Here is a 69,446-nt window from a genome sequence, read left to right as displayed (position 1 = left end):
CTCCTCTAACGAGGGTGTAACCAAATAATCCCAGATAATCTCTAAAGGTAATTAATCTCATCATCAGTGATGTCACTGGGACGTTCACACCTGCAGGATGTCTTCTGCTCTAAACTGGAATTAACTGGTTTAAAATGCAGCCAGTCAGAAACCAATCTGGGTTTAATCTGTTAATACAGTGGGACAAAAAAGTATTTAGTCAGCCACCGATTGTGCAAGTTCCCCCACCTAAAATGATGACAGAGGTCAGTAATTTGCACCAGAGGTACACTTCAACTGTGAGAGACAGAATGTGAAAAAAAAATCCATGAATCCACATGGTAGGATTTGTAAAGAATTTATTGGTAAATCAGGGTGGAAAATAAGTATTTGGTCAATAACAAAAATACAACTCAATACTTTGTAACATAACCTTTGTTGGCAATAACAGAGGTCAAACGTTTACTATAGGTCTTTACCAGGTTTGCACACACAGTAGCTGGTATTTTGGCCCATTCCTCCATGCAGATCTTCTCGAGAGCAGTGATGTTTTGGGGCTGTCGCCGAGCAACACGGACTTTCAACTGGCTAGGCCACTTCAGGACTTTCAAATGCTTCTTACGGAGCCACTCCTTTGTTGCCCGGGCGGTGTGTTTTGGATCATTGTCATGTTGGAAGACCCAGCCTCGTTTCATCTTCAAAGTTCTCCCTGATGGAAGGAGGTTTTGGCTCAAAATCTCACGATACATGGCCCCATTCATTCTGTCCTTAACACGGATCAGTCGTCCTGTCCCCTTGGCAGAAAAACAGCCCCATAGCATGATGTTTCCACCCCCATGCTTCACAGTAGGTATGGTGTTCTTGGGATGCAACTCAGTATTCTTCTTCCTCCAAACACGACGAGTTGAGTTTATACCAAAAAGTTCTACTTTGGTTTCATCTGACCACATGACATTCTCCCAATCCTCTGCTGTATCATCCATGTGCTCTCTGGCAAACTTCAGACGGGCCTGGACATGCACTGGCTTCAGCAGCGGAACACGTCTGGCACTGCGGGATTTGATTCCCTGCCGTTGTAGTGTGTTACTGATGGTGACCTTTGTTACTTTGGTCCCAGCTCTCTGCAGGTCATTCACCAGGTCCCCCCGTGTGGTTCTGGGATCTTTGCTCACCGTTCTCATGATCATTTTGACCCCACGGGATGAGATCTTGCGTGGAGCCCCAGATCGAGGGAGATTATCAGTGGTCTTGTATGTCTTCCATTTTCTGATGATTGCTCCCACAGTTGATTTTTTCACACCAAGCTGCTTGCCTATTGTAGATTCACTCTTCCCAGTCTGGTGCAGGTCTACAATACTTTTCCTGGTGTCCTTCGAAAGCTCTTTGGTCTTGGCCATGGCGGAGTTTGGAGTCTGACTGTTTGAGGCTGTGGACAGGTGTCTTTTATACAGATGATGAGTTCAAACAGGTGCCATTCATACAGGTAACGAGTGGGGGACAGAAAAGCTTCTTACAGAAGACGTTACAGGTCTGTGAGAGCCAGAGATTTTCCTTGTTTGAGGTGACCAAATACTTATTTTCCACCCTGATTTACCAATAAATTCTTTACAAATCCTACCATGTGGATTCATGGATTTTTTTTTCACATTCTGTCTCTCACAGTTGAAGTGTACCTCTGGTGCAAATTACTGACCTCTGTCATCATTTTAGGTGGGGGAACTTGCACAATCGGTGGCTGACTAAATACTTTTTTGCCCCACTGTAACATGGGATTGATCTCGTGGATTTTCTGAGGCTCTAATTGATGTTTTCTTGGCGCTGCAGGAGACGGATTACATCATGTCATACTTTGATAACGGCGAGGATTTTGGCGGCGACAGCGATGACAACATGGACGAGGCTATTTACTAAAGCACCAGCACACATGACTTCCAGTCACATGTTCCTGCGGTCTGACAGAAGTCGAGTCAGACCGACGACGATGATGATGATGATGATGATGATGATGATGATGATGATGATGAGACTTTTTCTGAATGTTTTTAAACTTTTGTACAAAATGTAATCAGTTTTATTTTCTGCTGCTGGACCAATAAAAACAGCACGTCTCACACACGCTCTGTAAGCATTTCAGGGAACGTTCCTCCTGGAACCAGCTGATCGTGACAGGAAGCAGCAGCTGGTCTGAGGAGGACCATCGTTACACTCGTGCCTGTGGTAAAACAAAAACTAGTAACACACAGCAACAACAACAGCATCTGGTAACATCTAGCACCCAGGCCTCACAGTCAGAGGACATGCACAGCTGTGGAGGAGCGTCATATCAAAATAGACGGAGGGACATCGTCATTAGGAAAGGAGAGACTGAGGTCAGATGAATGGCTGCTTTCACCATGAGTCACTCGCTGTGTCCGAATTCAGGGGAAGGATGCTCAAAATGCCATATTTGGAGGCAATGACGTCACAGCAACGCGACGAAGGCTGTCCGAATTCAAAGAGCGACAAATGCGTCCTACTTTTACCCAAATGTTAAGGATGGGTCCGATGTATCCTTCGTGTCCTACTATATCCCAGGATTCATTGCGGGTCATACAGGAGATTTGTTCCTGATAACGATGGTGGTCGAAGAGGAAAACACTTTCAAATGTAAGTATATAAAATCTGGTTGTACAAAAGTTAAATTGTTGTAGCGGCCGTGTTGTTAAGCTTTGGGCATCTGCAGAGACATGTTCCTTTTATTTAAATAACCGTAAACCAGCTTGTATTGCGGGTCCCGCGGTTTTTCATGTAATGCCACTTACATACAGCTAATTTAGCCCTGCGACAGACTGGCGACCTGTCCAGGGTGTACCCCGCCTTTCGCCCTATGACAGCTGGGATAGGCTCCAGCGCCCCCCGCGACCCTGAAAAGGATAAGCGGAAGCGAATGGATGGATGGATGGATGGATACAGCTAATTTAGATTTTTTGAATTGGTGACATGTTGTGGGGAACAAAGACCAAACGGCTTAATTTATTAAAACGAGGAGAAAACGATCACCTCTTCACTGGGGTGAAGAATTGGGCCGCTACGGCGTGGAGGTACAAGAATACATCAGTTTACACATCATATTCATATGAGTGCGGTCCTATTAACCCTCATGCTGCACAGCAGCGGTCCCCAACCTTTGTTGCGCCACAGACACGGAGCCTTTAAGGTGCCGCGGATGAATGCAACCACATAAAATGACCAAGACAAAAACTGGTATTTTGTAAATATAATAACAAACGTGAATGTACTGAGTAATTGTGTAACTTTATTAGCAGCGTCCTCCTGAAAATGTGCCAACATTGAGAGTAACGTCCTCCTCTCTGCCGCTTAATGCTCTCTGGTCGCTATGGTAACGTGTAAATATTTCTTTCAAAATAAGACGCACAACTACAACAAGGGAAAGACCCAGGGAAACCGAGTTAACGATACAAACCCTGAAAACCATAAATTTCACAGCGGAGCCTCAACTCCCGTGGCCCGGTACCACACCACTCATGGACCGCTGCTGACCTGTGATGTCCACACGGCGTTCCTCTGGTGTCTGAAAGTCACCCCCTTGCAGGCCAGAAGACATGAGATAACTTTAAAGAATACACAGTACGTCTGTGTGTTATCAAGAAGATGATTCTTAAGAACACAAGTTAATAAATGTGCAACTACTAAGAGTTGTTGTGGTGTTTTTATTTGCCTGCTGTCATCTTTGATTTCCTCTGCCTTTAGGATTGCGAGTATCCAGGCTCAGGAGAGGGGTCAGTGGGAAGCCCACTGCTGTGCTTGGCCCTGGTTTGCCCTCATGGATGAGGTGATAGGACAGATGCCTTCCACTAAGCCTCCTGTCCTAATGTCCTCTCTCCCCGAGGACACCCCAGGGCCAAGCACAGCAGTGGGTGACCAAAACGACAGCGATGACGAAGCCACCTACGACAGGGAGGAAGAGGAGAAGATGATGAGCTGCTAGACCTCATCAGAGAGGACATGAGGCAGCAAAGAGAGGAGAGGAGAGCAGGGAGAGGATGGACCGACTGTTTCACTTCTAGAAAGATCAGTTCCCAAATGAGTTACGTACTGAGAAATGTGTTTATTTGAATATATTTCTTATGTGTTGCATTGGTTTGAAGGTTTTATGGTATTAATAAATTGATTCAAACAAACAGTAATTGTCACTGAACTCAATTTGATTTATGAACATAACTTTGAACAATATTACTTGGATATTTATAGCAATAAATAAATAACAAAAACAATTAAACAAGAATATTTCAAATACACAGTAAAGATGAAAAAACAATATTTACAGTTGTTCAGACAGGATTAAGCTGAGTGACCTGGTCCTGGACCGTTTCTTTTACAACTGTAATAGATTACAGGAAGTCTCTGGCAGTGTTACTGAAGATCAGACGTGGATGGTGCTGCAACTGAGACCTGCGGTTTGTCTTTTCTGGTCAGCGAGTGGAGAATCACACAGGGTGGTCTGCAAAGAGAGCTTTAGGATCCTCCCACTGTCCACTGCATCGTCCATCCACAGGGTTTGCAGGGCTCACTCGTGGCTGCCACACCACTCAGATGTTTTCAGAAATATGTAAGCAGGAGATGGTGGATGCTGTATTATTAGTATAATACTTGTAACTCTGTAGCAGACAACAGTTTGATAAAGTGCTGTGTAAAAACAAACAAAAGATTAGATTCTATCAGTTTCAAAGATATTTAGTTTATATATGTTATATGACACAGTACATGTGTAAGAATGACCGATGTTGTGCCAAAAAATGATCGTCTGCCAAAAACTGATTTCCGGTTTTTGCCCTAAACTGATTGCTCGTATTTAACCTGCTATGAATAACTTGTTGTTTTATAATATGTGAAACATGTCAAATGTTTCCCTCATTAATGATATCAGGTCACTTTGAGCAACCAGCAACATTCCTGGAACAGGTAGAAGCTGCTACCAGTTTTTGGCAGTGACTTTTATCCTTTATTTATCCAGTTCACAAACAATCTTGTTGACATTAGAAATTTATTTTTTAAGAGTAATCTGGCCAAGAGGACAGCAGACAGCAAAACAAATATATCAATTGTATCTACATTAGAACCAGAGTTATAAAGATACTTGAACAACAGGTAATTATTGTATATATAAAACTCCTTTGTAAACCATGTTCACCGAAGTCTATTTACCAACATACATAAAGATATTACACATATTACACTTGGAAACATTGGAAATCATTTTTGACAGGCGAACACTTCTTGGCACAACGCCGGTAATAATTCAATTATCGTGTAATTAGCTGAGTAATTCCTAAATGCGTGTAGATTAAAGGACATTATTTTACCTGGACATGATTGTCTCTGATGAGCCTAAGGTACAAAACGTGCGGGCGACGACGATAAGGTTTTTCTAGTCCCTCGAGAATTAAAATTGTCCAAACAATGGAGCGACATTTCTGGGTCCATTGTAAAGTTTTAGCGCTGTGGCGCTAGCGACGGGAAAAACACGTAAGTAAGGCCGGAGTTGAAGGCTAGGAGGCTGTCCACAGCCCATCTGTTATGTTGGATACTCATTGTTTGTTCAATAAAGTTTCTATGGAGAAAAAAAGGGGGCTGCCCACAGCCGCTCACGTCCTGACTACCTGTCCGTCTAAGGACACTACCTTGTGACGTAGGTAGTTAGTGTCCTTATGAGCGTCCTTCCCCTGAATTCGGACACAGCAACTGCTAGCAGGTAAAGGTGGTTCGATCCCAGGCTGCCTCCTGGCTGCATAGCGAATATCCTTGGGCAAAATGCTAACCCATGTTTGCCTACTGGTGGTGGTCAGAGGGCCCGGTGGCGCCAGTGTCCGGCAGCCTCGCCTCTGTCAGTGCGCCCCAGGGTGGCTGTGGCTACAATGTAGCTGCCATCACCAGTGTGTGGATGGGTGGATGACTGAATGTAGTGTGAAGCGCTTTGGGGTCCTTAGGGACTGAGTAAAGCACTATACAAATACAGGCCATTTACCATTTACCAAAGTGCAACGTTTAGTGATCGGCACATGCTGCGGTGCAGCTGAGGACTAACCCAGCTCCGCCTGTACCAGCCTGATGTCTCTCTCACCATTACGGCCCACACTTTGGGAGTCACTGCACGGATTACGGTGCAGGTGAATGATGTGTCCCTGGACTCTGTCGTGCTTTGGAATAACGTCAGGTGTATGAACCAGGTGTACACCTCCCACAGGCTTCAGACCAGGTGTTTCAGCCTGGCTCAGATTCAGCAGATGAAGTTTACCGTAAAACACCATATTTGGAGGACAGGGTCACCGTCAAGGCTGGACTGGGACAAAAAATCGGCCCGGGCATTTTGACTAGAGACCGGCCCACCAGGACAAAGATTGAAAATGTGACGTCATTCAGGGGTAAAACCGCAAAGGATTCTGGGAACTTGTGGCAAGAGGTACTAGCGCACGCAGGCTTTCAATTGAACTCAGTTACACAGCGATAAAAAGAAACCCAAAAAATGTCAAGAAGCTGTTGTATTATTAACTGCAATAGCCGGTCGCATGACAGCCACGGGAAGCCGACGGGTAAAGAGATCGTTTTTTTTAATCGGATTACGTCGTTGAAGAGAAATTTTTTAAGCCATGTTTCCGAAGTAAGAGCCGACGGATGGTCTGGATATACCAAATATAACGTCCCAGAACACTCCAGCTCACAGGTTAGTCTGCTCCAAATCAAATCAAATCACTTTTATTGTCACATCACATGTGCAGGTACATTGGTACAGCACATGTGAGTGAAATTCTTGTGTGCGAGCTTCACAAGCAACAGCTTCCAAGCATTTCCACACAGGTCAGTTAATGCGTCATTTTCATAACATAATTAGTGATATGAATGTGACAGGTGAGACCTGGAGACTTGGGACCGCCCCTGGTGGGCGGAGCTGGTCTTCGCTCCTTTCATAAGCGCAGGTGTGGGCAATTGGGTATTCCTTTGCAAACCTGAAGCTGCGAGTGCTTGGTCCGAGTTGGGCAAGTTGGTGTTTCTTAACTATGAAAGTCTGATACGCGTCCTCCCCTAAACTTCTGTTAGAACGGTAGGTTACACAAAAATGTACCACTTGAGCTCTGGCTGTTGGCAGAGGTTTACAGTTATTTGCACCCTTGTAGGTGGGAAACATTGCTCCCGTGAGAACGGTATAGTGGACTTCATCGCCACTGACCCACATTTATTAGGGTGTGACACGAACTTGTGGACAGGTAACAAAACCAATTCAGTGGAGGAATTTTCCTGTGTTTTATTGTCCAGCTAGTGATCTCCTGCCTTTTATTCACAGAGTACCGAGCTGCTGCTTTGCCAGGTGGATTTCTGGCTGCGGGCAAAGGACCCGACACATCAGTGTGTTTTAATTTGTTTTAAACTGGTGTAAGCCGACAGACTGACTGCTGCGGCTGTCGATGGTTTTGGGTTTTTGTTTTACTTTTTCTGTATCAGTAGGCACCACAGATATTGATTCGCAGGCGGTGAAGGCGCTGCAGGGAAAACAAATCCTTTTTTTGTCTCCCCGCTCTTGCATGCACAGCGGGGGGCCCGAGTGAAGACGGCACCGAAGATTTGCCTTTTTTTCTATAGTGTTTTACCCATTTGGGGTCATGTGTGAGTTGCCGTCCATTTTTAACCTGTGTGCTATGTCGATTTGTTTTTAAACTGTTCTCCGCAGCGCTTGTCCTGCCTCACGGGCAATCGTACAGTCTTATCGTTTTTTAATAAGGTAACGTTTTTAATTGTTTTTAGGTGCTGCTGTTACACTGTTTCTTTTATTTTGTATTAAAAATTAAACTCTTTTAAACTGACTGTGCGCCTACGGCTCTGTCCTATTTTAAATAGGTACCTACCACGGGTCACATAGGTTACAAGCAAGTCTGGCGCTGAACAGAAATTGTCGCGCTATGCTCCTTTATTTATTGTGTTTATTGTGCATAAATAGTGAATTGTCCTGACACAATATTGCGTTTCGCTTCTGTTATTATGGTACACTGACAAAAACATATACTTTTATTCACAGGATAAAACAGTTGTTTTGTATCACTAATTGCCCAGTACGATTACAGCATACAATATTATCGTCACTGCTACATTTCTGTAATGAACCAGAAATTATTTCCACTACTAATTAATTACCGTTGAGCTCAAAGGTCCTATTAATAAACGGTTAACGAATGTGTATCTATGACGACGATTTGTGAGACTGGTAAACTTACCTTTGTTCATACGATGGTCTTTCATTCTACACGGTGCGTTTCAAGGTCCTGCACCCATCCGTCGGTAAACTGTACCTGGGCTTGTTGCAGTGACCTGAAGTTACTAAACTTCACGAGTGTATGCGCTCACACCAAGAACCGTGTAATTATAAATCTGAGCGTGGTGAAAGTTGGGCAGCACGCTAACGTCTTTTGTCCCTCTGTGTGCTCGTAAGGGTCTGACCCTTTCACTCCTTTGATTTTTTCCTCGTATCTTTTCTTTGTCTTTTCGTCGAGTCTGTCTTTGTACGGACCGGCATTGTTCTCTTTTTGTTTTGTACATTCCTTTTTTGTGCGGCAAAGAAAAAACAAGAAGGTATTGGAACCGGAGAATGAACGTTTTGCGGTGCTGCAAATGCTTGCATTTGATGCGGTACTTGGATTGTTTTGCCACGAGTTCCCGACATGCAATGCGCGAAAATCACATGATTGCTAAACAAGGGGGAGGGTGCATCCGGCCTCCTCGGCTGTAATTGGTCCAGCCCAGAGTCGATCATGACCAATTGGCCAATCCAACACCTTTCATTATATATACCCTTCCTTAAAAAAAAAAAAAAAATCCACCGGCCCATAAAAACAAAAAATCGCCAGCGGCCCACCGGGCAAATGCCCGGTATGCCCGATGGCCAGTCCAGCTATGGTCACCGTTAAGATACAAACCTCTGCAGCTGTGGCCAACCACCTGCTTTCTTTCTGTGAACTGATGACCTTTGCCCTCTGAGCATTCCTCCTGGCTCTGATTTTTAAATTTGATGTTTTCTTGTCTTTGCGACTCCAGACATGCCGATCCATGTTTTCTTCGCATCTCCTCAGACACAAACTGGACCTCTTTGTTCTTATTTTAACTGAAGACTGAAATTATGTGTAAATGATTTCTTTTCCTTTGCATGTGTCACGGTGTGTGCTGCAGCAGGCAGGGACCCAAACGCAGGACTCGTACACGGGATGAAAACTTAAAGCGGACACAGAGGAAAACACAGCAGGACAACGAGAGGACGGGGACAGGAGGGAACACAGCTGGGACCATCAGGGGGCGCCACGCCAGTGCCACAAATGTTGGGGGAAAAAAAAAGAAGTTGGTACTATTATTTCTAAATACAAAAAATAATCCCACGTTAATTAAAATGCAAAGTAAAGCTTATTTAATAGAAACATTATTTGTTACAACATTACGCCCCCCCCCCCCCCCCCCCCCTCCCCGCACGGTGCGCCCCCTCCCTCCCGTATCATGGTTCCTTTTGGACGTCACCACATCAAAAAATCAACACAAGATGTCAAAACGGCCAAAACTGTCAGGTGGCCAGGGAAGAAAAAAGAGAGAAGAAGAGGAGGAGAAACGAGAAAAAGACAGAGGTAGGTAACGTTAGCCTACATGAAATTATTTGAATGTGATAGTAACCTAAATTTTTAGCATTAAGCTAATGTTACATGATTCGCTAATTGCTAATCAATAAATAGCTAGTTAACTGTTTTAACGTCAGTTAATATTGTGGAGGGGGCTAAATTGTTATGGAAAATAATAATGTAACGTTAGGTAATTACAGTACTCCCACCTTTCCCACCATTCCTCATTTGTATTCATCTTTTAAGCAGGTGTTTTTTGTTTACATTGTTATTGCCTTCTGGTTAGCTAACGTTTACCCTGCAGGTAATAGTCACTTTTCCACCCCTGTATATATTATAGTTGTAAGCCTAGTTGTTAAAGCGCACATCATTAATGTTAATTAAGCAATATCACATGAGAGGGAATGCTGTTTTTTAATATGAGCACTGCTGTGATTCGGTCAAAGATAATCATAACATAACATTCTCATATGATATTATACTGTTACTTTGCATTCTGCTATTCAGCATTTCACTGTAATGATGACAATAAATTGAATCTAATCTAATTTGCATATCAGTTAACATCATACATATATCTCTCTGGTTTTTCATTTATATTATATCATTTCATTTTATTCCTGGAATCATATGTTTTTATTATTAGACTTTAATACTCAGTGGTGTCACATACTCCTCTCTTCAGATGCACTGTTGAAGTTTCTAAATCCCACCCCTGGGCCATCTACCACATCTACCGCTGCTGCCTCCACTTCAGCAGCACAACCCACCAGTGATGCAGCATCAGCAGCACAACCCAGCCATGATGCAGCAGCATCAAGCGGTGTTATTGTATTTCATATATTCATTTTTTATTTTTTTGTATTCATTTATTTATTCATATATTTTTTTATCTTGTTAATTATTCTGATTGTGAATTTGCTTTCTTTAAGTAAAAAAAAAAAGGTCAAAGACAAAGCTATTCGGTTTCTTGTGAGTACATACGCTACACTGCCGATGTAGGGGGGCGCCACCTAAAATCTTGCCTAGGGCGCCAGATTGGTTAGGGCCGGGCCTGGCTGGGACACATCAGACCTAACGAGACAGGGGGAAGCAAAACTAGATACACTGCACACAGGACAGGAACTATCAAAATAAAACAGGAAACACACAGACTCAGGACACACAGCTTACACAATGAGTGGGGAGACATGAAACGTGGGACATGGGAAATCACAGAGTATACACTGCTGAGGTAAATACTAAGGGAGGAACAATCACTAAAGAAAGCCAAAACCATGAACAACAATAAGAACATAGTGTTACGTTACGTAGTTACAACGTTTGAAACACAAAAACTCGTGACAGCATCCATCAATAGATAAATATGACACAAATAAAATCATGACTTTATTATAAATAACAGAAGGACATTTCTGTTTGTGGGTTCATTTTGAAGCTTCTAGTATTTTGAAGCACTGTGTTATTAATTCATTTATTTCACATGCTGGGTCCACGCCCTCATTTTATGTTTGACAGCGTTTTAGTAGGTAAAAGCTTAGACATGAGCTGAGCTGCGGTTTGGGGAAGGCCTCGAAGGGGCCAGGCAGAACCCGTGTACTACACAGAAGTGAAGAAGTTGGAGAATTGAAAAGGGAGGGTGGGGCTCGTAAATGAGAATAAACAGCTTGCAGAAGTGGGGGAACATATAGAGATGAGAATCAGAAGGGGCGTGTTTGGAGGCGGGGTCACACTCCTGAAATTCCGATACTTAATCTCCATTATTTGTTTCAGGAAGTGACCTTAATTGGTCGCGAGTGCCTAATGCTAGTTAGACTGACTATCAGTCTGCATCCACACATACTGCTAATTAGTAAAATCCAATCTAAACCGTAGAATTTCTCTCACTACAACTGGAGCTCCGCCTCCACAGATGCTCTGTTAGTACAGAGGTCATGATGGAAATATGTTATATGCAAATATATTTTTGTACATGTTAATATTTCATACATGTTACTGTGTTCTGTTTGCAGCGAGAGCAGCGACAAACTGGAGCTCAGTTCCTTCTGTAGGTTGTTAGGTTTTGTATTGTTGATTGTCATTTATGCTTAGAAATATTTAACCATATATGCTTAGAGGTGTATAATCAATTGTGTAGTGATAGGATGTGTGATCTTTAGCAGGCTGCAAAGGCTTGGTGTGTATTCCACACTGGAATGCACACCTACATCCTGGGAGCATGGGAAGAGGTCGTACCTTGTTTTATTGTTTTATGGTAGGATAAACGTGGCTGTATCTGTTTTAGGCTAAGTGCCTTTTGTTTAGATGAACTGTTGGACTTCCAGACCAGCAGGTTTAGGGAAGTCATTTATGGGGTCACACTCTGACCCCCCCCACACACACACACACACACGGTACTCTTTGTTTGTATGTAGACGTCATATGTTAATGACCCTATGCATATTCATGTAACCACAATAAAAGGAGTGCTATGGGGAACCTGGCTGAGAGTCTGATGGAGGTCAAGTGGTGGGACGACACTTGGCTCCAGGCAGGTCTCCCTCATGCATGAGTAACACGAAGAACTCTGCCTACTTGGTGTTCAATGCTTTTGCTGTATAATTATATTGTCTTCAACGTTCCAGCGAATAGGTTCAAGCTACAAACCTATCAAGGTACACCCATAAAGGTGATTCTGATGCCACACAGAGTCACGTCACGAGGTCGTCTGACTGCTCTCTCTCTCCCACCTGCTCCTGTGTTTCTGTGGCCACGCCCTCTGACCTCTCCTTCCTCCTCCTTCTCCTCCTCCTCAGCACCAGCAGCAGCAGGACGGCAGCGAGCAGCAGGAAGACCAGAGGCGAGATGGAATGAACTCTGTGAGAGTACGATGACTCCGCCCTCCAGTTTACCCTCAGCCGGTTGTCCAGGCTCAGGTGAGACGCCTCACAGGTGTAGTTGTGTTTCCTCTGCAGCTCCTTTTCGTCGACCATCAATGTCTTCCTCACTTGGTAGAGGCCGTTCCCATTGGGCAGCACCGAGCCGATGCGCAGCTCGCCTTCGTCCACGGGCTGGCCGTCCCGCAGCAGGCTCAGGTTAATGTGGCGAGGGTAGAAGTCAGTGGCCAGGCAGGTGACCTGAGCCCCGCCCACCACTTGCCTGGTGATAAAGCGGAGTCGAGGCTTCACCCTTCGCATCACAAGGTGCTTCTCGCGCTCCAGGAAGTGTTGGAGCGTCCGCACACAGAACGGTAGATATATGTTTGAATACAGCATCTGGAAGGATGTTTTCTTTAGGGCGTCCCACTGGATCTCCCAGCCTTCCCTGACAGCATACGTGAAGTGGGTCATGTTGTAGAGCAGGCTGTCGGCGTCCTGCCCGTTGGAGCCGTCTCTGAACATGATGAGTGCCGGCTGGCCGTCCTCCAGTACCTCGCAGCCCGTTACCCTCTGCTGGACATGAACGCCATCGATGGTCAGGTTAAAGCGATGCTTCACCAGATTCAGCCTCTTCTTCATGCTGGAGTAAATGTCTCGTAGCACAGTCACGGGCTCCTGGCCCAGGTTGAGTTCCGCTTCGTGGTCAGATGCCGTGCTCGCCCTCATCACCCGGTCGACCTTTGAGTCATAGTATCCCACCTGGATGTCATCCAACATCAGAACAACAGTGAACTCTGGGAAGTGGGCAGAGCCTGGGATGTAGGAGGCAAGCGCCCAGAGGGAGTGTCGTCCTGTGCCTGATGGAACAAATTTACAACAATGTTACTTAAAATAACGTAAAACTTCAGGCTAATGTTCCCAAAGCTCCCGACCTCTGGGCTCTACCCTTCCCCACTACTGGCTCCTGCTGAACCCGATTATCATGCCATTGGCTGAGGTCGGAGTCCTGCAACCAGTGGCTGCTCTCCGTGGCCTGTGTAAGCACAGTGGTTGTTGTGTTGGTGTGTTAGCCTTGTTTGAGACATTTCATCCCAGAAGCGTGTTCAGTTCTAAAACCAAATGGTAAAAAGTCCCAGGTGCTTCATGTGCTTCATCACATGAACCATTGTAAAAAAAACCAAAAGCATGTAGGTCATTATCAGGTTTTGGGTGAAACCATTGTTTCACTCTATATCACAGGTGTCAAACTCCAGGCCTCGAGGGCACAACTGTACCCTCAAACAGAATAATAACATGGACTGAACCACCACTCACAACCACCAGCACTTTATATAGCCTCTGTAGAAACTATCTACACCCTCACTTATCTTAACTGCACTACTGTATAGCTCTGTGTAAATAATCATTCTGTACATTCGATAATCTTTAATCCTACAACTGTTTACAACTTGCATAGTTCCCATTTCTGTATAGCTGTATATCTCAGATTCTGTAAAGTTATTTATTTCATATTCTGTATAGTTTTTCATATTTATAGCCTGCACATAGCTTGTACTCACTACAGCCTGTACATACTTATAGTTATAGAATATTCACAACATACTTCATACCGTGTACATTATAACTGTCACGACCTGCGGGGTCGGCAAGGCACTGATCAGCAATCTCTCTCCCCCTCCCCTGTTTTGCCGGGGCGGAACTCATGGCAGGTTCACGCCCTCAGCCCACGCCCTCCCGGATCATGCACACCTGGGCCTCATCAGACCAGCTGGTATATCAGAAGGAGGAGATCAGCTGTTCAACGCTGGATTGTTGTGAAGACTCCTGTCAGTACACGTCGAGCCCTAGTTTCCCACACTTCCGCCTCAGAAAGTAACATTTGTCTCTCTGTTCTAGATTCCCCGGACCCGTCCCCGTGTTTCCCCGTGTGGAGCGTGTAAGAGGTGGCTGGTCACTAGCGGAGAGAGGTTGGCGTGAGCGTGTGTGTGATCCCCTTGTTTTCCCTGGAGCCCTGGAACCCGTCCTCGCACATCTTGTATATAGCACTGTCCTCGCACTGCCTGTAAATACACTTGGTGAAGATTTTTGTGAATAAACGGTCTCTGTTACAACACACTCCGGAGTCCTGCGAGTGGATCCTCAGAGCAACCCGTGACAATAACATATGTCGAGGAGGGAAATTATTTTACTGCTATTGTTAAATAATTGTTATTGCATTAATAATATAATTTGCAGCATGGATATTGCATTCCAAGGTTTAAACAGTGTCTCTTTCAGAAAGACTGAGTTGCAGGCTGACAGGAAGTTGTATGCAGAAGTGAAAGCAGGAAGTTATTTTGAGCCGCAGGCTAAGACGAGGCTTTAACAATGTAACAGATAGCTTTAAGAAGGCCTTAAGCAGTTATGACTATTTTATACACAATGCATATCTGTGCTTATTAAAGAGTTGGAGCTCGGTCAATTAATTGGGGGTCGGAAGCTTTGTTCGGCGCGATGTTCGGACAATCTATTGTGCAAGTGACTTGGAGCCACAGAAGGAATTGCAATACATGCTTACAAAACACTTATATAGCTTTATCATTTTATATTAAGGTTTTAGTAGAGGTTCTTGATTAAAACATTTATTTAGTAGAAGACATACACATAGTCTCAGTGAGCTTCTGGTCTGGTAAAAGGTCAGAAGTGCAACAGGTGAATTGAGAAAGAGCATGTGAGGTCAACACACACACACACACACACACTTTAAATTAGATTTATTTAGAGGAAGAGGTTAGTTATGTTTGGCTGTAACTACAAAATTGTCTCGGTAAAAGAGGAACCGTTTCTTGTTGTCTCGACAAGAAAGAGGAACAATTCATTTTAAGATAAGAACGGAAAGTACCAAGCCATGAAAATAGGAGATGATTTTCTGGGTGAAAAGTCATGATGATGTTGATCTGATCTATGTATAAAATGTGTCTGTGACGTATGAAGGGGCGTCAGTAAACAAACCCTGATGCTATAAAATATCTGTTCATGCTTTGATTAAGTTGAAGACTACTGGCTGTCTGCGTACAGAGTGTCTTCCCACGCGTGTATTCATTAAAATCATCGTTTGACTTCACCCGGCCGGATCGGTGTGGTTATTCTTCGATCACCTCTTGTACCCTTCCTCAATAATGAATCTTAACATTTGGGGGCTTCGTCCGGTTATTGAGGAGGGTGAGTTGGAGGTTTAGATGGAGAAATTTGGTGGTCTTGGGTGGTCTGACGGGCAGACATGAGTTCCAGTGGTCTAAGTGAGTGGGCATAAGCCGGCTTATCCAAAAGGTAAGGCACTACCTGTTGAATTATTTCCAAAGTGTGCCAAATTGGACATGATAAAATTTAAGTCTACTCACTGAAGTTACTGGTGGATGTCTGTTTTGATTTTGATGAAAATCTCATGAGTTGAAGCAGTTAGAGTTCTGCTAAGAAGAAATGAAAGTAGTTAAGAGTCTGATAAGAAAAGTTTAAATAATGGGTTGAAGTCCCAAAGAAATTGAGTTAGAGTCTCAAGTAGTTGGTAGGGAATTGGTTATTGTGTTGGTTAGAGTCCAAATTTGGTCATAAGAGTGGACCTGAGCGGTCAAATTGGCCACTAGGTTGCACCTGCCTCAGTTATACGCTTGTTTCGGGTGTTGATTGTTGTTTCAAAATATTCTAAATTATTCTAGAACGGCAGTTCGAGTCTGCTAGGAAGCGCAGAGCCCGGAGGTTACGCTCCCTCCTTGTCGTGGACGCGCGACATTGACCTCTCGGCGAAGAGGGTTAGTTCAGTGTGGTTTAGCTGTGGGGTACAGGGCATCCCGGAATTAAGCTAGGAGTTAGAGTCTCCTTACCGTTTGCAACGGTATCTGCGCTTTTTTGGACAGGAGAAGTTGGTCTTCGGGCGTGTAACTTTGACTTAACACTTCGAGGTAAGCCTTGGCTGTGAAATGCCAAAAATAGAGCTTCAGGCAAAGTTTGGGTTGGTTGACGCTTTTAAATTGAGTTAGGGATTTTAGAAATGAGGCCAGAAACAGTTAAAGTCTTGATACTGGTTAATTGGTGGGCGGTTATTTTAAATTTGTCTAAATTGGTTAGGCGCTAAAGCTGACAGATCTGACAGTAGTTGTAAATATAAGACGTCTTTGTAATAAGAGATCTCTGTGTGAAAGGAGTCTGAGGCAATGCTGCTGCTATTTTTAGACGGTGTGTGTGAGTGAAAATGCAAATGAGTAAGCAGTGAACTGTTTAAGCCACAGTTGGTTTTACAGATACGGCTGCAAACATTGTTGAGTGTGTGTTTAAAATGCCATTTATGTTTAGCACAGGACTATAAATAAAGTTTTGAGTTGCCGTAGTGGATGTATAGTAATTGATTGAGTTTGGATGTAGATATATAAATATATTGAGTGCACTGTATATACTTAAGACTAACACATGACTTTCAGTAGTAGCTGTTCTCCAGCATTAGCTGCTGGTGGGTTTTATTTTTTCAATTTCTTGTGTGTGCGGTGAGAATTAATGGAGGTTTCAATTTTTTGTTTGTTTGTTTTTTACTTGCTTTTTTGATTATGACAAGCATGTCTAAAATACTCTTAGGAAATTGTGTTTTGAGTTATATTCTTCAACTCTAGTCACAGTTTAAGTGTGAATGCGGTGACTAGAAGGTTTTGAATGATGAATGAAGGTGTGAGAGGTATTTCTTTGGTGATGTAAAGTAGGAGGTTTTAAAGTTTGAAAGTGTTTTTAATTTAAGAGATGCATGAGTGATGTTATGAGAGTTTGAGTTTCTTTTTCTTTCAGTTTAAAACACATAAGTACATACACTTGGTACACCTGTTTACTCTTTGACTTTATTAAAACAGATGGTGTATTTGAGTTTGAATTTCAGTAATTGTATGTTGATATGGTAATTTAGTTTTATGTTAGGTGAAGGAGATGTCCATCTCTGCGTCTTGCAGGATCGAAAGTGAAAGTTGAAGGTTGTGATGTGAATGCTGTGAGTACTCGATTTGAATGATTCTGTGTGAGGTGTACAAAATACTAAATAATAATAACACTATGAAAGTTGATAGTAGAGTGAGTGCAAGGTGATGTGTGAACAGAGGAAGTCTGAGAGAGAAGTGTGTGCGTAGGCAAAATGCAGAGTGTGTGCGTGAAATAAGGGAGTATTGTTTTTTACATCAAGGTTTAGTAGAACTAAAGTAGAACGTTACAAACAAACAGATAAATAAAGTAAAATGAAGAGAGAAAATAACTGACAATTACATTAATGAATAGAAAACACACATACACAAAGTGCCATATGTGAAATTATTCTAGGAAGGAGTCAGAATTGAGATAGCTTATTATAGAGATAGTTTAACATAAGATGCAATGAAGGAAGCAGCTTACATTCCTTTAATTCCCAGAGCCAGTGTGTTCCCTCCCCTGCCCACTTGGGCCCCGTATCAGGCGAGTATGGCAGGCTGGATAGCCCATGACGGGTAAGATCCCACCTCGAAACCCTGGGACAACCTAAGGCAGGCACAGTCACGATTACTCTCGGACCTGACGGGTAAGACCGCTGGGCTAGGGTGGAGGTGGAAAGTGGCAAGTGGAGCCCTACCTTCTGGCTGAGGACAAGGAATGCTGCTATTTAAGGTAGGAAATCAGAATTTGGGTTAGTAAAGTTGGGGAGGAGAAAATTGACTGTTTAAAGGCAAAATTATGAAGGAGTCTGACACACTGTAAAAGCACCATGTGCAAATTCACACACACAAACAGGAAATGCATTAAACTTATAAAGACAAGACAAGCTCATGGAGTTTAATGCATAGACACTGATTAAACCTGGCTAAGAACACAAACATAGGCAATGAAGAACAGCTTGCTATTTCGTATGAATGATACAATGGTGTGAATGTTTAATAAAATACATTTGAGTTTGTAATTGAGGAATAGAATAAGCCATATGACAAAGGGAGTTATGAAAACGAAAAAGGGATTAAAGTAGTTTTAAAAAAAAGAGTGACTTAGGAGTGCTCTCGTACTGAGTGATCAACACTAGTGATCACTGTTGGAAGAAATAAAATGATTTAATGAGTTGGGAATGTTTAAATATATGTTTCTGTTGTTACAGCTTCTTGAGAGATGATTCAGTATGCAAATTAGCTGGAGTGTGTGGTGACGAAAGAACTTCCTGAGTGTGTGTGTGACTGTGACTTTCAGGAAGAGGAAGCATAGCAGAGACGAGAAGTGCAGATTGGGGTAGGAAATTTATAGTTTAGTGATTATATGATGTCGTAAGGGGGTTTTATGCTGAATTGAAGTATGTTATAGAGCATAAGGGGGTGATTTTTGTGTGCAAATTGAGTGGTTTTAATGAGACTTTTGGTGTATTGAGGAGGTGAAATTATGTGGTGGCAAGATTTGTGTGTTTAAGGTTGTTGTGGTGATGGGTTGATTCTGTCAGGTAGGTTGTTGTTGTTATTTTTGTTTTTAATAGAGGGAGTTTTAGGAAACATGGACATGTCTAAAATTGGGCCCATTATTTTGTAACAGTGCACTTAAAGAAAACCTGTCAGGTGATTTTGTTTTGTTTTTATGAGCTAACAATCAGCTCTATTTTTTTCATTTCTGTTTTAAGCAGGCCTGCAACAGTGAATAACGGCGCTGAAAGTTCTCGGGAGGAGCAAATATAAGGCGGCTTTCCAGATTACAATTGGCTGAGGAGAAAGCTACCTGGGGACTGATCAAGGTCGTAAGTCCCTGTAAAAAGGATTTTATGCGAGTCAATCCAGTCCAAAAGCATAAAGAAATATTTCCCTATGGAAAATAAAAAATGACGGAGCTCATTTTGCTGAGGGTGGAGTATCTGATCATGCGGGAGGCTCCACTATCAGCAAATACATGGTGTGACTGCATGTGAGTGAATGTGTGACTGGATGAAGGTGAGGATGAATAAATGTGGATAAACAATTTGCTTTTACCAGAAAAATTTTTGTTTTGTTGACTGGGGTTAGATTATGGGATTATAGTATATTGTTGGGAGAATGCCAAATGCTAAAGGGGAAATATTTTTTGATGTAACTCAGTTATCATTGTTTGAAGAAGCACATGACTGATAACTGTTCTGTTTTAAGTTTATTTTTATGACATAGATTGGATCATGAGTGGGGAAACTGAGCATTTTTAAGTTTTGTATAGTATCTTGACACATGAAATGTATCAAGATAAAGGGGGGTTTAGGGTTTAATAATTTAATTGTTTAATAATTTAGGATCATTTTAGGACCTTTTGGGTTTTTGATCATTTGGATATGGTAAAACTGAAACTGTTATTTTTAAGTTAAGGTTAAAGGATTAAAAGTGAACTTGTCACGGTTTGCGAGGCAAGCCGTGTGGAGTTGTAGAAAAGGACCCAAAAGGCGGCAGCTCTGGTGCAGGTGAATATTTATTTACAACGGTGGGCACAAAACAGCACTGGTGGAAAAACAAGAAACCGGAAAACTGGGTAAGCTAATAACACAAACCAGAAACGAGGATGCAGGGAGGTTCGGGGAAATACACCCAGAGAACATAGGGAGATTACACACAGGTGGGAAACACAGGTGACACTGATAAACATAACGAGACAGGGCAGGAGTGAACACAACATTACGCATACTGACGAGAGACTGTCAAAGTAAAACAGGAAGTACACAGAGGTTCAGACAGGAGGAGAGAAAGTACGGGGAGAACACAGACATAACAGGCTGGGGGAAACATGGAATAAACACAAAGAGAGACGAGAGCTCATAAATACACAGAGGGGCACAAGGGGGTAAGAGTCACAAAGGGAAAAACACTTAGGGAACACCACAATAGGACACCTCAGAAAACCTGGCCTAAATAAGGAGCGAAAATACAAGGAACCAAGAATACTGGGCCAACATGGCCCAGGACCATGACAGAACTGAATCCTGTTTAGAAGATACAATGCCGGTTTTTCAAAGCTGTGAATAAATCTTAGAGGGAAAATTAGTGAGGGTTGAAGGAGTAGAACAGCTTTGATTTTTTGATTTTTAGAAGAAGTGGTTATAATGTAGGCTTACACATACAGATATTACATAGGTTTATCTTTAGGATAAAGGGGGAGCTTCTATGTAGAAATGATTTTTATACATATTGCATTTTGTGCTTTTAAAGGAGTTGTGGCTCAAATTTGTCTCTGGAGGGTCACGAGCCTTTGGCTAGCGCTATGATTAGCCAATCTACTGTGAGGATAATATGAGTTCATGAAGGATTGCACACGCTTACAGACACAGAGTTAAGAAACACACATGACAGTATTGATTCCAGGCAAAAGGCCTTAAATTCATTTAGCTTTTAACTGAACTTAAAGAAGGACCAAAGAGGAAGGAAAGCATATATTTTGGTTAAGTCTGATAAACTAGAATTAGGAGGTATTGTTACATTAAAGGAGCAAAATGAAATAAAAAGGCTATACCAAAACAGGTGATAACATAGGAAATGTGAGGTTAAAATGAAGTTAGTGTTAACACATAGGAGTTGTTTCAAGGCAGCATTTAGCTATGATGAAATGTATACAGGAGTAATTGCTTATATGCTTGAACTTAATTGATTAAAGTGGTTGTTTTCTTTTGGAGTAGATTAACTTGCAGCAGCGACACCTTGTGCACAGGATGTTGATGATCAGATAAGGGAAAATAGAGCGAGCAACCGGACGTGAAACCAGCGCTTAAAAGGATTTTAAAGTGATGAGTAACGTTGAAGAGTATACATAAATATAAGTCAATAAGTTAAGAAGATAATTAGGATCATGCTTTTGATTAAAGAGTCCCAGATAGGATAAGTTAGGGAGATGCAAGAAAAGGTGTTTTGTTTCCTTTGCAGAAGATCTCGGCGACCACAGGAGGGGCGAGGATCCTGGAGATCTCGAGGTTCGAGACCACCAGAGAAGGGTCTGCGTGAGGACACAATGTATTGTGACCTCTGGTGTTCCAGAGGTCAAAAGGGGGAGTGTCGAGGAGGGAAATTATTTTACTGCTATTGTTAAATAATTGTTATTGCATTAATAATATAATTTGCAGCATGGATATTGCATTCCAAGGTTTAAACAGTGTCTCTTTCAGAAAGACTGAGTTGCAGGCTGACAGGAAGTTGTATGCAGAAGTGAAAGCAGGAAGTTATTTTGAGCCGCAGGCTAAGACGAGGCTTTAACAATGTAACAGATAGCTTTAAGAAGGCCTTAAGCAGTTATGACTATTTCATACACAATGCATATCTGTGCTTATTAAAGAGTTGGAGCTCGGTCAATTAATTGGGGGTCGGAAGCTTTGTTCGGCGCGATGTTCGGACAATCTATTGTGCAAGTGACTTGGAGCCACAGAAGGAATCGCAATACATGCTTACAAAACACTTATATAGCTTTATCATTTTATATTAAGGTTTTAGTAGAGGTTCTTGATTAAAACATTTATTTAGTAGAAGACATACACATAGTCTCAGTGAGCTTCTGGTCTGGTAAAAGGTCAGAAGTGCAACAGGTGAATTGAGAAAGAGCATGTGAGGTCAACACACACACACACACACACACGTTAAATTAGATTTATTTAGAGGAGAGGTTAGTTATGTTTGGCTGTAACTACAAAATTGTCTCGGTAAAAGAGGAACCGTTTCTTGTTGTCTCGACAAGAAAGAGGAACAATTCATTTTAAGATAAGAACGGAAAGTACCAAGCCATGAAAATAGGAGATGATTTTCTGGGTGAAAAGTCATGATGATGTTGATCTGATCTATGTATAAAATGTGTCTGTGACGTATGAAGGGGCGTCAGTAAACAAACCCTGATGCTATAAAATATCTGTTCATGCTTTGATTAAGTTGAAGACTACTGGCTGTCTGCGTACAGAGTGTCTTCCCACGCGTGTATTCATTAAAATCATCGTTTGACTTCACCCGGCCGGATCGGTGTGGTTATTCTTCGATCACCTCTTGTACCCTTCCTCAATAATGAATCTTAACATTTGGGGGCTTCGTCCGGTTATTGAGGAGGGTGAGTTGGAGGTTTAGATGGAGAAATTTGGTGGTCTTGGGTGGTCTGACGGGCAGACATGAGTTCCAGTGGTCTAAGTGAGTGGGCATAAGCCGGCTTATCCAAAAGGTAAGGCACTACCTGTTGAATTATTTCCAAAGTGTGCCAAATTGGACATGATAAAATTTAAGTCTACTCACTGAAGTTACTGGTGGATGTCTGTTTTGATTTTGATGAAAATCTCATGAGTTGAAGCAGTTAGAGTTCTGCTAAGAAGAAATGAAAGTAGTTAAGAGTCTGATAAGAAAAGTTTAAATAATGGGTTGAAGTCCCAAAGAAATTGAGTTAGAGTCTCAAGTAGTTGGTAGGGAATTGGTTATTGTGTTGGTTAGAGTCCAAATTTGGTCATAAGAGTGGACCTGAGCGGTCAAATTGGCCACTAGGTTGCACCTGCCTCAGTTATACGCTTGTTTCGGGTGTTGATTGTTGTTTCAAAATATTCTAAATTATTCTAGAACGGCAGTTCGAGTCTGCTAGGAAGCGCAGAGCCCGGAGGTTACGCTCCCTCCTTGTCGTGGACGCGCGACATTGACCTCTCGGCGAAGAGGGTTAGTTCAGTGTGGTTTAGCTGTGGGGTACAGGGCATCCCGGAATTAAGCTAGGAGTTAGAGTCTCCTTACCGTTTGCAACGGTATCTGCGCTTTTTTGGACAGGAGAAGTTGGTCTTCGGGCGTGTAACTTTGACTTAACACTTCGAGGTAAGCCTTGGCTGTGAAATGCCAAAAATAGAGCTTCAGGCAAAGTTTGGGTTGGTTGACGCTTTTAAATTGAGTTAGGGATTTTAGAAATGAGGCCAGAAACAGTTAAAGTCTTGATACTGGTTAATTGGTGGGCGGTTATTTTAAATTTGTCTAAATTGGTTAGGCGCTAAAGCTGACAGATCTGACAGTAGTTGTAAATATAAGACGTCTTTGTAATAAGAGATCTCTGTGTGAAAGGAGTCTGAGGCAATGCTGCTGCTATTTTTAGACGGTGTGTGTGAGTGAAAATGCAAATGAGTAAGCAGTGAACTGTTTAAGCCACAGTTGGTTTTACAGATACGGCTGCAAACATTGTTGAGTGTGTGTTTAAAATGCCATTTATGTTTAGCACAGGACTATAAATAAAGTTTTGAGTTGCCGTAGTGGATGTATAGTAATTGATTGAGTTTGGATGTAGATATATAAATATATTGAGTGCACTGTATATACTTAAGACTAACACATGACTTTCAGTAGTAGCTGTTCTCCAGCATTAGCTGCTGGTGGGTTTTATTTTTTCAATTTCTTGTGTGTGCGGTGAGAATTAATGGAGGTTTCAATTTTTTGTTTGTTTGTTTTTTACTTGCTTTTTTGATTATGACAAGCATGTCTAAAATACTCTTAGGAAATTGTGTTTTGAGTTATATTCTTCAACTCTAGTCACAGTTTAAGTGTGAATGCGGTGACTAGAAGGTTTTGAATGATGAATGAAGGTGTGAGAGGTATTTCTTTGGTGATGTAAAGTAGGAGGTTTTAAAGTTTGAAAGTGTTTTTAATTTAAGAGATGCATGAGTGATGTTATGAGAGTTTGAGTTTCTTTTTCTTTCAGTTTAAAACACATAAGTACATACACTTGGTACACCTGTTTACTCTTTGACTTTATTAAAACAGATGGTGTATTTGAGTTTGAATTTCAGTAATTGTATGTTGATATGGTAATTTAGTTTTATGTTAGGTGAAGGAGATGTCCATCTCTGCGTCTTGCAGGATCGAAAGTGAAAGTTGAAGGTTGTGATGTGAATGCTGTGAGTACTCGATTTGAATGATTCTGTGTGAGGTGTACAAAATACTAAATAATAATAACACTATGAAAGTTGATAGTAGAGTGAGTGCAAGGTGATGTGTGAACAGAGGAAGTCTGAGAGAGAAGTGTGTGCGTAGGCAAAATGCAGAGTGTGTGCGTGAAATAAGGGAGTATTGTTTTTTACATCAAGGTTTAGTAGAACTAAAGTAGAACGTTACAAACAAACAGATAAATAAAGTAAAATGAAGAGAGAAAATAACTGACAATTACATTAATGAATAGAAAACACACATACACAAAGTGCCATATGTGAAATTATTCTAGGAAGGAGTCAGAATTGAGATAGCTTATTATAGAGATAGTTTAACATAAGATGCAATGAAGGAAGCAGCTTACATTCCTTTAATTCCCAGAGCCAGTGTGTTCCCTCCCCTGCCCACTTGGGCCCCGTATCAGGCGAGTATGGCAGGCTGGATAGCCCATGACGGGTAAGATCCCACCTCGAAACCCTGGGACAACCTAAGGCAGGCACAGTCACGATTACTCTCGGACCTGACGGGTAAGACCGCTGGGCTAGGGTGGAGGTGGAAAGTGGCAAGTGGAGCCCTACCTTCTGGCTGAGGACAAGGAATGCTGCTATTTAAGGTAGGAAATCAGAATTTGGGTTAGTAAAGTTGGGGAGGAGAAAATTGACTGTTTAAAGGCAAAATTATGAAGGAGTCTGACACACTGTAAAAGCACCATGTGCAAATTCACACACACAAACAGGAAATGCATTAAACTTATAAAGACAAGACAAGCTCATGGAGTTTAATGCATAGACACTGATTAAACCTGGCTAAGAACACAAACATAGGCAATGAAGAACAGCTTGCTATTTCGTATGAATGATACAATGGTGTGAATGTTTAATAAAATACATTTGAGTTTGTAATTGAGGAATAGAATAAGCCATATGACAAAGGGAGTTATGAAAACGAAAAAGGGATTAAAGTAGTTTTAAAAAAAAGAGTGACTTAGGAGTGCTCTCGTACTGAGTGATCAACACTAGTGATCACTGTTGGAAGAAATAAAATGATTTAATGAGTTGGGAATGTTTAAATATATGTTTCTGTTGTTACAGCTTCTTGAGAGATGATTCAGTATGCAAATTAGCTGGAGTGTGTGGTGACGAAAGAACTTCCTGAGTGTGTGTGTGACTGTGACTTTCAGGAAGAGGAAGCATAGCAGAGACGAGAAGTGCAGATTGGGGTAGGAAATTTATAGTTTAGTGATTATATGATGTCGTAAGGGGGTTTTATGCTGAATTGAAGTATGTTATAGAGCATAAGGGGGTGATTTTTGTGTGCAAATTGAGTGGTTTTAATGAGACTTTTGGTGTATTGAGGAGGTGAAATTATGTGGTGGCAAGATTTGTGTGTTTAAGGTTGTTGTGGTGATGGGTTGATTCTGTCAGGTAGGTTGTTGTTGTTATTTTTGTTTTTAATAGAGGGAGTTTTAGGAAACATGGACATGTCTAAAATTGGGCCCATTATTTTGTAACAGTGCACTTAAAGAAAACCTGTCAGGTGATTTTGTTTTGTTTTTATGAGCTAACAATCAGCTCTATTTTTTTCATTTCTGTTTTAAGCAGGCCTGCAACAGTGAATAACGGCGCTGAAAGTTCTCGGGAGGAGCAAATATAAGGCGGCTTTCCAGATTACAATTGGCTGAGGAGAAAGCTACCTGGGGACTGATCAAGGTCGTAAGTCCCTGTAAAAAGGATTTTATGCGAGTCAATCCAGTCCAAAAGCATAAAGAAATATTTCCCTATGGAAAATAAAAAATGACGGAGCTCATTTTGCTGAGGGTGGAGTATCTGATCATGCGGGAGGCTCCACTATCAGCAAATACATGGTGTGACTGCATGTGAGTGAATGTGTGACTGGATGAAGGTGAGGATGAATAAATGTGGATAAACAATTTGCTTTTACCAGAAAAATTTTTGTTTTGTTGACTGGGGTTAGATTATGGGATTATAGTATATTGTTGGGAGAATGCCAAATGCTAAAGGGGAAATATTTTTTGATGTAACTCAGTTATCATTGTTTGAAGAAGCACATGACTGATAACTGTTCTGTTTTAAGTTTATTTTTATGACATAGATTGGATCATGAGTGGGGAAACTGAGCATTTTTAAGTTTTGTATAGTATCTTGACACATGAAATGTATCAAGATAAAGGGGGGTTTAGGGTTTAATAATTTAATTGTTTAATAATTTAGGATCATTTTAGGACCTTTTGGGTTTTTGATCATTTGGATATGGTAAAACTGAAACTGTTATTTTTAAGTTAAGGTTAAAGGATTAAAAGTGAACTTGTCACGGTTTGCGAGGCAAGCCGTGTGGAGTTGTAGAAAAGGACCCAAAAGGCGGCAGCTCTGGTGCAGGTGAATATTTATTTACAACGGTGGGCACAAAACAGCACTGGTGGAAAAACAAGAAACCGGAAAACTGGGTAAGCTAATAACACAAACCAGAAACGAGGATGCAGGGAGGTTCGGGGAAATACACCCAGAGAACATAGGGAGATTACACACAGGTGGGAAACACAGGTGACACTGATAAACATAACGAGACAGGGCAGGAGTGAACACAACATTACGCATACTGACGAGAGACTGTCAAAGTAAAACAGGAAGTACACAGAGGTTCAGACAGGAGGAGAGAAAGTACGGGGAGAACACAGACATAACAGGCTGGGGGAAACATGGAATAAACACAAAGAGAGACGAGAGCTCATAAATACACAGAGGGGCACAAGGGGGTAAGAGTCACAAAGGGAAAAACACTTAGGGAACACCACAATAGGACACCTCAGAAAACCTGGCCTAAATAAGGAGCGAAAATACAAGGAACCAAGAATACTGGGCCAACATGGCCCAGGACCATGACAGAACTGAATCCTGTTTAGAAGATACAATGCCGGTTTTTCAAAGCTGTGAATAAATCTTAGAGGGAAAATTAGTGAGGGTTGAAGGAGTAGAACAGCTTTGATTTTTTGATTTTTAGAAGAAGTGGTTATAATGTAGGCTTACACATACAGATATTACATAGGTTTATCTTTAGGATAAAGGGGGAGCTTCTATGTAGAAATGATTTTTATACATATTGCATTTTGTGCTTTTAAAGGAGTTGTGGCTCAAATTTGTCTCTGGAGGGTCACGAGCCTTTGGCTAGCGCTATGATTAGCCAATCTACTGTGAGGATAATATGAGTTCATGAAGGATTGCACACGCTTACAGACACAGAGTTAAGAAACACACATGACAGTATTGATTCCAGGCAAAAGGCCTTAAATTCATTTAGCTTTTAACTGAACTTAAAGAAGGACCAAAGAGGAAGGAAAGCATATATTTTGGTTAAGTCTGATAAACTAGAATTAGGAGGTATTGTTACATTAAAGGAGCAAAATGAAATAAAAAGGCTATACCAAAACAGGTGATAACATAGGAAATGTGAGGTTAAAATGAAGTTAGTGTTAACACATAGGAGTTGTTTCAAGGCAGCATTTAGCTATGATGAAATGTATACAGGAGTAATTGCTTATATGCTTGAACTTAATTGATTAAAGTGGTTGTTTTCTTTTGGAGTAGATTAACTTGCAGCAGCGACACCTTGTGCACAGGATGTTGATGATCAGATAAGGGAAAATAGAGCGAGCAACCGGACGTGAAACCAGCGCTTAAAAGGATTTTAAAGTGATGAGTAACGTTGAAGAGTATACATAAATATAAGTCAATAAGTTAAGAAGATAATTAGGATCATGCTTTTGATTAAAGAGTCCCAGATAGGATAAGTTAGGGAGATGCAAGAAAAGGTGTTTTGTTTCCTTTGCAGAAGATCTCGGCGACCACAGGAGGGGCGAGGATCCTGGAGATCTCGAGGTTCGAGACCACCAGAGAAGGGTCTGCGTGAGGACACAATGTATTGTGACCTCTGGTGTTCCAGAGGTCAAAAGGGGGAGTGTCGAGGAGGGAAATTATTTTACTGCTATTGTTAAATAATTGTTATTGCATTAATAATATAATTTGCAGCATGGATATTGCATTCCAAGGTTTAAACAGTGTCTCTTTCAGAAAGACTGAGTTGCAGGCTGACAGGAAGTTGTATGCAGAAGTGAAAGCAGGAAGTTATTTTGAGCCGCAGGCTAAGACGAGGCTTTAACAATGTAACAGATAGCTTTAAGAAGGCCTTAAGCAGTTATGACTATTTTATACACAATGCATATCTGTGCTTATTAAAGAGTTGGAGCTCGGTCAATTAATTGGGGGTCGGAAGCTTTGTTCGGCGCGATGTTCGGACAATCTATTGTGCAAGTGACTTGGAGCCACAGAAGGAATTGCAATACATGCTTACAAAACACTTATATAGCTTTATCATTTTATATTAAGGTTTTAGTAGAGGTTCTTGATTAAAACATTTATTTAGTAGAAGACATACACATAGTCTCAGTGAGCTTCTGGTCTGGTAAAAGGTCAGAAGTGCAACAGGTGAATTGAGAAAGAGCATGTGAGGTCAACACACACACACACACACACACTTTAAATTAGATTTATTTAGAGGAAGAGGTTAGTTATGTTTGGCTGTAACTACAAAATTGTCTCGGTAAAAGAGGAACCGTTTCTTGTTGTCTCGACAAGAAAGAGGAACAATTCATTTTAAGATAAGAACGGAAAGTACCAAGCCATGAAAATAGGAGATGATTTTCTGGGTGAAAAGTCATGATGATGTTGATCTGATCTATGTATAAAATGTGTCTGTGACGTATGAAGGGGCGTCAGTAAACAAACCCTGATGCTATAAAATATCTGTTCATGCTTTGATTAAGTTGAAGACTACTGGCTGTCTGCGTACAGAGTGTCTTCCCACGCGTGTATTCATTAAAATCATCGTTTGACTTCACCCGGCCGGATCGGTGTGGTTATTCTTCGATCACCTCTTGTACCCTTCCTCAATAATGAATCTTAACACATACCATAATAGACCCATTTCTGTCATGGTTCGGCTGTGTGGCAGGCAGGAGAAGGACCCAAACGCAAACTCACGGAGACGAAACGTAAACTCAAAAACACAGCTTTAATGCTGGCATAAAGTGAAACACAAAAAACAGTACTAAACTTAAACTGGGGAGACTAAAGCACGAGGAGCCACAGGGAAAAATCACACAGCTATGAGGGAGACTACGACACTGACAAAGAGAAACACAGGGCTTAAATACACAGAGGGATAACGAGGGAATGAGACACAGAAGGAGGGCACAGCTGGGAGAAATCAGGACTGGACAAGACAGAGACGCAAAACTAGAAACACTCACATGAGGCATGGACCTTCAAAGTAAAACAGGAAGTATCACACAGAGACGCGAACTAGACACAGTGGAGACAGCAACTAAGAAACAGAGACAAACCATAAGGCAGAGGTCTAAGAACCAAAATACACAGAGGGAAATACTCAGCTTTGAACACAAGAGACTAGACTAGAGGGAGTAACAAAAGACCAACCATGAGAACATAATGCACAATGCAGGGTGACAGAAAACAAGAAACTCAAACATGCAAAGACACACCATAAACAGAACAGAGGGGGCACAGAGAGACATGAAGGGCAGGGGAGACTTAACATGGGTTGAAACACAAGGGGGAACTAATAAGCAAATGAACATAGGAGGCCTAATGAGCTAAACATACTATAAACATCAAAATGAACTAGAACTCAAAACACTGGGTCCTAAGACCCAGGATCGTGACAATTTCTGTAATATACTTACATATCTATACTATTGCTAATATATATTGTAATATATCTATATCACTAAAGCACTTCTGGATGGATGCAAACTGCATTTCGTTGCCCTGTACTTGTGCATTTGCAATGACAATAAAGTTGAATTCTATTCTATTCTATTCTATTCTATTCTATCTTGACAGCAAAATTATTTCAAGCAAGGAAAATTCATTTCTGCGTGCAGGAAATATGTTTTAATGTTTGCTATCATTCAATTTCAATTTCAATTTTATTTATGTAGCACCAAATCACAACAGCAGTCGCCTCAAGGTGCTTTATATTTTAAGGTAGACCCTACAATAATACATACAGAGAAAATCCCAACAATCATATGACCCCCTATGAGCAAGCACTCTGGTGACAGTGGGAAGGAAAAACTCCCTTTTAACAGGAAGAAACCTCCGGCAGAACCAGGCTCAGGGAGGGGCGGGGCCATCTGCTGTGATTGGTTGGGGTGAGAGATTCATATACACACACAATAACAGCCCCTCTCACTCAGCTCTGTGTGCTGACAGACCTGCCCCACATGGCTGGGACATTTGACCTCAGAACTGAAGAAGCTTCTCGAATGAAACGTCTTCAAGCAACTTAAAGAAGTCCAGACGCTTTTCTTCCCGAGCTCCTTAGACTACTCAGGGATTAATAAAGTATTCTAGTTCTGATTTGGTGTTATATAAATAAAATTGATCTGAACTGAATTGAAAATTTAATATTTTTGATCAATTATTAAATGATTTAACAGGGACTTATTAGAACTAATGATTAATAATTAAGATTGAATAGTTTTAATCTTTGGTGCAGTTGAGGAGGGTCTATTGTTATTTCTTTGTAGATTTTTATGCTTAAATGGTTTCTTTGGTTTGTTTGCAGATGGCCCGGGAGCAGAAGCTCCAGAGAGATGGGATTTTAGTGGCATTACTAACTGCCACTAAATTACTTACTGGTGCAGGTTCCGCTCTTCGGCAAAGGTTTCTTCATTTGGTTCTGTCCAAGGCGTCCTCAGGTGATGCGTTAACGGTCTAAATGTCTTCTTTGATTTTGTCCAGCCACTGTTTCTTTGGTCTGCCTCGAGGCCGGCATCCTGGGTCGATCCTCGTAGCCGTTTTTGCTACAGAGTTCTCATCGCTTCGAATCACGTGTCCATACCACCTCAGGTGGGACTCGAGCATCTTTTCCTTTATTTGGGCTACACCTAGTCACTTCCGTATGTCCTCGTTAATAACCCGGTCCCATCTCGTTATTCCCATTCTCCATCGGAGCACGTGCATCTCCGTGTTGGCCCGCATTGACCACACATGAGCAGGCCCTAAACACCACGGAGATCTCCGTGGTGTTTAGGGCCTGCTCATGTGTGGTCAATGCGGGCCAACATGCGCAGCCATTTTCCCATGAGTCGATCTGGCATTTTTGTGTCACAAAGTACACCAGTGACCTCTCGCCATTTTAACCAGGCTGCATTATTCGTGCTCGGACATCGGAGGTGATATTTCCGTTGTAGCTGATGACTGAACACAGGTAGCGGAACTTCAACTCTGTGTTATGATGGTGCCATCAGTTTGGGGAGTCTCCTTCCAGGTATTCAGTCTTTTTCATATTGACCCCCATACCATAGTTGTCGAGCCGGGTCTTCCAGAGTTGAGTTGTCGTTTGAGTCTCTTGAAGACAATCTTACCAAACAAAACGAGGCACACTGATGTCTAGATTTCACATAATTTCATGATGTGGTAAATGATGAATACCTGGGAAAGGAGAAGTGTGAAATCTGTCATGGTCCTGAGTCTGTGGACTTTTTCTGTTTGTATTAGTTATCCTTGATTTCATGATGTGTTTTTGCTCGTCTCTTGGTTTTGATTTCTGTCTCTAGTATTCCCCTCTTCTCAGGTCCTTTGCATTTCTTGTGTTCTAGTTCTTTGGTTGTGGTTCTGTGCTCCTTCTGTTTAGTGTACACTCATCCCTGCCGGTGTGTTCCCTTTGTTCTCTGTCAGCTGTATCCCCTCGTCAAGTCCGCGTCTGTTATGTTTCCTATTTTACTTTGAAAGTCTGTGTCCTATGTCAGTGTTTTGAGTTTTGCTTCCCCTGGTGTTGTCATGTCAGATTACGCCCAGCTGTGAGACATCATTCCCCTCTTTATCCTTCAGTGTAGCCCTGTGTTTCTCCCTCATGCTGTGTGTTTCCCTGTGTGCCTCCACGTATGCTTAGTTTTCCTGATTCCCAGTTTAGGTTTTGTATGTTTTTTTGTTCAGTAATAAAGCTGCTTTTTGACTTAGACTTTCGCCTCTGTTGAATCTGCACTTTGGGTCAATCCCTGCCTGCCACACAGCCCTAACATGACGAAATCCTTACAAATGCTGTCAAAGTTAGGGTTTTTTTTTTTTTTTTTCTTCCTTTTCTAAAATCAAGTTTGAATCCAGTTTTTACACGATGCCGAGCAACATTTTAAATGTACAGAGAGATTAAAAAGTTTGAACCTGTAAAACCAGTCTGACATCACAGGTCCATCGGTGAAATCACTAACCATGTTTTTATCTTTTACCTTTGATTTAAAAATGTGACATTTGAGTCTCTGAATGATTGAATTAATCAGGACGTTGAATCGAACAGATAACCAAACACTGACAGATACAGGTACAGTCAGACAGGTGAGCACAGCAGCTTTCACTACCTGAGCTCATGGTGCGGTGGAGCAACAGAGACATCAACATCAGCTGCAGGACAAACATGTCGATGAAGCTGATCAGTCCTGATCTATTCCGGTTGGTCCTGATCCGTATTCGATCCGTCTGTGTCTCAGAGAGTCTTCACTTTCATTTTCTGAGCTCTGAGTTCCGGGGCAGTTTAGGCCAATCAGCATCCTTCTTTCACTGTCTCTGGGCAGATTTGAGGATTGTGACCAATCAGACAAAAATAATAAAAACGGTTTGCATTCTTTGCCACGGCTGCAGCATGACCAGCTTAACCTGGACTGTTTGTCCAGCAGCTGCTTCTTTGAGTGTGTCCATGAACACGTTATTAAAAAGTCGTTATTTGACTTCCTGAGTTTGTAAAATGAATAAAATCTGCTATTCGGTTTTTAAGTGATGACGTGATGAGTCCTGCTTCCAGGCCCGAAGTAGTCTGCATTTAATAAGGCTTTTGTGTTTTTAATATGTTTTAATGCTTTGTATCTTGTTCTATTTAATCTCAACAAGCCCCTAAAAACAGTCAGTGATTGCTGTCAGCCTCTTTCGGTTTTATTACCGCTAATCGTTTTAAAGCTCAGTTTTAAACCTCACGATGTAACTCCAGCCCAGCAGTAGTATATTAATGACTAACCTCGTATTGTGGATGGATTATCTCAGTTGTTCTCCTGACTGAAGTTTGGTCCGTTTACAGCATCCTGCCATGCGATTGCATTTGTCCCGAACCATCAAGTTAACTTTTATCAAGTGGAAAAAGGTTAGTGTTCATCCTCCAGCTTCACTGTGTTTATGCTAACATAGCTGTGTTGCTAGCGGCCACGTAGCACATCATTATATACCAGCTAGCCCAACTTACATCACGGTCAGGCCGACACAGGTGAGCTCTGAAACAGGCTGAAGGGTTCAGGTCATACTAACTAAAGGTGCAGGTAAATATTAATAAATAACAATCATAATAAAGCAGAGGCTCGTTAGCGACCTGCTGACCTGTTGTCCTTAAAGTGAGTGTGGAGCTGCAGGTGCAGTGTGTGGATTCAGACATTAGGCTGTGATACTGACCTTTGCCCTGCTTTCTGCCTGCAGGCTCTAAAAGTGTAAGCAGAGCTGGAAACATGAGTGGCTGAGTCAGAAGCTGTCACGCTGATCCTCAGCCAATCACACACCACCGCTGACACACACACACACACACTGGTTTTCATATCTTAGTGAGGACATCCCATTGACATAATGCTTTCCCTAGCTGCTTACCCTCACCATCAAAAATGAATGCCTAACCCAACTGTAACCCTGACACTAAAACCACATTTTGAGCCTCAAAATTACCTTCAAACCCGCAGGGACAGACATGATGTCCCCATAAGGGCTGTTGGTCCCCACAAGTATAGTGGCATGCCAATTCTCTGTCCTCACAAAAACGTCTAAACGTGTACACACACACACACACTGCAGTGAGTCAGTGGTTTCTAAAAACGCCCTTGTCCAGCGTGTCCTCATCTTTCCAGGAAAAACAGGAAGTTAAAAATACAGATGCACCTGTGCTGCTCAGAAATGCATCTGTGCGACCTCTTACCCACTTCAGTACACACACACACACGCACACATTTGTGGTCCTCTGTGTCAGGTATCTCTGGATGTTATGTGTGGACTGTTTTTTCTTGTTTATTTGACATGTTTCAGTCACGTGTTCATTTCTCCTGCCAGCAGGGGGCAGTTCAATTTAATTTAAGTGATATAGCACCGCCACAAGAACAGCCGGCTCAAGGAGCTTTATACTGTCAGGCAAAGACTACAGTGTTACACAGAAACTCCATTTAGACGACCTCGTGTGTGAGCAAGCAATTTGGTGACAGTGGGAAGGAAAAACTCCCTTTTAACAGGAAGAAACCTCCAGCAGAACCAGGCTCAGGGACTGGCTGGGGTGAGGAGAGCTGCACTGACAGTGCTGTTATGAAGTAAACCTGAACATGTTTAAATCACAGAGCAGGAAGTGCCCCTCTCACCGTGTTTAACAACATCAAACAGGAAGTGGAGAACCCGAAACATTTAAACACAACTTATTTTTCCTCTAAGCTCCTCCTCCTCATCATCATTAAAGGAGAACACTTTCAGAAAGTATTTTAATTCTGAAAGAAACAAAATTCAAAGTTCATCTGACAGCCCTGCTCTGTACTTTATTATGGCGGGCCAACACTATTTTACTTTGGCGGGGCACTGCACTTTGCCATTGAGGCTGTTTTTTCAGTTTTTGTACTCATCTTCATTTCATGAAACTGTAGCAATATTTAGTTTCTACAACAAAAAGAAAATGAATAAAAGTCAACATTCTTCATGATCGCTTTATTTTTGCTGTTTGGGAACAAACTGAAAACACCCAAACATTTTCAACTCATGTATCACATAAAAAAAATAAAAAATAGGCTCTTATTTACAAAATCTTACACACAGGTAACTTCCTGTTACTACAGTAAATAATGCAACAACAAGTATCTAAAAAAAACAAACATTTTCTCTGTTTTCACTGACAGGAAACAGCTGAATCAGAGGGGAATGGCTGTCAGGTCAGATCTCGAGGCAGAGCTGAGGCTCCGCCCTCAACCCGTGTCCTGGTGGAGAGACGGGGCGTTGGACCGTTTAAAGGGGACGCTGTCCTCAGAAGATGGGAACCACCTGAGAGGAGTTCTCAGAGTTCTGATCTACCTGAAGAAGAGAAAGAAAAACGAATGGATGACATCATCAGGACAGGATTAGCTGACAGCAGACCGCCAAACGACCCCGTGATGTCCAAAGTGCTGCTGCTGTCGCTGAGATCACACTAAGTTAAACTGGCGCGCTCACCTCACTGTATACGGGGGGAGGGGGGCAGTGAAGTTCAGGCGCTCTCATTATGAGCCCACCCTCCTCCTCCTCGTCCTCGGTGCCATCGTAGTCGTGGAGCAGCGGCGTGCGGGGGCCGTCCACCCTGAGGTCGCGGTGGATGTTGCTGTAGCTGGGTGGAGCCGAGGGGAAGGAGGTCCAGCTGGAGCCGGCCTGGCTACACATGCTGCTCGTCCGGCTGCCCACGCCGCTGAACGGGATCGTTCCGATGACCAGCGGCAGCTCCAGAGTCAGCTTCTCGCTGCCGGGGATGTGCAGGTAGATCTGAGGGGGTGGGGCTACAGGTTAAGCCTGCATCATTCCATTTTACTCATTTTACTTCTGATCTTATGACAACATTAGTGGTCTCTCACCATGAGAGCGTAGTCCACCTGGATGATGTCACAGCCAAGCAGAGAGGGCTTCAGTTTGGGCACCTTGATGGTCCTGCCCTGCCACATGTCGCACATCCCAGAAATTATGTGGTTTCCTCGCACCGCCGACAGCTTCTGACGCAACACCTGCACACAGGAAACCGCACAGGTCACACTTCCTGTCCCATGGCACTCACGTCTGAAAGTAAAGGTTAGGGCGTCACCTTGGTGCGTCCGTCCACGGCATACGAGTGTTTGGCGATGATGGCAGCCTTCGGCACCACAATGCGGGAGCACGTGTTCTCGAACTTGGCGTTGATGAAGATGTCCTCGCCCTCGCAGAAGCCCTTCCTGTCGATTTGAGCGCTAATGGACACCTGGCCATCAGGGATGAACATGCAGGTGACTTTCTTCTGAGCGGAGGCTGCCACCGGTGCCTGAGGGGAGGGGGAGGAGTTAATGAGCAGCACAGGTGACATCTCACAGCAGAGCTGTGCTGCATGGCCTTATGCAAGGATTATTCTGAACTGCACAGTTCAGAATAATCCTTCTTTACTGATACTGAGCCCCCCTTACTTTGAGCTCCACCCCCTTTAAGACTACTATCCTCTGACTGGCTACCCCTCACTGACAACAGATGGGTAGGGTTCTAGCCCTCTCTATGACATCACAGAGATCAGAGAGTAGAAAAGCCTGTAACAAACTGAGCGTTTCTCCGTGTCTGATATGAACATCTAACAGTAGAACAGGAAGTCAGCGGCAGGAGATGTGCATTAACCAGAATCTACTTCCTGTCTGAAGTTTGATTCCCGGGCGTTTCGTACCAGCAGGTCGGCTCGGTTCACGTCCAGCGGCTCCTCCACCTCAAATTCCTTCTCACACTGCAGGGCATGCTCGGACGGGCGGCGCAGCTCGGCCCGCACGTAATACCGCACCGAGCCCAACTTCCCTCTGAAGGACGACACCAGGCACCTGAAAGCAGAGCAGTGGCGTTCAGCAGCATGATCAACACGCCATCAGAAAGCAGCGGCGGGACTGGAAACTCACCCGGGTGGCGGCAGCTCGAAGCCGAACTGGAAGCTGAAGGTTTTACCAGCAGGAAGCAGGAAGCAGCCGTCAGAGTCTGAGACACAGGAAATAAGTAATGAGCAACTTCCTGTTTCACATTAAAGCTCAATTCTCTGACTGCAGAAAATGGAGCTTTTACTTCTTGGGAGTAAAAAGAGCGACTTCCTCCGTTTCTTTTTGTTTTTATCCTGTCTCACATCCTGCAGTTCCTCTGGAGTCCAGCAGAGACAGTAGTGAGCCAGACCCGCAGACTCCTATGTTAAAATGAACATGTTTACAGCGTGAAGCAGACACTGCTCTGGTCCCTGAAGACAATCTCCTCCTTCATTCGTGGGTTTTTATAAGTACAATTAAAGTTTGCATTACATCAGTCAATCACTGAGAGACTGCAGGAAATCCTAAAATCATGCAGATTCAGATTCTTCCGCGTGTTTCTCTAACTGATCTGGATAATAAAGTTTTTTTTATGTGAGCTTTGAATCGATACCTATATTGATTAACTAATTCCTGTACTGTCTGATCTCGGAGCTTCACCTGGGCTAAGCGCCTCCTCCAGCCGCACATCCTCGTCGTACTTCAGGTACTCCACCTCCTGGCTCCTCCCGCGCTTCTTGCGGGGCTGGACGCGCGCGCAGCCGGCGGCGGTGACGCGGAGGCCGTCCACCCTGCAGGGCTGCTCGGCCTGCAGCTGCACGGAGCCGGACAGCTTGTCCCCGCTGCTATAGAAGGCGCGGCCGGGTTCGGAAAACACCACCCGGAACAGCCGCAGCCTGCTGGCCGGGGACAGAACCATGACGACGGCCGAAACGGACCGGAAGTCAAGGGGTCAGAATGTCCGGTTAGTGCAGAAACCGCCACCGAGGCGCGAAAACAAAATGAAATAAGGGTTTAATGAACCAGGGAAGCTGCTAAATTAGAGAACTGGAAGTGCCACCGGGCCAGGCTGTCGGTACCGTCTGTGATTCTTTCTGTAAACAACCCCGGCCCGTTTTATACCGCAGGAGGGGCGGGGGTCCCGCTACCCTCCGAGCAGCACGTGCGGACAGCGTGAACTCGCCAAGCCTCTGCTACAGGGAACTCTGTGATTGGCCGGCCCAGAACGTCAGCCAATCGGAGCGCGAAGTGGACGCGTGAACAGTGCGTGAAATGGACTGTGGGCGGGGCGTCAAGCTGGCGGGCCATAAATGAGAGAGAGCGCCCAAAGAGCGGAGTCATCAGAGTGAGAATAGAAACCTTCAGTAAACAGCTCGTATACACAGGCAGCGACACCTCCATCCACAGCTTACACCCATCGCCATACACTACACCTCCATCCACAGCTTACACCCATCACTATGCCTGGGTGGAGGTCAGGGCTGGACTGGGACAAAAAAATCGGCCTGGGCATTTTGACTAGAGACCGGCCCACCAGGTATTATAGGAAAAACCATAAAGCCTTTGAATGAAAACAAACGCTGTTGTCACAGTGATGGACGCTGTCTTGTTGGTATATATGTATCAGTCTCATAAACTTAAATCTACACCATCCTCCTTATTCTGGTATTCTAAACAGTACCCGAAAGTAGACTGCTTGGTCGAGTTAACCTGAACTATCTACAACACATGGTGAAAACCTGAAATTAAGACAGAGGAGACTAGAGGTGAGACATGATCATTACTGATTACTGATGACAGATTTAGATATATTTTCATAAACCATTCATTTTCCACATCAATAAACAGCATGGCAGGGCAAAATATTCTTTCTAACATGGCAACCTTTACAAAGTGAAAGGAGATAGAAAGACAGCTGAGAAAGAATAAAACTTAATTGACTTTTTGATGGCATTTTACACACAGCACTGGTACAGTATCTAGAAAATGTGGGAAATACTGGCATCATATACAGTACTTCTGAAGAAATTATGATGGGACCCTAAAAAAATTACTATGTACAATAACCCTAAACAAAACATATTAATGCCCTACCTGGCCCCCTGGCAACACTTTGCTAGACCCGCCCCTGCACAGTTACCAGCTGTCAGCTACTTAGAAAAGGATCCTGGTGTTATTAGTCTCTCAGAAACAGTTCATAACTTCCCTACACAGAATAACTCCAGCTTTGTGTCTTTTTCATTCTAGCTGAAGTCCGGGACAAACTGTGTTCCTTTTCACTTCAATACGAAACGCATAATATTTTCTCTGAATACGAGACGATTCCGTTTTTTTTACGGGACAGTTGGAAACTCTACTAACTAACCTTATAAATAAAATAAGATAAAACAAGTTCAACATCAGTAACATCATAGCACCCGCCCAGTAGTATATAAACTCCGTCATGCTAGCTAGTACGCAGTACGAGTTACTGTAACTGACTGTAAAAAGTCAGCAAAACGAAAATAAACTCCACCTAAACTTGGTTCATATCTGACCCAGATAGACTGCAGGTCATAACTTCTTACCTGAAGTTCAGTTCATCGCCTCGGGTCTCTGCTCCTCCTGCCTTTCCATCATCCACCTGCCAGCGTGTTGCATCTGCTGGCCTCCATCACTTGCTAATGTTACTGAATCTGTGGAAGCTCCGCAATAGCCAAACAACTGAGTTATTTTTACACATCTCCCAGCATCTGGCCAATCCACCACCTTTCAGTGTGTATACCGTTACGGAAAAAAACGGAAAAAAAACAAACAAACCCATCGGCCCACCGGGCAAATGCCGATGGCCAGTCCGGCTATGGTGGAGCTGTACGCCATGGCTAGAACCAGACTGAGAGACAGCTCCATCCATCAGGCTGTCATTATGCTGAACTCTCTCCCTGCTCTTACACACACCAACTCCAGACCTGCATCCACCTCTTCCCTCTGAACCCCCCCAGACATAAATAAAACAAACTGAACATCCACCATCACCCTTTCACTGACTGCCCCCCCCCCCACACACGAACTCTTGCCCACAGTCACTATGGTTGTGTTGGACACTGTTGTTTATGAAAGACTGCATTGTGTTGTATATTAGAATTCTATTTTTTAATCTTTATATTGTTTTACTGTAACACTGAGGGCTGTGTGTGTTTGACTCCACCCACACATACCTATACACTACACCACCACCAGCTCACACCCATCACCATCCAGCTACAGCTGATCACCACCTACAGGAAACCTGAGAGCTGACACACAGCCGGAGCCGGTGCACGGCTCACGTAAAAGATACTTTCACACTTTTATAACTGTCCATGTACGGTCTCACATGTGCATGGGGTGGTGCTCTTTTTGTGTTTTGCCGAATGCTCTTCCAGTTTGTGAGGTCACATCCAATCAAAATCCTCAAATTTTACTCATTAAAGCTCAGCCCTCACAGACAGTTTGTTATGATTACCTGTCGGTCACAGAGGCCACGCCCCTATTTACAGTGGCTTGCAAAAGTATTTGGCCCCCTTGAACTTTCCCACATTTTGCAGTTATTTATTTGTAAAACATGTTTGGAATCATGTCTGATTTTCGTTCCACTCCTCACGTGTTTGTGTTGGTCTTTCATGTGGAATTCCAATAACATTGATTCATGTTTGTGGCTGTAATGTGACAAAATGTGGGAAAGTTGAAAGGGGCCGAATACTTTTGCAAGCCACTGTATGTAAACAGTTGAGTTCTGGTGCAGGTGAAACAGCCCACACTGCTTACATAACAGAACACTGGAGTAAACTCTCGACCATCTCATACTTCTGTTTAATCAGTTTTCTTTTTGATGTTTATTCAGCTGTGTGAGAACTATAACTTTAATCTCAGCCAAACCGATTTACTCACAAACAAATCAGACACTGAAAAAAGCCAAACAATGACATTTATAAGTATCTAATTGACTTATATATCATGTTTGACCTGAGTAGCCAAAGACCACGGTGGGGTTGAAAACGATGTGCGGGGAGTTCGTCTCCCAAAACGTCGGAGCACTTTTGCAAATATGTGAAATCGTGATAAGCCGAGCAGATGTTTGAAGTTCACGCAGCTACATTTTTGCCTGAAAGTATGTTTTGTGACACAGAGTAATATTAAAAGTAGCTGCTGCCATTGTTGGAAACTGGAATATGAATATGAATTCTGGGATAATATAGGCCACAAAGGATACACCCGACCCATCCTTCAAATCTGGGAAAAGGGGAACGCATTTGGAGCAGCTTTTGAATTTGGACAGGCTTCATCGCGTCGCTGTGACGTAATCGGGCTACAAATGCGGCCTCAGGAGGATGCAGCCCATGAACTTGGACACCCCCAATGTCATAGTTTTTCCAATACTGACACCTTTATGAAAGCAGCAGTGTGCGTGCTACTGTGATTTTCACTTTTCACAATAATGATTTAACACAACACCTTTGAGCTTTTATTTTGAAATTGTGCGTTTTGGAAAGCTGAACGTAGAGCACTTGGAGACGAGCACAGGCTGTAAAAAACAGACGAGAGTGATCACGGAAAGGTTTGGACGTGTGAGAGAAAAGATGTAAATCACAGTCACAGCAGGGCGCTCTGACACAGTTCAGTGGGCTGAACTCACGTTGGTGTTGATACTGTTGATGTTTGGATTGAGCTGTTCCCTGCAGGCCATTCAGAAAGAAGAATACAGGTCACCTGACAATCATTTCAGCCAGTAAGCACTCGCATTTACACTGTGTGGAAAATGAATAATTCTGTGAACTCAAAACTAAAAAGAAAAACTAAATAATTGTCCTGTCCACAGCTGTCAACATTACCTCGTCAAGCCTAAGAGCCCGCTGCTGACCCTGAAACGGCGGTGAGGTCGCAAACCGTGAGTCAGCGTCACGCGTTTTCAGGTAGACGGGACCTCATGAAACAAACAGGACGAGTCAGGCTGCTTGATCCATGCTTTATTACAGGAAGTGAAACACAGTCAGCAACCAGTCAGCAACTTTCCGCAGTGAAGCTCCACTCACGTGTTTCACATGGACATGAAAACCAAAACAGATTCTATCACCTGGATTACAGAGCCCGATTAGCCCCACCCCCCACACGTCCATAGATCTGAGGCTCAGACAGAAACGTGACGGCGCGATGTGTCGGGTGTCTCGCTCTCACCGCCGTCTTAAATACGCCAATAAATAAACAGTAAGTTAGCGTTTGTTCAAGTTTAGAGGAAAGAAGCAGCAGAGTTCCCGTTAGCATGTTCGTCCTCTCCGAGTCCGAACGCCACCAGCACACAGACGTACAGCAGTCTGCTCATATGTACACGCCACAGGTCAAAGGTCAGCAGGCTTCCTGACCCTGTGGCCTCCTGGGTCCCTCCAGTGTGACGTGTGAGAGGGTCATCTGTTCAGCTTCTCATCAAACCTGCAGAGAGACAGGAAGTGGATTCATGAACCGCGCCAACATCAGCAGGCCTTAACGTCTCTGTGAGCGTCTTCGTCTTCTCTCCGTCTTCCTCACGGCACAGATCACGTGACATTTCTGCAATCGTTTCTCAATAAAAGGCTCAATGCAAACTGATGGAGGGCTTTTAATTTGGAAATGATACAGGAAGTATGACTCAGTAAAATAGGAGTTAGTCAAACAGAAGGAATAAGAAAAGGCTGTTATCACCAGCTGTTAAGGTGAATAGGGGTCAAAGGTCAGTATGGGTTAGGTCTAAAACATACAGAAGTAGCAGCTAACCCAGCTGCCACTGTTAGCCTTTTTGTGAGGTGTTATAAGCGTTTTCTTGCATTTTGTATTTAATCTGTGTGTTCAATCGATCATCAAAGTTATCTTAGAGCCAGATTAGAGTTACAATGGAGTCCAAGCCAGAGTGGAGTCAGAGTGGAGTCAGAGCAGAGTTAGAGTGGAGTCAGAGTCAGAGTGGAGTTAGAGTGGAGTCAGAGTCAGAGTGGAGTCAGACTGGAGTCAGAGTGGAGTCAGAGTCAGAGTGGAGTCAGAGCAGAGTTAGAGCGGAGTCAGAGTCAGACTGGAGTCAGAGTGGAGTCAGAGTCAGAGTGGAGTTGGAGTGGAGTCAGAGTGGAGTCAGAGTCAGAGTGGAGTTAGAGTGGAGTCAGAGTCAGAGTGGAGTCAGACTGGAGTCAGAGTGGAGTCAGAGTCAGAGTGGAGTTGGAGTGGAGTCAGAGTCAGAGTGGAGTCAGAGCAGAGTTAGAGCAGAGTCAGAGTGGAGTCAGAGTGGAGTTAGAGGGGAGTCAGAGTCAGAGTGGAGTCAGAGTGGAGTTAGAGTGGAGTCAGTCAGAGTGGAGTCAGACTGGAGTCAGAGTGGAGTCAGAGTCAGAGTGGAGTTGGAGTGGAGTCAGAGTCAGAGTGGAGTCAGAGTCAGAGTGGAGTTGGAGTGGAGTCAGAGTGGAGTCAGAGCAGAGTTAGAGCGGAGTCAGAGTGGAGTCAGAGTGGAGTCAGAGTCAGAGTGGAGTCAGAGTGGAGTTAGAGTGGAGTCAGAGTCAGAGTGGAGTCAGACTGGAGTCAGAGTGGAGTCAGAGTCAGAGTGGAGTTGGAGTGGAGTCAGAGTCAGAGTGGAGTCAGAGTCAGAGTCAGAGTGGAGTTGGAGTGGAGTCAGAGTGGAGTCAGAGCAGAGTTAGAGCGGAGTCAGAGTCAGAGTGGAGTCAGAGTCAGAGTGGAGTTAGAGGGGAGTCAGAGTCAGAGTGGAGTCAGAGTCAGAGTGGAGTTGGAGTGGAGTCAGAGTCAGAGTGGAGTCAGAGTCAGAGTGGAGTTGGAGTGGAGTCAGAGGGCCTTACTGGCGGATGGCGTCGGGGATCTGCAGCTGGTCTGTGGGGATGAGCTCGGACAGCTGCTGCAGACTCTGAATGAAGCGGATCTTCCTGCTGAACTTATCGCTGTGGAGAACAGGGTCAAAGGTCACAGGTGAGACAGACCAACTACATCAAGCTAACACAACACATCAGGACCTGGGATAGTTTAACCTGTAAGATTTCTCACTGAGATTTATCTGTGTAATGACCAGATCCACCACAGGAGGCCGCTCTAACCGAGGGGGAAGACTTGGGGTCCTGTTCTAAACCTCAGGTCTGAGCTTTAGAATGTGTTTCTGCTGCAACATCCAACATCTGCATAACATCAAACACTCTTTAAGACACTGAGATGGCGCCTTGTGCTGACCGATGTTTCCATCAGGCGGTGCAGTTCTGTGAGGTTCTGGTTTCACCAGCGTGCACCACAGACTCTTGGAAGAATTCTTCAAGATCGAAAGAATTACGAAGATTGGCAATGTGTTAATCGTCAGCAACAGACATGACAGCCGTTTAATCTAACGCCAGTAAATTATTGGGTCTTAAATGTTATGTAGACATCTGCCACCAGGTGGTGCATCGTCGTTGGGAAAACCTGCTCATCTCCATCTATTATTACTTTATTACATTAATATAACAGGAGGTTCAGTAAAAACGTCCTTCAAGGAGCTGCTCTTTACTTTCTTACTCTGAGTAACTGTCAGAGCCTGTACTTTTTCACTTAAGTTTAAATCCATACTTGAACTTTTACTGCAGTATTTTTTAACACTAGTATATGTACTTCATATTGATGTCGTCAAAGAACAGCATCGTGGTCCGTAAAGCCCAACAGCGACTCTACTTCCTCCTCAAACTGAGGAGAGCGAGAGCAGAGAAAGGATCGTGGGTGCTTCTCTGCCCTCACTCCAGGACATCTACTCTCTCCCTGCTCTGTTGACCCCGCCCCCCCAAAACTCTGAACCACCGCCCTTCACTGACTCCCACACTCCCACTTTCCCAAAAACACTCAGACTGTGTTGGACACTGTTGTGTGTATAAGACTTTTATCTTTTATGTTGTTTAGTGTAACACTGAGGACTGTGGGAGCCCTGCAGTTTCACTGTGTATGATCTGTACATGTGCTTTTGACAATAACTCTTCTCTACTTAAACACTGAATGTCTGGACTTTTGCCACCTCTGATCATGAATGTGATAAATATTTTAAAATGCCTTTGTTGTTAGTTTTTGACATTTTCCACCCTGCTTCTCTCAATGACTATCGCCCTGTAGCCCTCACCTCAGTAGTGATGAAGTGCTTTGAACGCCTGGTCAGAGACTTCATCATTTCTTCACTACCAGACACACTGGACCCACTACAGTTCGCTTACCGTCCAAATCGTTCCACAGACGATGCCATCTCTCATCTCCTCCACACATCACTCACTCACTTGGACACTAGAAGGGGGAATTATGTTAAAATGCTCTTCATAGACTACAGCTCTGCATTTAACACCATAATTCCCTCCACACTCACCACCAAGCTGGAGCATCTGGGACTCAGCTCATCTATGTGTCAGTGGATCTCCAACTTCCTAACTGGCAGACCACAGGCAGTAAGGATGGGCGGACATGTCTCAGCCTCCACCACTCTCAGCACTGGAGCCCCCCAGGGGTGTGTTCTGAGCCCCCTGCTGTACTCTTTGTACACATATGACTGCGTGGCCACTACCAGCTCCACCACCATCATCAAGTTTGCTGACGACACCGTCGTGGTGGGCCTGATCTCTGATAACAACGAGACGGCCTACCTGAAGGAGATTAGGAATCTGGAGAACTGGTGCCAGAGGAACAACCTCCTTCTAAACGTCAGTAAGACAAAGGAGCTGATAGTGGACTTCAGCACTAAGCAGGAGAGGAACTACCAGACCCCCGTCATCAACGAGTGCCCAGTGGAGAGAGTGGACAGCTTCAAATACCTCGGAGTTCACATCACGCAGGACCTGTCATGGTCCTGTCACATCAACACCGTGGTGAAAAAGGCCCGACAGCGTCTCTACCACCTCAGACGCTTGAGAGACTTCCAACTGCCCTCCAAGGTGCTCAGGAACTTTTACTCGTGCACCATAGAGAGCATCCTGGCGGGAAACATCTTAACCTGGTTCGGGAACAGCACCATGCAGGACAGACGAGCTCTACAGAAGGTTGTGCGGTCAGCTGAGCGCACCATCCGCTCCGAGCTCCCTGACCTGCACTCAATCTACAGCAGGCGGTGCTGGACCAAGGCCAGGAAGATCGTGAAGGACCTCAGCCATCCCAACAACAGACTGTTCTCTCTGTTGAGGTCAGGAAAGCGATTCCGCTCCCTGAAGACCAACACAGAGAGACTGAGGAGGAGCTTCTTCCCGCAGGCGATACGGTCTCTCAATCACACCACCACACAGTACTGACCCACACATATGGTTCTTACACACACACTGGACTTTCTGGACTTTGGTTTTGCACAACACTGGTCACTATATTCTTCATTTCCGGTTAACACTTGTACAGCTGCTGTTATTGTGTATATATTTATTTATATTTCTTCATACATTCTTATATAGTTCTATATTGTGTATTTTGTTGTACAGTTATTTTATTTTCAACTTTAATTTATATATTTTATCTTATTCTTTCCCAGTTAAATTTACCCTTCATTCTAATTTGTGTTGTACAGTTATTTCATTTTTAACCTTAATTTATATTTTATTCCTTCCTAGTTAAATTTACCCTTTTTAATTTTTCATATTTATTTCCTATCTTATTCATAGCCTTTTCCTTTTTTGTTTTCTTTAGGTCACGAGCAGTTGTCCAAGCATTTCACTACATATCATACTGTGTATGACTGTGTACGTGACAAATAAAATTTGAATTTGAATTTGAATTTGAACTAAACTTCTGAGCATTTCTTACTTTTACACTAGTCTGTTAGTCTAATTTCTTTCCCTCATCCCAAGTAAAGACTCATTAGATGCTGCACCGTGAACGTGCACACAGTGATTTATCCAGTGAGCTGCACTTTGACTCCATACAGAGTCAAAGTGCAGCACACTGACAGAGGCCCTGCTAGATTTCAGCTTCTTGGTACTTCACTGCCACCTTCTGGTGGTAGGAATGCACTGCAGCCAACCAGGGTCCAGAAAAACCAAATGTACATTGTGTGTGTGTGTGTGTGTGTGTGTGTGTGTGTGTGTGTGCGCGCTGACCTGATAAAAGGTTTGACCAGCGTGATGAGAGCTTTGATGTACCAGGCGGGATGGACGACCAGCAGCCCCTTCAGGTCCTTCTTCAGCCTGCGGAGACATGAGGACAGTGAACCCCCATGTCCTTGTGCGCTAAACACACTTCAAAGGCCACCGTGACCATCAGCTGGTCGCGGTAACGCCATTACGTATGACAGACGAGTTAAAGTGCTGCTGTGGTTGTAAGCGTGCACAGCTGTGATGAGGAGGAGGAAGAAGATGACCTCCAAAGAGCTGGAAACATGGCTGAATCCCCGACATCATCTCCCAACAGCAAAGGCAACTGATGATTACATCATGACCACACAGAGCAGCGCTCCAATCAGAGCGTCTTTTACACAGCGAGCGTGATCAATCAGATTAAAGACGTCATGACGGAGTCTGACCCGACGTCAGCACCATCACCTGCTGTCGTTGAGCCACAGCCAGCTATTAGCTTTTATTAGCAGAAGGTGACATGGCGAGAGGCGGGGGGTGTTGAACCCCCACTGCTGCCATCTTGGATTGCAGAGTTGGTGGGTTGGTTGTTTCCAAACAGGAAGTCTGACTCGAGTGGATGCTCCAAATAGGATCTCGGCGCTGCACGCCACGCAGCGTGTGAAAATCAGGTCGTGACCCTGACACTGCAAATGGATGAATAGAGGGGTCATTTTTGTTGTGGCTGTGATGGGGGTGGAGCTCTCCGTTGGCGCTCTTGCCTATGGTTAGCGTAACGCGCCTTGTTTTCACCTTAGCTCGTCTCACATTCAGAATATCCCGTCTTCCTCCTCTCACCCACACCGGTCGCGGCTGATGGCCACCCCTGAGCCTGGTACTGCTGGAGGTTACTTCCTGTCGCCAAAGTGCCTTCTCATAGGGGGTCACATGATTGTTAGGTGCCCCGATGCAACTGTTCGTGCTACATAAATAAAGCAAAATTGCAGGTAGTTGAACTGAAAGATCATCTCGCCGCATGGTCCACAGGTCGGAGCAGACACAGCGAGCAGTTATGAGAAGCTCTACTCGTCTACGGGGTCACAGTTACTTTTTTTTTTTTTCCTCTTTTTTAAGGCAAAGAAAGATGCCCAACGGATTTACTTTACCAAACTGACCATCCCAGCCTTGCCGTAATGGTCCATTTGATTCACCTTTTATTGTTTATTTTATTTTCACTTACTGAATACGGGACAGACTTGACTGGGGGAAAGAAGGGGAGAAAGAAAGAGGGAAAGAGAAACAGCTGAGAAGAGGGACGGGGGAGAAAGGCAAAAGACAAAAACCAACAGAACGGGCAGAGAAAAAAAAATGCATATATCAATCACCTGGATCACCTGCTGAGAAAGAAAAAAGAAAGCAAGCAGAAGAGAACAAGAGTAATAGAATAAACAACATCACAATGATATATGGGAATATGACAGTAAATACTAAATGTTAAACATTATTGTGCAGCACATAAGATCAACAGAACACAGTGTGCTTTGAGGTAGGAGCCAAAAAGGGTGTAGTTTGTGGGTGTGATCACCCGTGTGTACACCTGTGAGCATGGACGCGCTTGATTTTAAAAGGTTCCTTCATGTAATGATCTGCTAGAGGGTGTGGGGGGGCCACAGCCCCGTCCTCCAGGGCATGAAGCAGGTATGGAGGAGATCAAAACTCCAGACATCCAGAGGCCCCAAAACACAAGAGACCAAGGAAGACCAACAGAGGGGCAGCCGTGCCACTGTCCCAGAAAGAGCTGAGGAGAGTCCCAGATGAGGGCTCACTCAGCAGCCGCGGAGCAGAAGCCAGGGGGAGTTGCAGTGACGCGTCCGTGAGCTCCGCCGGCAGCCAGCTGCGCCTGAGTGACCGAGCCCCAGGCCGAGAGGCCGGGGGCACCCCACCTCCGAAGTGGCCCGAGCGAGCCCCAGGCTCCAGGCCCCGATAAGCGGCCGCCAAGGAGTGAGCCGGTGTGTACCTGGACGCCCACCCCCAGACACAAAGAACCACCAACGCACCGATGTCTGAGGGAGTCCGCCACTGGCAGGGGAAGTGGTGGTGGGGGGAGATAGGCCTCCAAACCTTGGAGGGCCTGAGATGTCCCCAGAGAGGTGGCGCCTGACACCCAACCTGACATATAGACACAGACATACAGGCACACACAGACACAAACATCCATTCCCACCCTCATGCTCTCATATGCACTCACTCCACACTCAACCAACGTGGAGACAGACATAAAGAGACGCTGTACACACGATCACACTCCCCAAGCGTACTCTACAAACCGGGTCTAGGTACCCTTGCCCCTGGAGGGGGGAACTGCACCCAGACCCAGGTGGTGTTACCCTTTTCCCTGCGGTGGGGGGAGGCAGACCGCCCCGACTCCGCAGCAGCAGGGAGGCCCCACACTCCAGACCGCAGTCGGACGGCCAACTCCTCCTACTAGCCCCCCTGCTCCAGCAGGTCGCAGAGAATGGGGGTGAGAGAAGACTCCAAACCTCCCTCCACCCGCTCATTGTAATGTTGATGCATGTGTGTTCTAAGGTGCATTTAAAACCCAGGAGGGCATGGAGCTACCTGCCAGAGAGCAGCAGGTAAGCGCATGATCCCTCCTGCTAGCCCTCAATGTCTACGTGTATTTAAAATTGAGAGGTGGGCAACGACGCCAGGGGTGGGGTGTACACCCTGATGGTACTTTGGACTCCGTGTATCGTGCCCACCCCCAAGATCCTATATGTATGTGTAATGAGAGTGTGAGTAATGTGAATGTCTAAGTTGTGGGATAAAATTGAGGCAGAGGCAGCCAGAAGGGGACAGGGGGGGGGGGGGGTAGCCTCCTCTGCACCCTGGTGACATACCCCTACTCCAAGGCCCTGCATGTGTGGGTGGTTGTGGTGGAGCGGGAAGAGGGAGGCAGCTGGAGATGGGGAGGGAAGGAAGGGAGGGGCAAGTGACCCCTCCCTGGGGCCAGCTCCCCCGCTGACCCCAGTAGGTACCCCCATACTCCGCAACCCGCCAGGGAAAGGGGGCCCAGGCCCATCAGACCGGGGCCCAGCGCAGCAGCGCAGCCCGGCCCCACAGAGCCCAGGACAGTCTACCCAACCCCACCACAGAGAAAACTGCACCCACCCCACCATCCACTCATCTTCCAGACTACATAAGACAATAAACACCCAGGCTGAGATCTTCCTCCACCTCTCCTGTATCTCCCCCTCCTGCAGAGAGTTCCTGAGGAGAGGAAAGCTCCTGCAAGATGTGACAATCTTCCCCACCAGTTGAAGAGCCCCCCAGGTGGCTCGATGCACCGGCGGCACCCTGCTCCAGGGCTGGGCCCCCATGCACCCACCCGCCCACAACCCCGGCAACACACCAACCAGGACCCAAGCCCCCGAGGCCTGGCCCGGGCCCCAGCCCAAAGACGGAGCGCCCCCAGAACCTCACGCCCATCCCGGACCTACCCAGGGGCAGCCAGGGGTCACAGTTACTGAAGGAACAGGAAGTAAAGAAGCTCCACCCCTCAGAGCGGTGCTGAGAGGGGATGCTGTACCTCCTGTCGATGGACGTGTAGCACTGGTGAAGCCATTTGATGGAGGGCAGCTTATTTCTGGGAGCCATGGCGCACAGGTAGACTAGCAGGTAATTCTCTGAGACCATCAGGTCCAGCGTCCCCACAATGTACCTGCAGGGGAAGACAGGTGATAAAGGAGGCGTGGCTCACACCTGCTAGCATTTGACCACAATTTCTGGGCCCAAACTCACCTGAACAGGTTTTCCATGACATACTCGTAGTTTTCCACTGTGTTCTCCGGCAGGTAACAAGAAGTGAAGAGGATGATGGCGTTCATCCCGTCTCCAAAGTAGCCTGTCAACCAACCACAGGCAGAGCTGTCACGGTGCAATTTCAAATACAACACAGTGTTAGCTCCATGGCACCTGCAGGTGTGTTACAGGTGAGTGTGTGTGGCGCTCCTGCAGGTGTAATATCAGTGTATCATCTTATTTGTGTTACAGGTGTTTTTCAGGTGTGTGTGAGACCTGGAAGCTCCTGCAGGTGTATTACAGGTAGTTTGGTGGGTGTGTGACCTCTGACCTCCATGCGACAGGACCTGCAGGTACGGCTCCAGGACGCTCATGTTGACATGGTATTCGTGTCCTGAGATGCAGAACCGCCTCCAGCGCCGCCCTCTGCTGTCCACCTGATCCAGCTCCATCAGACCTTCGGACTGCTCCATCGGATTTCTGGCCACAGCTCCACCTCTGCCCATCCGAGGAAGGTCGTCTGTGAGACAGAGGTCAGAGGTCAGCTGCTTTTCTCTCGGTTACATTACTTCCCATCTGCGTGCACATCTCACCGTCCCACTCCAGGTCGTGCATGCTGTCCGGCAGTGTTCCTGTCTCGCTGTCCGATGGCGTCTCCAGAGCTTCCAGGTTGATGTCAAGCGACGGTGTGTCGTCTGGTGTCCCTGACAGCGCGGCTGCAGAGAAGCTGTTCCGATCGTTCGAGTCACGGCGGTTCAGCGTGAGACTCAGAGACGGTGCCACCAGACGCTTCTTAGCTCCGCCTCCACCCGATAGAGTGAGGCTGGTGACCGGAGCTAAAGAACAGAGGACAGAGTGAACACTGATTGATTTTTGGAAGATTGTTGTCATTGATTTTGATCACCTTTGATTGGTGACTTTGAGCTTTGTCAGAATCAGAATACTTTACTGAGCCATAGAGGAAATGATGTTGGTTACAGCGCTCCAGTACCAACAGCAACAAAGACAATACAGGAAATAAACAATAGCACAATATATACAATATTTACATATATATAAGCCACTTACTAACAGTGTTGAGTAAGTTACTTTAAATTAGTAACTTAGTTACATTACTAGTTACTTCCATCAAAAGTAACTCAGTTACTTGAAGTTACTCGTTACTTTCAAAGTAACTAGTTAGTAGGGAAAGTAACTTTGGTTTTACTCAGAACTCGGAAATTCTGCCTTCTGAATAGGAAGATGTAGGTAACACCAGACTGCAGATGAGCTGCATACAGAGCTGGACTGGGACAGAAAATTGTTTCTCCATCACCTGTTCAGCTCTGATGGTTCAGTAAGGACATCTCCTGGTTTCATCTTCATGTTTCCCTCTCACCACATATCCAAACCGACATCATGACCAGCAGCTTTACAGCTGTGGCTCCAGCAAACATCAGCTGATACTAGAAATTAATATTAAATAAACTCCACCTAAACTTGGTTCATATCTGACCCAGATGGACTGCAGGTCATAACTTCTAACCTGAAGTTCAGTTCACCTGACACTCTCGGACCAGCGGCCGCTTCGGGTCTCTCCTCTTGCCTCCCTTTCCCTCATCCACCTGCTGGCCTCCACCACTTGCTTATGTTACTGAATCTGTGGAAGCTCCGCGATAGCCACCACACGAAGTAACGAGTAACGACCCTATCTAAATCCCAGTAACGAGTAACGCGTTCCTGATTTTGGCATAACTAGTTACCGCGCTCGTTACCACAATAATAATGTAGTTACTGTAACGCGTTACTTAATAACGCGTTAGTCCCAACACTGCTTACTAATAAATATCTGAATAAGAAAGAAGAGCATGAGCAAAGAGGGTGTAGCAATAGCAGTATACAGTGTGTTGGGTGGATGAGTTGTACAGGGAGATGGCCACAGGCAGGAATGCATTCCTGGGTCGTTCAGTGGTGCTTTTTGGTAATCTCAGTCTATGACTGAGCGTGCTCTTGTGGGAGGAATTATCCAACACTGTCTTTATCCTGGACAACGTATGCCTCTCCATCACAACCTTAAGAGAGTCCAGCTACATCCCCACAACATTGCTGGCCTTGCAGATCAGTTCGTTGAGTCTGTTAGCATCAGCAACCCTCAATCTGCTCCCCCAGCATGCAACAGCGTAGAGGATAGCACTGGCCACAACAGACTCGTAGCTTCAACTTTAGCTTACAAAAATTGGTTTTCACCTGATTCTCCTGCTGGACTTTCTGTATCATCCTCTGGAAGTGGTCTGAAGCAGCAAGCCCAGCAACGCCAGCCAGGTAAAACCAGGTAAACATGTGAAACAAAGAGGTGAGAAGATATTCACCACACACATTAGCTTTAGTTTGCATTTATTCACAGCTATTAGCTTCTGTTAGCACATATTAGCATTAGCCTTTATTAAAGCTACATTCGCCTCTTACCATATGTTACTATTAGCCTCTGTTAGCACAAATTAACATCCTCCATAAGGATCTATTTATCTTTATTAGCCTCTGTTAGCATGACCTCTGACCTGGGGAAGCCATCATCCTGCCACTCCTCCCTCAGCTCCATGTCCTGGATGTTGGCGGGGCTTGAGGGCCCTGGAGCAGACCTGGAAGAGCAAAGAAAAACCGAAACTGGGACCCAATTCAGATTCTCTTCTCTGATTGGCTGATTGTTCTTCTGCAGGTATTTTGACGTTTTTTTGTGGTTTTATTATTTAAAGTTAAATAAAGACCAATAAATAAGTTTGTTTGATCGGACATTCATGACTCACACACACACCTTGGTCTGACCTCCTGTGACGTTCGTTTGGAGGTTTGTAAACTATTTATAGCTCCAGGGTTTCCGTCCAATCACAGATCTGACCTGCAGGCAGTTAAGCCTCCTGGTGATTAAAATCAGATCAAACCCGTCTGACTGCTCTGACTATCTCACACACACCTGAACAGGTGAACAAGGGAGGGGCTTCATTGTTCCTCTGTTTGCTGTGAAGCTGACACACCTGATCTCCAGCGACAGTAACTGAACAGGTGTGTGCAGTGGGTGGTCCTCTGCAGGTGAGGAGTGTTTTCACTGCGGTACCTTCAGGGTCAGCTCGCAAAAATATCAGAACTCTGATGAGCCTCCACAAAAACAAAGAGGAGAGATGAAGGAGTCTGTAAAGCTTCCTTGGAGTCACTCCTGGTGAGGAACAGCTGTGGATGGATACATGAAAGTTCAGATGAAATCCTGGTAAAGATTAAAACTCTTCACAAAGGATCTCAGCCAATCAGAGGGCTCCTCAGGTGAGAACATGTGAGAAGAAGGAGGAGGAGTTTAAGACGATGAAGACTGATGTTTGCAGATCGTATAATCTGCTCAGTTCTTTGTCTCCAGCCTTAAAGATTCGTAAAGTCTTGGCGGCTGCCCCCTGGTGGTGCGTGCAGATACTGCAGGTGAACTGCAGGGGGTGGAGCCAATCATTATTACATCATCACCTTTGATTCTGAGCTCGTCCCAGCAGATGGCACACTTGGCTCAGGCTGTTGATTTACAGCCAGATTTTCTAAAAAAAGCCAAAATGGTGTGTGAGCGCAGTCCTCAGGTGTGTTATCAGACGCACCTCCGTGGGCAGTAAGGTTAGGCCAGGAACATAAGATGCTTTGTTTCGGCGCGGGTTATTAAACTGCGTGTTGTGAACGTTAAATATTCTCCCCTAATGTCCTCGGCTCTGCATGTGTTACAACGGCCTCACCTGCGCAGGTGAAGCTGCAGGTGCAGAGTGCGAGGCGTGAACCTCAGAGCGATGTTCAGTCCGTTTCTTCATCAGCTCAAACACAGTTCACATTACTGGCAGTTTGTTTGGTGACGTTCACTCAGCACCTGCTCCACAGATCAGCTGTTTGCAGGAGCATGATGGGAAATTGCAAAAACTCAACGTGTGACACAAACTAGTGCATGACACGCAGGCGTGACCGGACGCCTCACCTGCAGAGCTTCACGGACTGAGTTAGGAGCTCAGAGAGTGTTTTCAGGGACTCGGGAGGATCAGAGGCCTCCTCTGGTCTTTGACTCTGAGCTCAGATCCAGGAAAAGGCGTCAGCTTCCTGTCCGAGGACCAGAACCCGATCAGGACCCGACCAGGAGCCAATCAGAAACTGCAGACTAATCAGTGAAGTCATCAGCAAGGAAGAGATCGGCGATGAGGCTCAGGACCTGGACCGGGAGACCCCATAGCAAGCAGGAAGTCAACGGACATCACTTCCTGCTGATCAACAGCCCAGATCATCAGGCGGTGAACATATCACAGAGACCCCTTCACTGACCGTCAGCAGCAGAAGCAGTTTGAATTGAACTTCCTCTTTTTACTGAGCAGGAAATGCGCACGCACACACGCACAAATACACACACACACTCTCACACAGCGTTTGAGCTGTAAATATTTACCTGTCCTCACCCTGCCCGTCTGTATGCTCAGTGGGGGAGCTCATGATGTCACTCTGATGTCACGGCGTGCTCTGACCAGCGTGTGGGACCCACTGGATGTCTGAGTGTGGTGTCCTCCTTCCTCTCCTCTCCCTCGCACAGAGGGAGTTCCCACTCTGACTCTATGGGGCTCGCTCGCTCTCTCTCTCTCTGCCTGACAGGTTTGTCTGCATTTCACCACAGAGCCGCCACCTGATTGGCCACGCTCACCTGCTCCTTGCACACAGGTGAGGTGGCAGATCAGCTTCAGCCTGCTTCATTAAAAATCCACCAATCAGATGCTGAAGCTATTTAAAGCAGGAGGAAGTGCAGAGTGTCCGCAGGGTCCTAGTGCCTGTGAGAGCAGCTTAAATTCAGTTAAATGCTTTAAAAAGACTTTTATTTTGGAAGTCAGGAGGCATGAATGACATATATTTAGGAATCAACACAAGAAATCCAGAGATAAAGGAGAAAATTTTACAACCATAATTAGAAATAACATTTCCACTTCAAACACCCAAGTTAATAAATCGACTCACTACTAGGGATGGGTACCGGTGTTCTGACATAAACGGTAGTAACCAGACCGAAAAGCAGCGCACATTTCGGTGCTTTATTTCGGTGCTTTTTTTTCCTGAGCTGTGACACACTTCTAGCCAATCATTTTACGTTTCCCAGGATAGTAGGCGGGGCCAGGTACGTACGTTCTGTTAGAGCAGAGCTACAGATTAAAAATGTCCAAGGCGAAGCGGTCAAAAGTCTGGCTGTACTTCACAGCAAAAGATGCAAACTCAGCAGCAACAAGTGCTTTAAGCTGATACTGTGATACTGTCAAAGGAGGTAACACCAAGAATCCGATTAAACAGCTGGCGACACATAGCGTTTTTTTAAAAGCCGAGAAATGCGCGGTATTTGATAGCTTGCTGCGAGACCTCACACTGTGCACGTTGGGTGGGTTGCCAGTTATCGGACCCGGAGCAACATCCCCCAAAAACCCGAAGAGGAGAGTCCTGGCCCCTAGCCCTGCCAGTGTAGCAGAAATGATGAGGATGCAGCAGCAGCCGTTCTTCTCTGCGTGAGTAGCTTAATGTTGTTCGTGTGTAATTTATGTTGAGTAGGCTAACCACGTTATTACATTAATGCATGTAAGGTGAACTAGCAAACATCATCATAGCTACATGCGGCTGTCTTCTTGTTTGATGGCAGATACTCCCTTCACCCTGGACAAAAAGGCTAAAATGACCAAAGAAAAAGTGGGAAACAGCTAAACATGAGAGGTTTTTGGACAAAGTTTGTGTTTTTTTTTCATTGTTTAAGCACTGCTTCCAACCAAGAGTGATGCCATATATGCCCCATAGCTGCAGAAAAGGCTAACATTGTTATCTTTTTACAAAAAAAACAGCTGAACATGAGAAGTTTTTGGACAAAGTTTGTGTTCTCCATTCATTAAGCACCGGTTCGAGCACCGTTTAAGCACCGGCACCGTTTCAAAAGTACCGATTTGGCACCAGTATCGGATAAAACCTAAACGATACCCATCCCTACTCACTACAATAAATACATCGAGTCCAACGGGGGAAGGTCAGAAGGAAGGCGAGTGTTTCAGAGGGGAAACCACAAGTCTGAGCAGATGTTCCAGATGTTTACAGAGTTGTACCCCAAACTTTATCCTGATGACTCATGATGAAACATTGTAAATAAAAAAACCAAAACCCTTTCTTCTGCAAACTTCCTGTTGCTGCAAGCTTCTTCCCTCTGTTTCACAATAAAAGTCTTTCCCTTCTCAGTGCAATTATTGTGAAACATGATTTATTCACAGCTGGTTTCCTGACAGTTGGCTGCAGTTCTTTTTCTCTTTAATAAAACACCCAAAACCAACAGTCTACGGAGGCCCAACAGTGCCAAATCTGTCAGAAATTCACATCTTCAGAAAACCCCCAAAAAAACAAACAGATTCAAACAAGCATGAAGGTCCGCTATGACGGCACACCTCACCTGGATGCAACATGTGATCACAAGCTCAGGTACGAGCCAGTGTTGTGTCTGCACACGCTGTTAGCAGCAAAGTCTGTATATTTTTTTATATATTTTATTTTATTGTTTACTCCATTTAATTTGTAAAATATGCACACACACACACACACACACACACACACACACGTAGAAAAACATATTTAGTATACACATCCAGTAATGCATATACTATTATATATTGTACATATATTTATTAGTCTCAGATTTAGCCATTCTTATATTTTGCTTGTTGTACGTTATTGTATTTTTGCACATCTCTGTTGCTTGTGAAGCTCGCACGCAAGAATTTCACTCACATGTGCTGTACCAGTGTACCTGCACATGTGATGTGACAATAAAAGTGATTTGATTTGAGTCTGTGAGAAATGGCACAGATAACAGTCTGACATAAAACTTTAAGTTTGCACCAAAGAGGCGATTCCCAAAGAGCTGAAACGGCACAAGTGTGAGGCCTGAAAACTCTGCAGCAGACCAGAGAGACAATCAGCCGATCGTCTGCTGCTCAGCCTCACAGGAGGAAACGCTGATGAAGGTCAGAGGAACGGGACTGATAGAGCGATGGAGCCACATCATGGTCAGCGTGTGCGAGGAGCTCCAACACAGCGTCAGCAGCCCCCTGTGAGACGGAGGCTCCGTCACGGCTGCAGCTCAGTCTATGATGTTACAGATCTTTGATAAACGTTTGAATTCTGAACCATCACATGTGTTTTGTATGTTTTAATAAACATACTCATAGAGAATATAAAGAAATGAGGGTGGCTCATGACTTTTGCACAGTGTGCTTTCATCCACGGAGGACTGCAGAGAACTTTATTGTGTCAGACCGATCCAACAGCACCACCTGCTGGCTGGAGGCCTCAGTCACAGCTGCGCCCCTGCAGTTTTTTCTGAGCACGAGGCGTGCAGCGGGGGCGGACCTTCATGCCTGCTGTCGGCGGGTTTCCAGACTCGGATTCTTTTGATCATTTTGGATTTTATTAGAGAAACAGGAACACGGATTCATGCTCGTGTTCAACAACACCTGCTAAAAAAAAAACTAAAAACAACAACAACAAAAAAAAACAACAACCCATAAAACGTTGGTGCTTCATCGCTGTCTTCCTCTGACAGGTCAGAGGTCAGTCCTGTTGACCATCTGGCTGAACTTCTCCTCCAGGGCTTGGGAGGTGATGCGAGGCAGACCGTTGTCCAGAGGGGAGCCCTCCACCAGGCTGTTCATCGGTGTGGGCGGGACCTGAGACAGCTCGTCCTTCCTGTCTCCCGGGAAACCATACCCATCCCACGTCGTCAGGAAGTCTTTCATGATGGGGAGGAGCTTCTTCCGAGACGCCAGTGAGTTTCCTGGAGACATAGGGTGATGAAGTCACCATCAGTCCTGAGGCCACCCCCCCCCCCAGAGACACACCCTACAGAGCATAGCTAACGAGGCAGCAGAACATCAAGCATCACCTGTGCACACCTGCAAGATGTGTCTGATTACAGGAGTGTTACCTTGATGATAGGCTGAGATGTGAGAGTGGGGGCTGCTGAGTGGACTCAGGTTGAGGGCGGGGCTTTGGGCTTGTTCCAGGTACTGGCTCACCTGAGGAGGGAGGACACCTGAGCCGTCACGCAGAAGGAACAGCAGACTAAAGAAGGGGGAGGAGAGTGTACCTGTTCCCTGCAGGTGGTGCTGTGGCTGAACACAGCAAGTTCTCTGATTGGCTCTTTGCTCTCAGTGAAGAAGATTGTCATCAGCAGCAGCAAATCATATCCGTACTTCTGACAGAAACCTGAAAGCTCCGCCTCCAAGTCCTCCCTCTGCAGGAACTCCTGACACATACACACACACCCATACTCAGCAGCATGTCTCGTCAGGTGTTCTGCAGCTCTGATGCCACCTGGTGGCAGACTGGTGTCACTGCAGCTTATTAGTATGACTGTAGTACAGTGTGCAGTACTGACCTGCAGTGAGATGTAGAGAACAGAAACGGAGAGATTCAAACTTCCTGAAACAGCTTTCATGTCCTTCAACAACATCTCCTCTGTGTTCAGACCTGCAAACAAAGTACTGCGTCAAATACTCCAATAAAAAAAATATTACACCAAGTACAGTAAAACTGCAATACTAAAACAATGCTCCATTGAATTCTTTAATAAAAACTATAAAGGAAAAAGTACAAATCTGCAGTGTATCCACACCTGAAGAGTAACAAACACAGGTGAGTCCAGACTTTGTTCCACCTGTGTTCTCAGTTATGACTGACTTCTCAGAAACTGACCTGAGACATCCAACTTGGCTCTGTGCAACTCCTGGAAGAGAGCGCCCCTCGGTGGCAGAGCAGGGAATAGGTTCTCCAGCGCTGCAGCATACTGACTGTCTTTGGGAGTGACTTTACCTGCAGCAGGTGACATGTCCACGCAGTCCACCACGATGGCAGCTGCAGACCAACACAGACAACCCACCAATCAGTCAACGGCACACTTCAGACACACAAGATTTACTCAATTCAGGTTTATTTATACAGGTAGACCCGACAATAATACATAAAGAGAAAACTCAACAGGCAAGCACTTTGGCGACAGTTGGAAGGAAAAACTCCCTTTTAACAGGAAGAAACCTCCAGCAGAAGGAAGCTCTGCCTCCCATTCTACTTTTAAATACTCTAGGAACAACAAGTAGGCCTGCAGAGCGAGAGCGAAGTGCTCTAATAGGGTGATATGGTACTACAAGGTCATTAAGATCAGATGGGGCCTGATTATTTAAGACTAGGGATGGGTATCGTTTAGGTTTTATCCGATACCGGTGCCAAATCGGTACTTTTGAAACGGTGCCGGTGCTTAAACGGTGCTCGAACCGGTGCTTAAAGAATGGAGAACACAAACTTTGTCCAAAAACCTCTCTTGTTCGGCTGTTTCCCACTTTTTCTTTGGTCATTTTAGCCTTTTTGTCCAGGGTGAAGGGAGTATCTGCCATCAAACAAGAAGACAGCCGCATGTAGCTATGATGATGTTTGCTAGTTCACCTTACATGCATTAATGTAATAACGTGGTTAGCCTACTCAACGTAAATTACACACGAACAACATGAAGCTACTCACGCAGAGAAGAACGGCTGCTGCTGCATCATCATCCTCATCATTTCTGCTACACTGGCAGGGCTAGGGGCCAGGACTCTATTCTTCGGGTTTTTGGGGGATGTTGCTCCGGGTCCGATAACTGGCACCACACCCAACGTGCACAGTGTGAGGTCTCGCAGCAAGCTATCAAATACGGCGCATTTCTCGGCTTTTAAAAAAAAAAAACGCTATGCGTCGCCAGCTGTTTCATCAGATTTGAGGTGTTACCTCCTTTGACAGTATCACAGTATCAGCTTAAAGCACTTGTTGCTGCTGAGTTTGCATATTTTGCTGTGAAGTACAGCCAGACTTTTGACCGCTTCGCCTTGGACATTTTTAATCTGTAGCTCTGCTCTAACAGAACGTACGTACCTGGCCCCGCCTACTATCCTGGGAAACGTAAAATGATTGGCTAGAAGTGTGTCACAGCTCAGGAAAAAAAAGCACCGAAATAAAGCACCGAAATGTGCGCTGCTTTTCGGTCTGGTTACTACCGTTTATGTCAGAAATGATGGCACCGGACACCGGTACCCATCCCTATTGTATGTGAGCAGCAGGATTTTGAATTCTGGACTTAACAGGAAGCCAAAACAGGAGAAATCTGCTCTCTCTTTCTAGTCCCTGTCAGGACTCTTGCTGCAGCATTTTGGATTAGCTGAAGGCTTTTCAGGGAGTTTTTAGGACTTCCTGATAATAATGAATTACAGTCGTCCAGCCTGGAAGTAATAAATGCATGAACTAGTTTTTCAGCGTCACTCTGAGACAGGATATTTCTAACTTTAGAGATGTTGCACAAATGGAAGAACGCAGTCTTACATATTTGTTTAATATGTGCGTTGAAGGACATGTCCTGGTCAAAAATGACTCCAAGGTTCCTCACAGTGTTACTGGAGGCCAAGGTAATGCCATCCAGAGTAAGAATCTGCTTAGAGACCATATTTCTAAGATTTTCAGGGCCGAGTACAATAACCTCAGTTTGATCTGAATTAAGAAGCAGAAAGTTAGCAGCCATCCAGGTCTTTATGTCTTTAAGACATTCCTGCAGTTTAACTCATTGGTGTGTGTTATCTGGCTTCATGGACAGATAGAGCTGGGTGTCATCTGCATAGCAGTGTAAATGTATGCTATGTCTTCTAATGATGCTGCCTAAGGGAAGCATGTATAATGTAAACAGAATTGGTCCTAGCACTGAACCCTGTGGAACTCCATAATTAACCTCAGTGTGTGAAGAGGACTCTCCATTTACATGCACAAACTGGAGTCTATTAGATAGATATGATACAAACCACTGCAGTGCAGTACCTGTAATACCTACAGCATGTTCTAATCGCTCTAATAGGATATTATGGTCGACAGTATCGAACGCTGCACTGAGGTCTAGCAGGACAAGCACAGAGATGAGTCCACTGTCAGAGGCCATAAGAAGATCATTTGTAACCTTCACTAAAGCTGTTTCTGTGCTGTGATGAGCTCTGAAACCTGACTGAAACTCTTCAAATAAACCATTCATGTATTCGATAACCTTCGAACGCTCAGTAACACCAGGTGTGTACCGTAAAGCAGGTGAGCAAGCTGCAGGTCCAGGATCTCTGGAGCTCTTTGAATGATGCGCTCTGTCACCAAGGTAGCGCAGGATCCCACTGTTTCCGCAGTAACAGGACAGGTGGGGGAGGGTTCCCTCTCTAGATGGTGGTGGTCGATCACCTCTGCAACCGCCTCCTCTAGGTCGCTGTCTGAACTGCAGCAGAGACAGGATGTTAAGACAGGTGTGATCACCACTCAGGTGTGCAAGGTCATCTGTGAGGTGTTACCTGGGCAGCACGTTGTGGTCGACCAACGTGAGCCGCAGGCGGCCGGCCCGCTGCAGTGCTCGCAGGTCCAGCTGGTCCCTGAAGACGAGGAGGTCCAGAGACAGAGCGGCTTGGCGCAGCAGGAAGACGCTGTCCGAGCGCAGCCGCAGCTCCGATTGACGGATGTTCAGCAGCGGCAGAACGAGCATCTCGCCGGGTGCAGTCTGACAGGGAGAGAGAGACTTCAGGTAACCAAAGTGGGTTAAAACGTCTTGATGCATCTCAATCATTCAGGTAAGTAAATCTCCAAAAGTTGATTCTGTTCATCTGGACGTAGCGTTTTGTGGGAGAAACGTTTCGTCACTCATCCAGGTGACGTCTTCAGTCTCAGCTGACTGCAGGTTTCAATCTTATAAACAGGACATTTACATAATGACTGAAACAGCCCACTGAGGGAACAATGGGCTGGGAGGTCAGTTCCTTAATCTTAATTATGCAAATTCTCATGACCATTGATCAAAGACCATGAGTACCATTCACATAGAGTTGGGGAATGGCTGCAATCACAGCATTGTAAGATGGCAAAAGATATACCCTTAGGCCCCTCCTCCATTCAGAGATGGTCTTTGAGAATGGCCAATGGTCATGAGAATTTGCATAATTAAGATTAAGGAACTGACCTCCCAGTCCATTGTTCCCTCAGTGGGCTGTTTCAGTCATTATGTAAATGTCCTGTTTATAAGATTGAAACCTGCAGTCAGCTGAGACTGAAGACGTCACCTGGATGAGTGACGAAACGTTTCTCCCACAAAAAGCTACGTCCAGATGAACAGAATCAACTTTTGGAGATTCGTGTAACCAGTTCATTACCTGTACTGGCAGCTGATTGGACTGTGGCTTACCTTAGACAGGAAGTAGGCATAGGCCAGGGCAGATACCATGGAGTCAATGTCGCAAGCTTCATTTCCCAGGACAACATGGAACCCAGGGCCGACCTGGTCCGAGCTCAACTGGGGAACAAAGAACAGAGCTCCTAACATACTGATACAACCCGGCACCACCTGGCACCACCTGATAAAACCCGGCACCACCAGAATCCCCTGGAAGCATCTGGTATAACCTGAAACCACCAAAAATCCTTTGAAACCACCTGGGACTACTATCCCTAAATGCAGACATATTTAACGTCCACAGTCTCGTAACGTCTGCTCTGAGACTGCAGGTCATCTGTGCTTGGGTTAATGCTGGATTTAACATGGAGAGGCTTCTTGTTTCTGCTGTAGTAAAAACATTTACTGTTAAACTGCAGTAATGTGTTGAAATGCCCCGCCCCTCCCCGTGCCTGGGTCTGCTGTAGGTTTCTTCCTGTTAAAGGGGCGTTTTTCCTCTCCACTGTCACCAAAGCGCTTGCTCAGAGGGTCACATGATTGTTGGGGTTTTCTCCATTTTCTTTGTATTATTGTAGCGTCTAGCTTACAGTACATCAGTGTATTAATAAAACTGCATTCAATTTGGACAGAACAGGCGAGTTATAGAAACATGCCCCTCCTTACTGCTGCCTCTGCTGGACACCAGAAGAACTGCAGCAGTGGTGATCCTGACAGGTGTGTCTCACCTGACCTCACGGCTGACTGTCTCACTCACACCCACAGCTGCGTTTCCGGTCGTTGACGTGTGCAGCTCCACAGACTCGTGCAAACTATCGTAGTGCTCGGACCTTGTCACATGATGTAAACAGTGCCAGTCATTCTGCAGCAGCGCGAGCTAACAGGCTAACCCGCGTGTGTGTGTGTGTGTGTGTGTTACCTTCACGGCCCGCTGGCAGCTCGTCAGAAACGCCTCCATCTGCTCCGTTAGCTGTTAGCTGCTAACAAACGGTCAGCTGTCTGTGACTCGCTTTCACCTGATAAATGTACGCGAGACAGAAACGTGCGGTGGGGGTGGCTTGTCAGGACCCGTGTACGGATCGCCTTTGAACCAAAACACTAAAACTTCGCGTCCCGTTTGCAGGGACCACGTGACCAGTTTCTTACTGATGATTACGTGCCTTTTTTTTTTTTTACTTTTGCCTTGTAATAGGCCTTTTTCTAGGTGTGACCAAAAAGCAGGTAAACCTGTGTCAGTAACCATGGTAACAGTCTCAGTGACCCTCACTTGCAGCAGGTGTTTGTGACGTATTTGATGTATGAAGCTAGAATTTCACAGTAATCGTGATGAAGGTTCAAACTGTGGAGGCGTGGGGCAGAGCGTGCGCTGAAGCTCGTTGGTCCCTGTGCTGGGAAATCTACGGCCCGCGGCCCTGAAGCGGGCCTGTATTTCCACCTACAGTGATGAAACCAATGCATCATCGGCTGCCGTCCTTCATCTGTGTCTTTATCGCAGCATGACGGTTCAGACAGGAAGTGAAAGAGTGAACCCGAAATGCGAGGTCTCCACAGAAACGTGTTAGAAACCCAGATTATTTCAAACCTGTATGACGTCCACTTTATTCTGTCTTCTAATTATTCTGCTTCCTGTTTCTTCCACCACTCCATGCCTCCAGTAATGATGACGCACTCTCCTGCTGGAGCCTCAGCCGGCTGCCACTCTGATGTGCAGAGCGGGCGCTTGGTGGTTCCTGCGAGGCACTGTCACAGAGGTGTCTGCTGTTTGTGGTTCTGCATTGTCCTACAGACGCTTCATGAAACAAACGTCCCCATAAAAGTCATCGATTGTGTTATTTAGGTAAACAGCTGTGACAATCCAGTCATGTGTTCTTGTTTATCTATTTGTTTGTTTAGTTGTTGGTTTTTCATGGTCACTAAATGTTTATTAACAAAACTAAAACTAAAACAAAAACACGAGACAACCGGAAACAAACTTCCTGTTTGAAACAGGCAGCTCTGCAGACACCTACGGCAGCCTCACGCACGCGCATGACCCTTCTGTAAACATGGGCGCGTGACGGTCGGAATGTCGAAAGGTTATGAGCCCTTCAATGACCTGATTAAAGCTGGGAAATATCATCTCGTGCTGCCTCAGGCTGCTGTGTTTGTATCCTGACCGGACAAACGACTCAAAGACGCGGTGAAACGGCGCCAGCATCCCGGAAACAGCCGGACTCACGTTTCATTTTTCTCACTGCAGCCTTCAAAGCCGGGCTGTCAAACTTAACTGTGAGCCACTGCTGCACAGCAAAAGCGTTAAATATGTTGGTGTTAGTGCTTTAATATGACTCACAGTAGAGTCACGGTCTTTAAATGTAAGCCTGAGGTGTAAAATAATACTGTTAAAATCGAGTGTTTCTATATCAAATCTGGAGGCGATGCAATGGAAACGTGAACTGACCTCTGAACTCCTAAACGGACTATGACACTAATAAAATAAATTCAGACTCCGCCCCTCATTTTTAAAAAAATATTACTGTTGTTGTCGTTTGGCGCTATATAAATAAAACTGAATAGCTTTTTTGAGTTGAGACAAAGCGGCGTGAAAGGCATTAGCCTCGCTGCTCGGTGAAATCTGTTGTTTGCAGCCAAACACTATAGCCTTGGAAAACAGCTTGTATATGAATATTCAGTCAGGTTTTGGCTCAATTACACCTAAAACAATGTTTAGATTGTTGACATAATGATGCTACGTGAAGCCTGAAAACCACCAAACCGACGTAGCAAACAGCAGAAGCGCTGACTGTGGGTCGACATCCCTGCAGAGTTTTGTGCACACGGTTTAGGTCAAAATGAAACAGACTGTTTTAAATGTAGTTCGGCATTAACTGTTGTCTGTGTTCTTCGGTTGTTTGAGAGAGCACCATGTTAACAAACCTGTTCTGATATTGGCTTTAAATATGGGCAATGGATTCGTATCTGGAACTGTCTTTTGGGAAAATACAAACCACGTGTTACTCAGAAATTATTCTCTTTTTTTTTTGTACTGTGCTGCAATTAATTAGTACACAATTAACTTTTATTGACTCTGCACACAGGATATGCTTGGGAAGGTGGGATATGGGGGGAGTTGGAGCTCCACAAAGTGATGAAGGGAGGACGTTCATATTGTACTGAAGAAAAGAGTAATGAGCGTGCTGTTTGCACTGCCAGCTCACATATGTCCCTTTGATAAACAATATTCTAATGAAAGTCAGAGCATGTACACTGGTGCACAGTTCAAAACAAAGGTTATTCAGAAAAACATGGCCTCTTTTTAATAAACGTTTGTTTCCAAAGGAATTTGTAAAATTTCAGAAGTTTTACAATGAATTGGAAGATAACTCCGATGTAGTTAAAATAAAACACTCTGTGAGAGTTAATATATAAACTCTTAACACCTAGTTAGCATTAACAAGTGTTAAATGATCAACTCCAGACAGATTTGGTTTTAAATCAGAGTTAACGTACTGGCTCTCCACAAACATTAAACTCTGTGGTGTGGATCCACGTAGACACTTTAATTGTGTTGAAATTGTTGTGGAGTTTTCTGTCAAAAAAAAAAGTGGCCTGCAACATGGTCACTGTGATCAAGCTGTTTTATTTCTGCATGCAGGCAGGAGAGCCAACACACATCAAACATCACAGTTCAGTCATGCGAGCTCTGAGACAGGAGTGGTGCTCCCACTCCAAGGAAGAGGGAGGAAGTTACAAACATCACGCTATGAAAGGGAACCGTGGGCGCGCTGTTTTGTGCCTTTGGCATTATCAGCACCTGTAAAGGGAGTTGTCTTCTCCATCTGCTGAGGCTGGAATAAGTTCATCTAGTTTTAGAAACTTTCACTGAACAGTCTATTACAGCGTCACAGCTCAGCACATAAATACTCTAAATGAGAACAATAGAAATTTTCTATTACAAAATCAAATCTGACCGCGTTAATCTGGGCATGCTGTGTGCCGTCTCATTGGAGGGCCACTTTAGTGTTCAAGTAGTGCAAAACAAACAAACAATCGCCAACAAATATTTCCTAAAACGTTTTGTTTGTTCTTTAAAATTTGAAATATTTTATAACAAGACAAATGCTTGTTCTGCCCTCTTAACTAACTGAAGCCTTTCATTGATCTACCAAATAAACACACTGGTCCTGTCTGTCTGTGCACACATGTGGCAGCACTGTGTTCGTATTTAATGCATAAGTGTGCACATGAGTGTTTGACTCTGTCACTGAGCAAACACAGACGATCCCTCAGCATGTTTGTAAGTACGGGTGACGTGAGCCGCACATGGCCCCCGGGCCCCGAGTTTGAGACCCCTCAGCAGGTCACAGCTGAGAGAATATATCCAGCATCACAGAAAAATGTGTTTTCATCATGAAACAAAATAAAAATGTCCTCTGCCAATCAACATCCCAAACACCTTTGAATTGGCGCAGATTCTCAGTGTTCACCGAGTCTGTGCATTTGTCACAAACAAGGCTCATCACTGTTCATTACACACCAACAAACAGCTGCTGTCACTGAGCTCACTGACAGATGTTCTTTGCTGTCGAGAAACGAATATCGTCTGCTTTCATTTAAACGGAGATACTAGGCTTTACCACTAGGTGGCAGTAAAGGCGTTAGTAGATCATTCAATTCAATTCAGTCGATTGTTCCTTCTCTCCTTTAAATGTGTTTTTAATGTCCACACAGCCATTTCTGCAAGAGTGAACTGATGTTCGAGCTCAGTCTGAGTGAATCAGCACCTTTAGTTTGCAGCGGTGTTGCTGCAGCAGGAGCATAATATTAAAGAAACGTCCCCGACTCAGTCTGACAGCAGACGCTTGACATCAGGTGAACCCTGATTTCTTTTAAGGAGGGGATGGTGGTTATTAGTAATCCATGCTTACACTGTGATGGATTATGAAGAAGAGGGATAACTCTATGTGTGAAGAAGTTCATGAACGTTAAAGGGATGGTTGGCTCAACAGAGCTCTGACTGTTTGTCAGCCTGGCTACAGAGCTGAAGAGAAACCTGGGGTTGTTCTTATTTTCTTCAATCATTGACGAATAGTAAGATGTTCTGGCTTTGCGGAGGGCTTTCTTATAAAGCAGCAAACTATTTCTCCAGGCTAAATGATGATCCTCTAAATTTGTGACACGCCATTTCCTCTCCAGATTACGAGTCATCTGCTTTAGGCTACGTGTTTGAGAATTATACCACAGAGTCAGGTACTTCTGACTAGAGACCTTAGTTTTCACAGGAGCTACAGTATCCAGAGTCGTACGTAGTGAGGAGGTGAAATTATTAACAAGATAATCGACCTCTGTTGGAGCAGCGTTCAGATAGCTGCTCTGCTCTGTGTTGGTACAGGGCATTGAAGATGATAACAGTGGGTGGATTATATTCTTAAAGTAAAACTGAGATGAGATGTTCAGTTTCTATGTCAGAGTGTGATCAAAAACACTGCAGCAGGTTAATCAGAATGAGCACAGGGTAATCTTCGAAAACACATTTGTACAATGAACACTGCTTCAGTTGCAAAACCAATTTTAAAAGTGTGTTTACCTCCACTCTGACATGACAGGAAGACAAAGCTGTGCAATTTGTGATTCACATAAATACCTGAAATGTTGCATTGAACCACTTTATGGTCGCATTTAAAATTTAACAAAGTCATTTTTAATAAACATGCAAAACAGTAGCATTAACCTGCACAAGCTGCAAGATTTATTAATTTATTACAACTCACCCTACTGTGTGACGTTCCAGTCTCAGAGTTATTCTGACATTTATCACTACAGTTTTTCCTTTTGGTGTAAAACAACAGAGACACTATGGGACGGATGAGCCAATCTTTTCCAACTGTACCTAAAACCAGCACAACCCACTTGGTCAAAAGGACTCTGGGTAATGTAGTGTCCTGCTGTTTTTGTGCAATTTAAAAAAAAAAACAATACACAGATAATTTTTAAAAAATGAATTAAAGTTTACGTTAAGGAAAAAATCCAAATTATAAAAATCAGAAAAAGAAAAAAGTTAAAATGAAAGAAAACAGGTGTACCAGGTGAGCTGATCAGCTCAGGTAAGCTGCTGATTCAGGATAGGCTGCAGCTGAAACATTGATCCCGACAGAAACCACAGCTGAACATTGATCATCTACATCTGTTTATTTCAGGTAAAAAATATTTCCGTTTTAATGATGAGACAAATAAAATACCTTTATTTGTATATCAAAGCTCCTGTGTGACGTTCAGGGTCTGTTCATCTGCTCTGTTAATGACAAATACTGCACAGGGCTTTAAATCTGCCACTGTGCTCACTTTGTTTTATTTCAGGGCTGTAATAAACACTGCAGGCTGCAGGGGGCACTGG

At 44.6% G+C, this 69,446-nt stretch overlaps 6 protein-coding genes and 2 long non-coding RNA genes across 11 annotated transcripts in view; 3 read left to right on the top strand and 5 right to left on the bottom strand.

The window, feature by feature from the left end:
* The window catches only part of polr3glb (RNA polymerase III subunit GL b), a 5,579-nt gene extending 3,572 nt beyond the window's left edge, over positions 1-2,007 (top strand). For both annotated transcript variants that reach the window (XM_026185868.1, XM_026185867.1), the window contains exon 8: positions 1,804-2,007. In XM_026185868.1, the coding sequence (XP_026041653.1) occupies positions 1,804-1,890 (87 nt within the window). In that variant the 3' untranslated portion in view covers positions 1,891-2,007. The remainder of the gene's footprint in view (positions 1-1,803) is intronic.
* A 4,877-nt stretch (positions 2,008-6,884) lies between these two features.
* LOC113032421 (uncharacterized) lies at positions 6,885-7,721 on the top strand. The gene is made up of 3 exons (XR_003273870.1): positions 6,885-7,078; positions 7,152-7,241; positions 7,319-7,721. It is a non-coding gene; the product is annotated as an uncharacterized LOC113032421 (long non-coding RNA).
* A 4,419-nt stretch (positions 7,722-12,140) lies between these two features.
* On the bottom strand, positions 12,141-32,910 carry LOC113032642 (major histocompatibility complex class I-related gene protein-like). 2 transcript variants are annotated; one of them, XM_026185655.1, is made up of 2 exons: positions 32,819-32,910; positions 12,141-13,341 (listed from the first exon to the last, which is right to left on the bottom strand). In XM_026185655.1, the coding sequence occupies exons 1-2, from the start codon at positions 32,874-32,876 to the stop codon at positions 12,317-12,319; spliced, it is 1,083 nt and encodes a 360-aa protein (XP_026041440.1). In that variant the 5' UTR covers positions 32,877-32,910; the 3' UTR covers positions 12,141-12,316. The 2 variants fall into 2 exon arrangements, with proteins under 2 accessions (XP_026041440.1, XP_026041441.1); XM_026185656.1 differs by lacking the exon at positions 32,819-32,910 and adding an exon at positions 31,098-31,151.
* A 2,246-nt stretch (positions 32,911-35,156) lies between these two features.
* Positions 35,157-38,486, bottom strand: LOC113032616 (thioredoxin-interacting protein-like). Of its 2 annotated transcripts, XM_026185616.1 has the most exons (8): positions 37,664-37,763; positions 37,269-37,383; positions 37,109-37,184; positions 36,886-37,033; positions 36,286-36,498; positions 36,062-36,208; positions 35,670-35,972; positions 35,157-35,531 (listed from the first exon to the last, which is right to left on the bottom strand). In XM_026185616.1, the coding sequence occupies exons 1-8, from the start codon at positions 37,691-37,693 to the stop codon at positions 35,484-35,486; spliced, it is 1,080 nt and encodes a 359-aa protein (XP_026041401.1). In that variant the 5' UTR covers positions 37,694-37,763; the 3' UTR covers positions 35,157-35,483. The 2 variants fall into 2 exon arrangements, with proteins under 2 accessions (XP_026041401.1, XP_026041400.1); XM_026185615.1 differs by lacking the exon at positions 37,269-37,383 and having other exon boundaries at positions 37,664-38,486.
* Positions 38,487-41,973: 3,487 nt separating this feature from the next.
* Positions 41,974-57,373, bottom strand: bnipl (BCL2 interacting protein like). Its single transcript, XM_026185631.1, has 11 exons — positions 56,814-57,373; positions 55,247-55,619; positions 53,349-53,429; positions 53,038-53,081; positions 51,405-51,647; positions 51,143-51,331; positions 50,812-50,914; positions 50,600-50,731; positions 47,059-47,145; positions 43,825-43,923; positions 41,974-42,448 (listed from the first exon to the last, which is right to left on the bottom strand). Exons 2-11 carry the CDS (start codon positions 55,288-55,290, stop codon positions 42,424-42,426), a joined length of 1,047 nt encoding a protein of 348 aa, XP_026041416.1. The 5' UTR covers positions 55,291-55,619; positions 56,814-57,373; the 3' UTR covers positions 41,974-42,423.
* Positions 57,374-57,895: 522 nt separating this feature from the next.
* On the bottom strand, positions 57,896-64,134 carry prune (prune exopolyphosphatase). The gene is made up of 9 exons (XM_026185561.1): positions 63,993-64,134; positions 63,089-63,196; positions 62,208-62,410; positions 61,950-62,134; positions 59,560-59,718; positions 59,243-59,334; positions 58,952-59,110; positions 58,790-58,880; positions 57,896-58,639 (listed from the first exon to the last, which is right to left on the bottom strand). The coding sequence occupies exons 1-9, from the start codon at positions 64,029-64,031 to the stop codon at positions 58,410-58,412; spliced, it is 1,266 nt and encodes a 421-aa protein (XP_026041346.1). The 5' UTR covers positions 64,032-64,134; the 3' UTR covers positions 57,896-58,409.
* A 226-nt stretch (positions 64,135-64,360) lies between these two features.
* On the top strand, positions 64,361-64,931 carry LOC113032571 (uncharacterized). Its single transcript, XR_003273899.1, has 2 exons — positions 64,361-64,614; positions 64,729-64,931. It is a non-coding gene; the product is annotated as an uncharacterized LOC113032571 (long non-coding RNA).
* A 4,291-nt stretch (positions 64,932-69,222) lies between these two features.
* myo1eb (myosin IEb) overlaps positions 69,223-69,446 on the bottom strand; it is an 18,374-nt gene continuing 18,150 nt past the window's right edge. Inside the window, exon 27 of the mRNA XM_026184886.1 lies at positions 69,223-69,446. This exon is cut by the window's right edge and continues 627 nt beyond it. The gene's annotated coding sequence lies outside the window, so the exon portion shown is untranslated.

Source organism: Astatotilapia calliptera, chromosome 11 (genome assembly GCF_900246225.1).
Source record: "Astatotilapia calliptera chromosome 11, fAstCal1.2, whole genome shotgun sequence".
NCBI lineage: Eukaryota > Metazoa > Chordata > Actinopteri > Cichliformes > Cichlidae > Astatotilapia > Astatotilapia calliptera.
This window is presented reverse-complemented; position numbering and strand designations above follow the sequence as displayed.

Bases quoted from the DNA above. Each gene is read 5' to 3' on its own strand.
- LOC113032642 (XM_026185655.1), bottom strand. From the start codon at position 32,876: ATGTTTGTCCTGCAGCTGATGTTGATGTCTCTGTTGCTCCACCGCACC. The intron at 13,342-32,818 runs GTAGTGAAAGCT...TTGTTCCATCAG, and splicing joins CCACCGCACCATGAGCTCAG to GCACAGGACGACACTCCCTC.
- LOC113032616 (XM_026185615.1), bottom strand. From the start codon at position 37,922: ATGGTTCTGTCCCCGGCCAGCAGGCTGCGGCTGTTCCGGGTGGTGTTT. The intron at 37,185-37,663 runs GTGAAGCTCCGA...CCTGTGTCTCAG, and splicing joins GGAGGAGGCGCTTAGCCCAG to ACTCTGACGGCTGCTTCCTG. The intron at 36,209-36,285 runs GTGACGCCCTAA...TCCTGTGTGCAG, and splicing joins CCGTGGACGGACGCACCAAG to GTGTTGCGTCAGAAGCTGTC.
- bnipl (XM_026185631.1), bottom strand. From the start codon at position 55,290: ATGAGCTCCCCCACTGAGCATACAGACGGGCAGGGTGAGGACAG. The intron at 53,082-53,348 runs GTCAGAGGTCAT...TTGCTGCTTCAG, and splicing joins CAGGATGATGGCTTCCCCAG to ACCACTTCCAGAGGATGATA. The intron at 42,449-43,824 runs GTAAGGCCCTCT...GTCTCTCTGCAG, and splicing joins ATCCCCGACGCCATCCGCCA to GTTTGATGAGAAGCTGAACA.
- prune (XM_026185561.1), bottom strand. From the start codon at position 64,031: ATGGAGGCGTTTCTGACGAGCTGCCAGCGGGCCGTGAAG. The intron at 63,197-63,992 runs GTAACACACACA...TTTGTTCCCCAG, and splicing joins GCTGCCAGCGGGCCGTGAAG to TTGAGCTCGGACCAGGTCGG. The intron at 58,881-58,951 runs GTACACTCTCCT...CTCCCTCCTCAG, and splicing joins GCACCACCTGCAGGGAACAG to GTGAGCCAGTACCTGGAACA.